This window comes from Xiphophorus maculatus, chromosome 3 (assembly GCF_002775205.1).
Source record: "Xiphophorus maculatus strain JP 163 A chromosome 3, X_maculatus-5.0-male, whole genome shotgun sequence".
In the NCBI taxonomy this organism is placed as follows: domain Eukaryota; kingdom Metazoa; phylum Chordata; class Actinopteri; order Cyprinodontiformes; family Poeciliidae; genus Xiphophorus; species Xiphophorus maculatus.
Genome location: NC_036445.1, coordinates 18333460 through 18386734, shown reverse-complemented (window position 1 = coordinate 18386734; position 53275 = coordinate 18333460). Strand labels below are relative to the sequence as shown.

Genomic DNA, 53275 nt, shown 5'->3' with positions numbered 1-53275 from the left:
CAATCAAAATCATTTTGTGGCACTAATTTAGAAATATTTGCAAGGAATTTTTATGATTTTTGTGCTAATGTATGATGTTAAATGACTTTATTAATCGCCGTATTACTTGACATAACTTGACATCAAGGAAAGTTTTAGGCCAATTTTGAGAAAAAAAAAAAATAGCGGTAAAAATCAAAATAAAATGTGGGAATCTGCAGACTTTGTGTCAATTTTAAGTGAGTTTTGCAAATTTGTTGAAAAACTGGAGGGACTTATTAATGTAAATTGGAGTCTAGAGGGCCACGTAAAAAGCTACAGTTGGCCATATTTGGCCCCTGGGCCTTGAGTTTGACACGTACTTCACATGTTCTGTTGTCAGTATGCGTTTCACAGAGGAAGACCATGTCTAACGCTGCCTCCAATACCAATTGTTATGTAAATTATCACAATTTTCTGTGTAAATAACCACAAAACAGTTTAAATAATAGGCAGACTCATGCTATGACATCAGCATGAGTCTGCTTTTAGACCAACTATTTAGATTTATATTAAACAAAACCCAGATAAGACATTTAGTGCTTGTAATCCTTGATCAGAACTTCACTTCAAAAATTTCCCCATCCCTTCAAATTTACCCATAGCAATTTATCGTTTATATCCACCTCCACTAACTGCTATTCTCTTCCTTTTGAAATGCATTCATAAACAACGCTTTCATCCCTTTCTTTGTGTTGCAGCAGCTTTATGCCTCAGGTGGTTTAAGGAGAGCAAGGCTGCTGGCTTTTTGCTCTCTCTGTGTGTCAGGTCTCCACGGTGGAGGGGCATACCCGAGCCAGAGGCTTCAGCGAGACAAATGCGGGCTGGTTTTGACCTTGACATGTCCCAGTGCTCTCTGTCTCACCTTGCAGTCCAGCAGCAATGGGCTGGCTTTGGCACTGTGTTGGTTTCTTCTGATTTTTGGGGTTTTTAGAGGGCGTGGTGGATGAGATGGAGCAGTCTTGCATAGCTGGACTGCCCCTGCTCGCTGCTGTGAGAACGATTTCGCCGACACTTTCCGTTTTTATGGCCTCATGCGAGATGCACGTTTTTCGGGGGGACGGGATGGGAGCGACGTGCACCCACGTCAGCCTCGGCTCGGAGCTCTGAGTCGCCTTGTACTTTGAGCGCTGGTCCAGCTCCTCGCCCTCGCTGTCATTTCCCTTTGCGCCGTTGTTTAGCTGGCTGCTGCAGACCACATCTGGCAAACTCGGGTTTGTGTCAGAAGCCAGCAGTGGAGAAGCAGTGGACTGATCCCTTTCATCTTGAGTGTGCTTCTTCCTCCTCTCCTCTCCACCGGTACGACGGCACTTGATAGGTACAGGGGAGGGCGTGGGGGAGTCAGTGTCTGTCCAGCTGAGTCTGCGCTTCTGGAAAATGAACAGGAGAGCAAGCAAATGAATATTAACTCTCAGCGGCGTGGCCGCTGGAGGGGGAGGGGCTTATTTGCGCAAGCAGACTGATGAAATGCACGCATTTTCACCTTGACGGGGATATGCAGCTGGTCCCGATGTTTGTGTGGCGGAGTGGAGCTGGAAGTGTCCTGGAGGGAGTGAGTGGGGGAAGTGGAGAAACTGGAGGACGAAGACACAGGCTGAGCAGAGATATGGGGAAACCAGAGCTTTAGCATCACCTCCACCTGGAGCAAAGTGTTCAGGTACTTCTCCCTAAAATACAAAGAAAAAAAAAAAAAGTCAGAAAACGTTGGGAAAATCATCACCAAGCGGTACTCCTGATGGATGCTGTGAATCTACTCCTTGGAGCGCTCAGTTAAACATGCAGCAGGCACAGAGAGTTGAAACTGAAAACCACCTCCAAAAGCTTTTGAACCGTTTAATAATCCTGACATTTATGGAAGTAGATGTCAGATAAAGGCCCCTGCACAGAAAAAATATTAATGTCCCTTAAATTTTACATATTTTATCACATTACAACTAAAAACGTCAATGTTTTTTCCACAGAGATTTTATGACATGCACCAACACAAAGTAGTGCATAACTGTAAATTTCCAGGAAAGGGATACATGGTTTACTGAATTTTGCTACAAATAAAAATCTGGCATGTATCTGTATTCAGCCTCTCTGAATGACTCACAGTTTGCTCAGATAGATACTAAAAGTTTTGCCAGTTCTGCTTTGCAAAACAGCTCCAGACCAGTCAGATGGGAAGGAGCACGTCTTTGACAGCAATTATCAAGTATTGCCACAGATTGTAAACTCTATTTATGTCTGACTAGGCCATTCTAACAAACCGATTAATCTAAACTGCTCCATTGTGATTCTGGCTGTATGTTGCCCCAATAGAAAGTTCAGTTCTCATCTCATCTGACCAAATTATCTTTTTAAACAAGTTTGCTATGTCCCCTACACCAGTGGTCCCCAACACTGGTCCTCAGGGCCAAGTGTCCTGCATATTTTAGGTGTAATCCTGCTGTTGCACACCTGGGTTAAATGAACAGGTGATTAACTGGCTTCTGCAGCAATTGAAAGAATGCAAAGGAGGTGATGCAATTATATGCATCAGCTGTGATGAGTCCACACTCATTAAAAACATGCAGGACAGCAGTCCCTGAGGACCAGGGTTGGGGACCACTGCCCTACACGATGTGTGGCAAAGTGAAAACAAGAATGGTTTTCTTTGGGCCATTTTCCATGAAGCCCACGTTTATTCAAGCCAAAACTAATAATTTTTCTGCCAGTAGATTCTTCCACCTGAGCAGTTGATCCCTGCTGCTCCTGCAACTTTATTTGCTCCTTTTTCATTATTATTATATCCAACAAACCTCTGAGACCTTCATAGAACAGCAAGATTTACACCGAGATTGTATTACACATAGATTGACTATTTATTTACAAGACTATTTATGAAGACAATTTGATGCTCTGGATTTACTTCAGGGGCAAATATAAATAAAAACTTAGTATAATTGTCCTTCCACTTTATAGAGTAACGACTCAATTCATGCTAATCTATCTCAAAGTTCTTATAAATACATCGAACTTTGTGGTTTTAAGGTGACAAAATGTGAATATTTTTGCAAAGCACTCTATAAATAGCGTGTGTGAACAGGAAGACAATGTGGATGACTTCTTACCCACAGTCTGGTCTCTGCAAAACCCCGACAATCCTCTGGATGCGATCCATGGCGACGCTCTGCTGGAAACTGCTTAAACCTGTCAATCAAATACATAATCCACCTGTCATGATTTACAGTGAGCGGACACATGAGAACACATACAGCCTCCACCTCAGGCACTACTTTCACTCAAACCCCACAGAGGTCATATGTAAGGAGCGAGGCTGTAGTGTCGTGCTAGTTGCACATTGTGCCTTATCAATGCACACTTGAGTCCAGAGGAAAACTCCTCAGTCCGGTAGAGAAGTCCTTACAGTCTGTATGTACCTACACCACGCTTGCAGGAGGCAGAGATTTAGGAATGCTTACCGTGGTCGAATCGGCCACTCTTCAGCCCATTCAGCAACTCGAGAAGCGGCCTGACAAAACCCTGCAGCTCAGCACACTGGCAGAGAATAAGACAGAGCAGATAGATTAGTTTCAGAAGAGGTCCCCCTCTGTACAAACACTGCCATGTCATGCCTCTCCTCTCCTCCTTTACCTTCTGAGCAAACAGCAGATCTCCATCTGATTTGGGTCTCTGGCTCGCAGCATCTGCATTGAGCATGCTGAAGTTTGCCCCCTTGCCGTCATTCTGCGACCTGTATGCCTCTTCCTCGCCCGAGAAGCCGCTGTACGCCCATTGTGACCTGGGGCTCCTCGAGCCCCGCTCCTTTTTGGATGCCACTTCGCCGATGGTGACGGAGGAAGAGGTGTCCGTCAAAAAGACGTCAGTGTCGTCCTCCATCTGTTCCGAGTCGCTGAGCACGAGGCTGTCGCTGGAACTCAGGGAATCGAAGGAGGGCTGGGTGGAAGTGCTTCCTTGAGACTGCATCACTTTGGGGAAACAGTAGTAAAGGATTTGGATTACTACAAGTCAGATTTAGCTTTTAGGAGAAACAAAACAAACAACATGCTTAGTGGAATGCAGAGTAAATTCATAGAACAAACATGTTTTCTGTTTTGGCGGTACTCCATTTTCCACATCTCTCTTCCTAAATATACAACTCCCACAACTCAAAATGGTGGGTATACCAGTGTCCTAGTTTAACATGGTGCAGAGTGGGGCTGGGGGTATATGCAGGAGGCACACAATGGTGGTACATGTCTGGCTCCCATTGAGGAGACTGGAGGAGAGTAGGAAATGTGAGGGGGGGATGGGAGCTCGTGTAGTGGTGAAATCAGAATAGGCACACTCCCACTCCACCACAGCCTCCGGTTGCTCTCCGAAGCCCCTCCTCTCTTCAGTCTCGTGCTTTCTCTACTCCACACACACCCACCCCCCTCCCAAGCAGGATTAGAGACACACAAACCACCTTCTTTCCTCTCTGGCTGCGTTACTGCATGCCGTGCAGCTCTCATCCCATCCTATTCGTTATGCACACAGCCTCTATATTTCCGCTCACATTTTTCATTCTCTCTGGCCATTGACGCGCCCTTCTCCCACAGTCTGAGCAATCTGCAAGCGTCCTCTGGTCTCTGATCCCACCAGCATATGTGGGGAAATAGGAATGTACTCGGTAGATAAACACCCCAGCTCTTATCAGAGAGACTGATAGATTTTTGCACCCACAAGGGCTAAGAGAGGAATGAAACACTCACAGTTTTGTCTATTTGAGATACAATGTGAATTTTCAACCAACTGGGTATTTTTAGATCAATATTACATGTTTTGCCAAAAAAAATAAAAAAAATAAAAAGAATTATCCAAATAATGCATCACTTGACTATGACAGAGTTAGTCCAAGGCAAAGTAGGCTGCTACTTAGGGCCCCTAGGGGCCAAGAGGGGTCCTCACGACGAGCTTACATTCCACATAGAATATCAATCCCAAAACTTTACATTCCTACTCAGAATAACTTTTAAATTCGCTCTTGATTCATGAATAAGAAATTGAAAAGACAATTTTAAATATGTAAATAATTTGGGATGAAAGTTGTGTAAACCTACAGATTAATTAACAATCATAGTAATTTTTAGTAAATTGAAACAAAACTCCACAAAATGTTAACATTTAATAATGTTAGGATTTAAAAGAACTGACAAAGCAATAAAAATACAGCAGATTAAGTGGTTATATTAATCGTAATAATAAGGGAGTAAATATTCAGTTCGGTAGCAATGTTAACAGACATATTAGTTTATGAACAGCACAACAAAATGCTAAAAATATTAAACAATTTGCTATTTATGATTTACAAGTCCTGATATAAGCGTAAGCCAACACTGGAGAATTATTCCTAGCTTCATAGCTAGTTTAGCAGTCATGAATTTAAAATTACTGCAGCTTCTTAATTTCTCTTGCTTCGGTTATATTTTATGCACAGTAAAACTGCGATCTGTAGTCACTAATTTATCTCAGTGATTAATTTAAGTGGAATTAGGGTTCTGCTAAGGGTTCCAGAAAGAATTGGTTCTGTAGCGAAGCTTGAAGCTTGGATGGATGGAGATGGGCTGGGATGGTGCACGCGGGCTCAGGTACAGAGACAGGTGATGGCTGCCCGTCTGTATGTGTGCGCGCGAGTAATCATGCCCACTACAACATACTAACACACACTGGACATTTTAATACAAAGTTGTCAAAAAAAAGCTCCTATTGCTTTCAAAAATAATACAAGACTAGCGAGAAAGAGTCGCGTCGGGGATGGAAAAAGTAATTGTTTTATAACAGCACAAACAGGATAAAGCTGGGCAGGAAATTCCGTTAGGCTAGTCTGCCAACTTCAGGAAACGCCAACAACAGATGATGAAAAGCGTTTTAATACTCACCGCCAGGAAAATGAGATAATAATGAGAGCCTCGGTGAACAACACATAAAATATCGCCTCTGGTTTGGGTTCGGTAGATCCGTCAGTACACGGTTAGTGGCTGGAACAGCATCAGCGAGTCCATCCTTTGCACACACACACACGAGCGCGCACACCGCCCGGTCTGCTCATCGATCTCTGTCTCAACTAGCTGCTGCTTCTCTTGGCAGTTTACGAGCGTCAACGTGTGCGTAGGTCCACGTGCCTACGCTAGTCGCTCTTCCTATTGGCTCACGTCCCGATTGGAGGCCCGCGCCATTGGCTGAGCCGCTCAGCCAGTGAAAGGATTACCGAGCGTTGATTGGACGGAGGTTCTGACCCTTATGACGGACACGCCCCACTCATGTGTCTCCGGTGTGTTTGGTGTCTGAGCGCTGCTGTTGTTGCTCTACTACAGCAAACGGTTGTAAACGCGCAGCGCCGGAGCAAGAGGAGCGCAATGTGGCCTAAAAGGACTCCGCCCATTACAGCAAAAACACAGAAACTCATAGAAAAAAAACAAAAAAACAAAAACAATAGGACTTATGCAACTAGGCTCGTAAATCGCCGGTGTAATTTGCAAATATATTAACAGGTTTTTTTCTTCTCCAGTCTGTTGGATCTAATTTAAGACACATTTCACAGAGGAAAAAGAAAACAAGGAACCCACACTGTCTGGAAACATGGAATTTGATTAAGGATATTTCACGTCTGTGTATGGAAAAGAAAAAAAAAATATTTGTATTTCAAAACTCCCAAATTGTAAAGATTCAATTCAGTCTTCCACCCATCCAGTCTTCCACCCATCCACCCATCCATTCATGCTATAAAAAAACAGTGATCTATTTATATTTTTAACCAGTAGCCAAAAGAGGACTGAAAATGATAGAAATTTAAACAATTTTGACATAAAAAATGTACAAACATCCACATTCATTAATTTAACAACAGCTCCATGTAAATAACATCTGAAGCTGGCACAGGTTTCTTTTACAGATTGAGCCTCGTGTCAAGACTTAAACATAGTAATTATAGTCATGTGGCAAGAAGAAGAGAGCACAGTCTGTCTCTAGGCAACTTCAATAACACCCATGTTTGATTTCAGGCAGGATTCAATTTGCACCATCTGTGTGTGCACACTCAAAACCCCACTCTCTGACAAGTCTTCAAATATTCTTCAAGAGCATTGTAAACAATTATAAACTGTTCATTTGATTCTGATGGGTTTTACACTTATTATCTTAAATTTTTCCGAAAACAGGCCAGAATGTTGCATTTACAGCCTTTTCTGATCTCTGATAACTGTAATTAGAAATAATCTCCAAACTACTTATTATGAAAACTGTTTTACACAAGTAGTTTTCCTAACGCTTTATATATTTTTTATTTATTTAATGCCTCATACTTTCTTTTAACACTTTTGAACCTGAATATTTTATTCTGTGTTGTTGCTGTTAGTGTATATAGGATCACACATGTAGTCACTCTTCAAGGTTAACCATGAGCAGCCATAGTTTGTCCTCCCCCTTTGCTTTTAGCTCACAACAGGGTGAACTCTGTGACCACCTCTCCATACAGGCTTTGCACTTGCTTGCATAGCCTGTTTACACGCACATATACCAACACACGTCCTCTCCTCTGATTATCTAATGCATTTGTCGTTTCTCACTTCATAATGCTTAAATGATGCATCAGTAGTTTGGCATGCTTTTATCAGGATTTTCCTACGTGCTGCTCCTCATGTTGCAGTCAGAGGATGAGGAGTCCGCCCCTCCCCCTCTATACATACAACTTACACATGAACTCACCGACCGCCCCCTCCCACCCTCCTCTCTCTAGCCATATACATTGCATACATAGCAGGGCGTAGCCTTGTTTGTTTTGCTATGCATTTCGCTTATCCCAACTATATGCACTGCCCAGACTGCTTTCTGTGATCAGGAAAGCAAAACACAGGTTAACCTTTGACTGCAGAAGCCAAAAGAAAGGCATCTTAGTTGAATGTATGGAAGAGGCAGCGGGTTCAGAGAGCTTACCATCCCCCTCCCGCTGTCAGAATTCCCCTGCAATACATGAACCGCCTGAACCTACTTTGAGTTTATGCTTGCTGAAGACCACCCCCATCATTTCAAGCCTTCCACTTCCCTTCCAACTAATTCCCATCCCCCGCCTGCTTCCCCACTTCTCTCTATCATTTGCTCCTTTAAAAAAAAAAATAAAAATCTCTGATATTGACAATCCAATTGTGTCAAGCCTAAACTTATGGATGAGGCATTTGTCAGCAGGTTGGATGAAAGTAGCGCACATTACTCTACAGTTTACTGGATGTTAATTTTTGAATGAGAACCACCTCAATTTGATGAACAAATTGAAAAAGACTTGTTTCAATTAAGTAAATAGTCCAGTCATCTTAGTCCAGTCACGTTTTTTCTCAACTAATGTTGACACTATCTCTGTAATAACTTTACCTGGAAGACAGTCACCTAGATGTCTTCTTTCTACTGACAGGAACTAAGAGATCAGGTATCGAAGGAATGTGGAAGGTCAAAAGCACAAGTTTGAGTGTTTGAGGGTAGACAACAACAGCAGAAATCTTATCTCCCTCTGGGAAGACGCAAGCACAACATAATGACTAAACTGTAAACGAGGGCCCCTCTTTACCCTCACTGCTCTTTTTTCCCCCCTGTGAGTCAGAGGCAAACATGTCCCATTTGAAGACAGAGTGGAAAAAACCCACTCACTGCAGCTTTGTTTTCCCCAGTCTGCACCTGCAGACCAGTTTTTACTTTCCTCCTTTAAATCTAAGGAGATTTTGTATAAATATTCAATACTGTCAATATTATTTCTCAGTAATACTATGAAAAAAAAACCGCTCTGGTTGATTTTTAAAAATTAAAGTTTGGTTTTCACAGTTTTGCATCTCCATCTGCAGTTTCTTGCAAAAAATGTTCATGCCTCTTGAAAAATCTACAACCACAAAGTGCATATGACCACCTTTCCACAATGTGTACAGAGAGGCCGAACACTGCCATTCTTCTGAACATTCCTCTTTGCAAAAAAGCTCCAGCTCAGGCAGACTACATTAACAGAAACTCAACCTTCAAGTTTTTCCACAAATTCTAAACTGGATACAGGTCCAGTCTTTGACTGAACCATTCTAAAACACAGGTTTGCTTTAAAGCAGAGGTCTGCAACACCCTTCCTCAAGTGCCACAGTCCTGCAACCTTTAGATGCATCCCTGCTCCAGCGCACCTGAGTCAAAAGGTTGAATTACCTCCTAGGCAAAGAAGCAAGTTTTGCAAAAGCTTGGCAATTAACTATTTATTTGATTCAGGTTTATAGATGCAAGGATGCATCCAAAAGGTGCAAACCATTGCTGATCTCAACCATTCCTTTGAGGCTCTGACTGTATGTTTGTTGTTGTCTGTTAGAAGATGAACATGTGCTCCAGTTTAAAACGTTTTATAGCCTTCTACGGGTTTTGAACTCTACCCACATCTCAATCAACTCTGATGAGTTTCCCTGCTGAAGAAAAGTTCCCCCACAGCTCCATGTTCCCACTATCATGTTTCATGGTGTGTTTCTGGTGTTTTCTGCCACACATAGCATCTTGCACAAAGACCAACAAGTTCAATTTTGTTTCTTTGGATCAGTGCACTTTCTCCCACATGTCTGCTGTGTCCACCCCAATTGATGATATCATGGCATTTGCCTTTCCTTCGGTCCAGGTTCTGTGTTCTGTGTTTATGCTAATCTTTTATTTTTAATAAATATTTCACTTTGCTTATTGGTGTTGGTTTAGGTTTAGGTTTTAGTTACAGTTCTGGTATTGCCATATGTATTGGGTTTCCCCCTAGACGCTGCACATTAAAAGCCAGTCGGCTTCTGTCTTTGGTGGATCCTCTGCTGTGTGGTCATGATATCTGGTTTTCCTAAGCTTCTATCTCTGTGTTTTTTGTTCTCTGTAATCTCTGGACTTTTCTTTCAATTAAACACAACATCATTTGGCAATTAACCATATTTGGTATTCCCATATTTTGGTTGGCTTATCTTTCTTGCATTTAAGTCCAATATTGGACCAAAACATGTGATATGTTATCTTGAAGCTTTGTTTCAATAATAGCCGTGTAGAATAGTGGAGCACATGAATAATAGGTGCATCTACTGCTAATACCAGTAATGCTAATACTTCTCTGGCTAATGCTCTCCTTGTCGACAGCCATGTAAGCCTGAAATTGTCCCTTAGTCTTGGCAAGTTCTGATGTCGAAGTGAACTTCTTGAGATGTTCAAAGCTTGAGTTATTATCTTATTAACTAACCCTGTTTTATATTTCCCCAGATCTTTATCACTGACCTTTTTACCTTCACAGTAATTCACTTTCAGGAAAAAACATTTTAGGGGTTGTGCTATTATATTTCATATTGTAGGCCAATATAAAACAAACAAAAACATTTTTTGTGAAGGTCGCGCTACACAGAACCTTTAGCTCATGTAAAATAAGTTTCCTTCCCGAAATATATGAATATAATGAATTCTTTGCTGAAATAAAGCTGACCTCCAAGTCATTCTTTGCCAAAACCACAAACATACATCTGCAGACAAACATGTGTGCAGCAGTGGGAAACGGGGATTTTCACATGACGAGCTCTGCTGCTGAATTTATGAATGGATCCAAAGGACACGCCCCCTGCGGAGACACGACCAACAGCACGCGCACTGGTCTTAACCACGCGCCGTGATGGAACGCTCGGTAACCAATGGGAAGCCGGCGAAGGTTACCGCTGTTGCATAATTTGTCTGAGGCGCATCACGTTTAGGAGGACCTCTACACGGTGACTGTTTTACAGCATTTGTATTTAATCTATGCTCGACTCCACGGAGTGATGTCATTCGCATCAGCACACACTCGGCTGGACGGCACCAAAGCGTCAATAGAAAGTCAACCCAGAGAGCCAGTTAATCTTTTTTCCTCTTTTCTTTGGTGTACAAAGAGGACGAAAAAAACCAACTATTATTTAATTAAATTTAATGGGATACGTCAGTGACAGTTTCGGAGACTCTGATTCGTCCTGCAGGGGAACAACTGGGTTGTTAAATTATTTATGTGAAGCGCTGAATGTCTAGGATTATACATTGGATTACCTCAATATACTATATTATTTGCTTTGGGACATATTTCCTCCATCAATTTCTCTGTCACATGTAAAGGGCTCCTCCTAGTGTTCACATTTAATAAGCATTTTTAAGAAAATTTTGGCATGTTTAAGTAATTTAAAAAAACAGTGTGAATCTAAAGCATGACAGAAACAAAAAAACATTCTCAAAGCAGCATTATCAACCCCCCCCTAAAATAACACCCGGAGTGACGCAACTTTATGTAATTGTGACGAAATTGAAGTTCAATTTCTCTTTGACTATTTTGCTGGCTCTCAATTTTCCACCTTATTATTTTTTAAAAAAAATTAACATTGGCTACTGCCACCATTTTTTTTTGCAAAGTTTTATAACACAAATTTGAAAAAACAAATCACTTGGATAAATTGTTATGTAATCAAATCCATATCACCAGTTGTTATATGACAATATAACAAAAAAATTAAGCTACTAATTTTTATTATGTAAAGAATGATTTCTTTTTCAGGAATGATGCCAACAAACAAACTTTATGCAGTGTTGAAAATTGGCCTCATACTGATGAAGGACGGAGCAGCAGCAGGCGGTTGCTGGGGTTTGGATTTCATTAGAGCTCTACCTTGTGGCTTGAATAGTTATCAACTTAGAGTGGATGCAAAGCATCTGTAAATACCAACAGGACCATTCAAACACATTAATATTATTTAAAATCATATCTTTTTTTGATAATACTCTATTTTGTTTAATAACTCTGCTGTAAACTTTGCCACAACTTTCCCCAACCCTGACCTCTTCATGTTTGATTGTCTTCATCATGCTGTTGATTCACTAATCAACCTCTCCCTACTCAATAACCAGAAAAAGTCTTTGTTTGCATTACAGCAATAAAACTTTTTTATAATTGGTTATCAACTTTTTGCATGCTTCCACTGGTATTTTGATAGTTTGTATTTGATTTTCAAATCTCTATGATTGAAAGACCTCCTTGCCATCACCCTAATCTCCACATATTCTTCATCAGATTCAAGTCAAGCTCTGGTTTAGACACTCCAAAACATTAATTGGCTAAATTAGAAGGTCATCTTAAACTTAATCTTTGACTTGTGTAAATAATTTCCATCTTAATTAGCTTTAAATGACAAGTTTTCAATACTCCTACAGTGGTCACATTTTTAGAGAAGGATAGGAGACCTATAGCATTCAGGAAGTTTGAAGGGACTTGGGGTCAAGGTTACAAAACAAAGCAGGAGTCAAAAACTGTAGAACATAAATAATGAGGAGCTTGGACTAGTAGATATGTTGCAACTGGTAAGAACATGGATGATCCTTTAGTTTGTAAAGGAGACAGGAGAGTTAAATCAGGACATCACAGCTGCTGATAATGAGCATAATCAGTGCAGAGTAAGTGAAACCTACAGATGCTGCTTGGATACGGCACAGGACATTACAATGTATGTACATGATGTATCATTTATTTATTTCAGATATTGTTTTGTGATCCAGGTTATGGGTTGCTCTCTCTGATCCACTCCTTGGTAGCTGAAATGTTAGGCACTTTCAGACATTTTTGGATTAAAAACAATCCTTTATGCATTATGGTGGGTCATGTTTCAGCACTAGATTGGTCTTTAGTTCACCAATAAATATTTGGGGAAAATACTCCAAATTTGTTTATTTTTAACCCAGCAGCTATTAGAGTGCGATGGATTTAGAAAACAGCCCAACGACTTCAATTTACTATTATTACCTGTGACATGGCTTCAATTGTCCCAAATCCACAGCACAATTTTTATTGACTTAATTGTAAGCAAAACACATAAATATAAAAAAGAAAGTACACACTATTAAAAATGCAGGGATTTTCTGTGTTCATCCAAAGGGACTGGCGTTTAGAAATTTACAGAAGTCCACCTACTTAAAGAAACTTTAACTAAATGATTGGCAAGACTCTGCAAAACCAGACTGCATGTTGAGGAGGTAATTAAGCAATTAGATTTAGGTGTGTTGAACTGAGGATGGATGGAAAAGTTTCAGGTCAACTATCTTATGAGAACTTCATGTTTAAAGGTTTTTCACCAGCTTCCAATAGCTTCATCTCAGTTTATTAAATGGTGAAATATGCAGCGTATTCTCATATAAATTTAGGTTTTAGTAAATGTGGCACATTTTGACAACCAGATTATGTACATATTGAAAACATATAAAGAAATAGGTACTTTCTTTTTTTTAAATAGCATCACCTCTTAAGTTTCTGTTTTCTATTCAATCATGCTTCAAATATTTAATATATTTCTTTAAGTATGAAATCTCTGGAAAAAACACTCTGATCAGTCACCTTTGGTTCTCATCTGGTCTGTCCCTGATTTGCACCCATCTCCAATAAGCAGCCATCTTTTCTTTCTGACCATTTCTCTCTATATAAATGTCAAACTAAGGGCCTTGTCTGGAGCCATGCATGCCGGACCGGATTCAGCATGTTAAACAGAGCTGTAGCAGGTGGTATTATTGGACCCGGTCCCCTCATCTCCCCCCACCTCCATCTCTCCCTCTCTTGCTCCTCATCTCCCAGTAAGCCCTTACTCATTTCTGTGTATGGGCAGGAGGGTGAACATGGACTCGTTGGGTCTTTTTGTCCTGCTAATTTCTACGTTTCTCCACTGGACAGCTGCTTCTTCTGCTGGTAAGATGTTCATTAACATGAAAATGGGCCTTGGGTGATCATTTATTGTCTGTGTTTTGGGTTAGGGAGGCAGAGAGTGAGCTTTGGTGGAGGAGTAATCATTCCAGAGTGAATTTGTACGGATTTTGAGAACTGCTGACCACTCTCTTTGAGCGTCAACAACTTTTCTTTTAGGACTGTAGGGTGAAAGGTGAAATTTGAGTTTGAATTGCAAATCTTTTATAGGAGGCCTTTCTTGTTTTTCTTTTAGATGAAATCAGCTGGAGCTATTCTGGTAAGTTCATGCTTCATAATATTCTTTGAATACCTAAACCTCAGTCAAATGCATAGCAGACTTTTTTTTTTAAAAATCACAACAGATCCAAATAGGACCGAACAAGATTGTTGGTTAGTATGTGGATATAATTATTATTTTTTAGTCAAACTTTTAATTTCCATGCTAATAGCTGGACAAATCCTGAAATAAATAAAATAGAAATTACTTTTACAACAGTTTCCCTGTACCTAAAGAGTAAAGAGAAGTTTTTTGAGAATAACAAAACAATGTTCCCCAACTACTGGAAGCTCTCATAACTTTGGCAGAATTTGTCTTTGCCCTCGTGCTTCACTCCCTCTGATTTTCTCTCTTTCCCTCTCTGTCTGTATTAGTTACAGTTGAACAGGCTGGCATGAGTACAGCAATCACACAGGGTGTAGGAAAAGGGGGCTGGAGGGTGATGGTGAGGAGCAAAGCAGGAAGAGAGACGGAAGAAGGCAGGTGCATGAGCGTGTTGCACTGAGATGGGACGGGTTTGAGGGAAAAGCATACCGAATCGTGCAGCGTATTGTTGCGGCACACAATAACCTATGTGTTTATTGTGCTGTCGACGCACACTGGCTGCCTATGAGCTGCACAATGAATGTGTGGGAATGAAAGGGGCACACAGCTGACCACCCTCTGCATGTATTCAGGGGAGCAACACTAACGCATCGTTCTTGCAGTAATTTTTCATTTACTGCTTTGTATTTCTACTTAACTGTTCAGACTTTATAAGGATACATGGATGTGCAAAAACTCACGTTTGGTGATTTACTTAATTAACTTTCTGTATTCCAAGCCATTCACTGCAGCTGAATAAGAGAAGGAGAATTGTGTCTGTATTATTCTCCCAAAATGCAATGCTGCTGTTGGCTTTTCTCGTGCACAACATTCTGTCACACTAAGAAATTAATTACATGCTTCATCGTTTGTGTGCATTGGTTTCATGGCTGCGTTCAGGACAGGACCAGGGTTCTTGATGAGATGGTTAAACGGCTGTAATTGCTTCAGAATATTTGGCCTCTGGTGGTTACTATGGTGAAGATGAGGAGCGATGCGGGGCAGAGTTTCAGGGATGTCAGCGTACATGTGATGTGTGTGAAATCCCCACCTTCCTCACATCGAGTACGTCTACGTGCAGACAGGAGGCCCTCGGCTCCTAAAAATATTTTGTGTGGGCCCCAATTGCAATTCAAGTATGGCACAAACCAGCCTGCAAGCAAAAGATGTTTATGTACATAGATACTTTTTGTTTTTTTTTAAAGGGTTATCTACATTAGCTTACATTAAAATATAAAACCTTAGGCACAACAGTGTTTCTGTGAGGTTATGGATTTCTGTGTGAGGTTTTGGTTAATTTAGCCCCGTGTCTGTGTCTCTTGGCCTTCATTGTTCCCAGTTGTGTCTCCTTTCCCTGATTATCACCTCCTGTATTTATACTCTCCTGTATCTGTGTTTCACCACAGGATCTTTGTCTTATAGCTGTCGTATGCCGTGTCGTTGTCTTGTCAAGTTTTCCAGTTGCTACCAGTGTTTGACCTGTGCTGCTGGACTTTTGTACTCACTTAAGATCTTCATTAAATAATCAAACTCAGTTGCTGCCTCTACCTGGTGTTTGGGTACACACCACAACTACCACAAATCATGACAGTTTTTCTTTTATTAATTTATTATCTATTAATTACATTTTCAGGACCACAAATATCCATCAACTTTTACTCCTAAATAAATAAATTTAACAAAGACAAACAAACAGACGTGGGTACTAAACCTGGCACAATGCACAAAGTGTTTACTTAAAAAAATAATCACAGATTTACTGTTCTTATTGTGAATAGACTGAAAAAATATTCAGACCAGCAAAATAAAAAAAGATTTAAACCACAAAAAGTTGGGTAAAGTGGAGTAAGAATAAATGCATTTTTATGTTTTCATGTCAGCCTTTGAGCACCACTGCTTTAGCCAATCAAACATAATCCATCATTTAGAATAAAACTGCAATAAAAACAAAAGCATTCATATATCTAAAACATTAATCTTTATGTACTTTGGGGGATTTGATGTGATGGAACATAACATTGAGGAGTGGAAGGAAATTATAAATGATTTTCAAAATCTTTAAAAACGATCCGAAAAAATGTAATTTTGTGTTTACCACAGACTCTTTACACACCTATTAATGAAATACAATGTGAGTTACAGCCTCTGTTAGAGAACATCGGTGAACGTACGGCATCATGAGGACCAAAGATCAGATCAGACAGGTTGGGGGAGAAAGTACACAATGTTCAATCTGTAGATATGCAATAGTGCTAAGGATATACCCAAAAAATGGATTTGAAGCTGTGATTGCTGTGAAAGTTGATTCTATGCAGCATGGACTCAGGGGGGCTGAATCCAAATGCACACTATTCACGTTTTTATTTGTAAAGCATTTTGAAAGTCATAATCTTTTTCCTTGCACTTTAATATGATGCACTTGTTCTCACATAAAATCTCAATAAAATACACTGAAGGTTGTGATTTTAGGTTAAAGCCATAAACATACTCTTTGTCAAAAAACTGCCTTTGGCTTTATGTGAATGAAAAATGAGTAGCATTCCTGTTTTCCAAAGCATTTCTCCCTTTGCAAATTGAATTCAGGTTCTTCGTCTCGCATGTCACATCCTCTTTCTTTCTATCCTCATGCCGCTGCAGAAGGCCTGTCCTTTTCCTCTGATTAAACTCATGCTCATGCTCTCCCATTTTCTTGCCATTTCTGTGGCCCAACTTAAAAACATTCTGTTGAAAAGTGATTTTATTCACTGAATGAATGAGGTGTCTCTAAGACATTTGGCATGAGTAAAATCTAATTAAGTCATCGCATTTTTTCAGTGTTTATAAATAACCTTAAGTGAAATACCACACAAGCTTAAAAAAACCCCTAAAACTTATTTTTAAATTAACAATCAAAAAACTACATTAAATATTTAAACATCATCAAATAAAGCTGAGATAAAATTAACTGAGGCTAAAAAAAAAAAAAAGCCATTCAATCAAAACAAAGGACAGTAAGAGAAAAGGGGTTTGAGGAGATGTATAAAATAGTGAATGCTGAAGGTTAATTTCACTTGAAACTGTAGAAACAATTTCACAGTTAATTTAAAAGAATAAATGATGTTTAAAAAATATGCCTTCTTGTTAGTTGTATATGTTGTCCTCATAAAACACAGGACTGGGTCTTCTATATATGGCAACTTTATTTGCCCCACGCTGCGTGTATGTTTTGGGATTGTTCTCTCTGGAGCAGCTGGACGCACAGACAACCACAGTCACGTTTCTGAGCTTCTGCTTCTTCTTAACTCTACTTGTGCTAATAACAGAGATTTTAGTAGCAGATTCTCTAAACTTCTGCACCTGAACAAAAATAACTACCCAACATGTTTCAACAATAAAATTGCACAGCTAAATAAAATATATTAAGTAAATTAATTTAGTGTTTTCTTCATTACTTTGAAAAATGGAAATAAGCAAAACTAAATATTTCCAGGTGCAACATGTATAAATAAAAGCAGAGAAATCTGACTTTAACGCAAAATATGTTAGACTTTATGTAAGGATCAGTGTTTCATCCATCATTTGTTTCAACAGGCTGCAAAACGCCACAGCTCAATTTTTAACTAGCACTCAGAGGTTTGAACACATTTCCCCCCTTTTTCAGCTTTACCTTAGTGGCTGCATGTTTCTTAGGATTCATTTTAAAGTTATTTTTTGAAATCCTATCACATCTCTCAGAGCTATTGCACCCTTATGCATCTACTGTTCTTGAAGGTCAGCTGATGAGCTGCTCCTCTCTCTTCCTCGGACTGAGTGTAAACTTTGATCATGTTGAATGATTTGAGCTCAGACATCAGACAGAACTGTTTAATGTCTGCTTTTAAATCTCTTCTGAAATCCCATCTCTTTAACCTGGCCATTTAAGGTCATTTTTATATTAGGTGTTTCTTGTTGATTTACAATTTTTATATTTTATTTTTAAGACGACTACATCTTACTTGCACGTTGTGTGTCTTTCCATATTTTGTTTTTAACTTATTTACTTACAGCACTTTGGCCCTGTGATTTACAAATCGTCACATAAGAAAATACAAGATCCTTTCACATCAGCAGGAGCAGTTTTGTTTTTGTCAGTAAAAGATCTGTGGAAAGAGGAGCCAAACATACCTTTTTGTGTTGAAGCAAAGAAAAACTCTTCTTAAATACTAGCAGTGCAACAAGGCTGTCAATATTCAAAATTGTATTAATGCATAAAGACTCGCATGCAATACACACAGTGAAGTAAAGCATTTTTTTTCAGTCTAGCAATTCTAACTAAATTTCTTCTTCTTTAGCTCAGTTTTCATTTCTATTTACTGAATTCTAGAATGAGAGATTTTAAAAAATATGTATTTTTTAATTCTTCCCTCAAAGTCAGAAGAGTGGATACAATGATTACTGTACACTAAGTTGACTAAATTGTAGTTGCACTTAAACGTGTCTTGTATCATTGACTGTGTGCGGTTGTGCATGTCATTTGAAAAGGATTTAGCTTACTCCCATGAGGCCATGAATGTAAATAGAAAATAGTAGAATAACTGTCCTGCATGGCTGGAGGCCGATCAATGGAGGCTTTTCACTGCGTAGCTCAGCGCCAGTGAACTGTGTGATTGGGTGACATCACTGTTTCTGTCTTTTCTCTGCTAAAGGTTTTGTTGGTCAGTCTGAGTGGTCAGAGTATTTCCCTGACTGTGGTGGTACTTCCCAGTCACCTGTGGATGTGATAACCACTCAGACTAAATATGACCCCAGTCTGGTGCCTGTGATGCCGCTAGGTTACAGTCAGCACAGCAACCAGCCCTTTTCGATGCACAATAACGGACACACAGGTAACTATGACTGCAAGCTCATTTGGTCCCGTTAAGAGCTTCTGTTGTGTTGTGCATTTTAGCTGTTCTGTTTACCCTGCACTCAGACGTAACCTGGTAGCACAGTTTTACTGCCAATTGAGACATCAGGTAACATTTCAGGAAATGCCAAGTCTGCTTTTAGGAAAACAAAATCTTTAAGTGATCCCAGTCCTTGCTGGCTCAATAGAGTTTTCTCCTCTGCAGTGATTGTTGAGCTGCCAGAGTGGATGGGTCTTGGGGGGCTACCGTGGTTCTTTACAGCCGTTCAGCTGCACCTTCACTGGGGGAATGGAGGCCCAGGTGTAGGGGGCAGTGAACACACCATCAATGGGAGAAGTTCAGACGCAGAAGTAAGTTTAAGCATTGTCATTTACCTTCCCTTATTAGCTGCAGAAAGTTATAGCACTGCAATAGAAAAATAACCTATGTTGCACAAATTACATTAAACATGTTGCTTCTTTACTCTAATATTTCATAAAATTACAATCCACAATCACAATGACGGTCACATATTTCATTTTTAATGTACCCAGTTTTAATAATGCATGATCAGGATTATTGCCCAGTATAAAAAACTAACTTTGAGTCATCTGAAAAATGTCAAAATTTGTTAAGATGTTCAGGAACAACAGGATCGCCGACTGGCTCAAGTCAGAATCTAACATTAATATTTACTCAGAGGGGTGTGAAGTCCCTGCTCTAAAATTGTATACCTTTAAGTTTGGCTAAAATTAGCTGCTTCTCACATGGATAAACTAAACGCCTGCCTAAAGATTAAGCTAAATGGCCAAAATGGCAAGAAAAATGTGTGAAGGAGTCGATATGAGTATCTTAAAACAACTGAGAATGCTATAGGAAGGGTCATTCACAATGGCGGTAGCATCATGCTGAGGGTTTGCTTTATTGTCAGTGATACAATTGTAATTCACAAGGTGGATGAAACACAGAAGTTAAAATTCTTTCAACTTCACCTCCAACCCGACAACTAAATGGTTGAAACTCTGATAAAACATTTTAAAAATGTATGGAAAAGGTTTAAATTTTACCTTTCAGTTCCAGTTTGACCAAGTGTGATCAAATATCCAGCCAGGCTTATACTTGTACCTTGGTGATAGTTGCAAATAACATGTAGTTCTCCGCAGTTTATATAAATATCAGCGGAGGTGTTTGAATGCGTTTGAGTGGTATGAATAAATATTACCCTGTGTGAATTAGGTAAAAATTGCAATTGTTTGAAGCTTATGCACTGAGTTCTTGTCTCTTCACCTCACCATTTTTGTTGTATATTCATTACAACATCAAAAAAATGGTTTAATTGCATCATTAACGACTCACAATTAGTGACACTCATGACCATGAAGACAGTATGTAAACTTGTGACCATGACTGTATCTGAACCATGGTACATAAAGGATTCAAATTCCTCATTGGCACCATTCAGTGTTGGCTAGCAGAGTTGGGAGGAAACAAGTTCAATCTTTCTTGGGAGAATGATTATGAATACGTTTGTTTTTCTCCAAGCGCTCCTCCACAGACCCAAAACCTGCACGTTATTTTAAAATCCAATCAGGATTCAGCGCGACTGTGTATTGTGCATTGATCCTGAAAAGAGTAATTTCTAGAGAACAAGGGAAATATCCTCTAAAGATGTTAAAAATAAGAAACTGTGATGGAAAAACAGTAGAGAAGGCAGAAAGAGGATAAGCCTGAGTTTCTCGGTTCTTGTCCACCGGTCACTGTGCAGGTGTGTCGGCAGCTTATTTAGAGGTTGGAGGAAAAGTCATGTGAGAAAATGTAGCCTACGGTTGGCATAGGTCATGAAAACAATGAAGGGAAAATGAATGTAAAATTGTCCTTATTTGAGAAATAAATCGTTTTAAAGCAGGAGTATTATGTAAAATAGAGCTTTACATAATGTTATAATGTTATTCCCTCATCAAATGCATACCTGGAGTGTTGCCTTGATTCTTTCATGAAATCTCCTGTGGCAACCATACAGCTGTGCAAAACGTCTGGGGGATCAAGGACCCCGAGGTAAATCAGCGCTGTGATTTACCTGAATCACTGCGCTGCAGTGTCTGAGCTTCTGCCTATTCCTTGACTCCTCCCCTCGGCTCCTTCAGACTAGCCAGCAGCAATTGGCAAACCCCAGATAGAACTGTGCATCTGCTGAGCTCATTATAAAAGCTACTTCTCAGTAAAAATGTTGCTAAAGGATTAATAAAGAAGCAATGTTGTGATGACTTCCTGAAGGCAGAGTTTCAGAGCAAGCAGGAGTTTTTAAAGAGACAGAGGCACAATTTCAGGGTGTTAAATTACAAAGTCACATTTCTTTTAAGTCATGTTTGATAAATTTAATATTTTTATAACAACTGAATGTAACCTAGTTATTTGATTGTGCTATAAAATGTCACTATGTGCCTGGAAAATGCATAGTACTGCCCCTTTAACATGTTTTTTTGGATTGGATGCAATATTGTCTCTTTCAGTTTCTTCCTCTTTATCTCTATTAAACCTTCCCCTTAATATGTAGAGAGCAAGAGGACAGTTTCTTATTTTTCTCCTTTAAACTGAGCGTGTTCCTGCTCTCTCCAGCTCCATGTGGTCCACTACAACGCTGAACTTTACCCCAACATGTCCGCAGCAATGACGCAGAGAGATGGCCTGGCTGTTTTAGGAATTCTCATTGAGGTAAGAAAACCACACATAACTTCATTGCCAGATTTGAAACACCATAATAATTGTCATACACACTAGCATCAGAGTGTTTGAGCATCTCGAGTCTGAGGTTTTGTTTACCAGACAGGTGAAGAGACGAATCCAGGATTTAATAACATCCTCAACTACATGAGCCGAATCAGACATGCCGGTAGGTGTCCATGTTGGTTTTCAAGCTATATCAAGACTTGGGTTGAATTTCTTTTCTATTTTTCTGTATTATCTCAGTATTTAGTATTTTTCTTTCATTTTCTTTTTTTTTTTTTTTTTACCTGAATCAAGTTTAAAATAATCCATCAAAGTCACAGTGTTGTTATGAATGAGTGGAACTAAATGGCCACTATATGCTCTAAACCATATTTGAACATTTACAGATTTGTTTGTGTATTGTGTCGTCTCTAATTTCCTGTCAGATCAGAAAACGTTCATCCCAGCCTTTGACGTCCAGTCTTTACTCCCCAAAGATCTAGGACGCTACTATCGATACAACGGCTCCCTGACCACCCCGCCCTGCTACCAGAGTGTCATCTGGACCCTGTTTCATGAAAGGGTTCAGATCTCAAAAGCACAGGTCTGGCTGACAATGAGAAACACAAAATCAGCAAGCGTCTCTTAATCCCATATTCAACTGGGCAAAGTAAATTTAATCCAGATGCATGTAAATGCAGACTGACTCTGAACCCTAAAGTTTTGGTGATCTGAGGCATTTATCTTCACTGTCATTATTTAAATGTAAAGAAAAAGTTTAATTTAAATTTTCCCACATTTTCTTCTGTTACAACCTTTTATTTTGATTTTATGTGATAGAGCAGCACAAAATAAGAAATAATTGTGAGTGTAAAGGAAAAGTATACAGTTTAAAATCTAAAAAAAAGTATTTGCATACTTGACCTGTTTTAAGTCAGGACTTTGTAGAACCACCTTTCAGCTGGACTCCTCTTTTGGTAAAGTGTCTACAGAAACTGTTTACTCCTTCTGAAAGCAGCATATTTTTTAATCCATCATAAGGAGGAGAACTGACTGAAAGCAGACATCAAGGACTCAGATTGAACTAAACTGTGTTTACCAGAAAAAGTTTCCTTTCTGTTGGGAGTTTTAATCTTAACACATGATATTATTACTTTAAATTACATTCAAAATGTTTTGCAGCTCCTTGATAGTCACTGTATTTTGGATAAGTGTTTAGAGGACAGTCGTAGCAATAAAAAGTGATTCACTTTAGACTAAAGTCATTCTGAGAAGTTTTTCAAGACTGTCAGAATAGTGAAGTGAGCATTAATGTCATTTCTTTATTCATATTGTTTTATTACAGAACTGAGAGTGTTAAAGTGCATGATGAATTTGATACCCATGGTTGCAAAACTTTCTTGTTTTTTACACAGTTGTTTTGTTTTTGTTAACTTGAATCATTTGTTTCTGAAATGTATTCTTTACTTTGAAACATAATTGAGAGTTTTCTCTTTTTATTGTGTTACATATAAGCTAGTTTTCTAGAAGTGATTTGAAAGTTGCTTTGCATCATTTCTCTAATGGGTAGGCTGTTTCTTTTTAAGAGGAATTTGTGCATGTAAATAAATCCATATATTTCTAATCTTTCCTTCTCTTCACTCCAGCTCCTGAAGATGGAGATGATGCTTTACTCCAGTAAAGTCCAGGAAGTTGACAGGATGCTGCTGCAGGACAACTACAGGATAACACAGCCGCTCAACCACAGGATCATCTTTGCCTCCTTTTCTGCAGGTTAGACAGAAGCAACGACACCAAGACGTTATCTATATTGGAGAAAAAAACAATTTATTTGCATGTGAAGTACTCCTTCGTGCTTGGAGATCTTTAATCTGTTTGATATGTATATTTTAGAAAATTTTAGCAGGCAAAAGTTCACATTCAACTTGATATAACCTCAGTTGTTGCTCCTCATTCACACTTCCACCGGAGTAGAATGTAATACCCACCAGCTACTCTTAATAGAGTTGCTTTGTATATCAAAATAAGTCGGTGAATAAGCATTTATACCAAACTCTACAACTAGTAAAGCATGCGAAAATGCAACACTGGAGCAGGGAAGGATTTGCAGGAAAATTATTAATTACCAGTGACTTTGAGAGCAATAAGTGCAATGCGGACTTGAAGAATGAAAGAAATGCAGGGGAAGGACTGGAGAAGTGATGAGAGATCCGTTTGTGTAGGATCTGATTGAAAACGAGGATTTGGAGGAAGTAAACAGTGGCTCCATTGTTATCACAGCAGTCTGACAAAAGGGGAGAGGAAAAGGAGAGAGAGGTGGAGACAGAGTGGTGTACAAAGACAAAGCAGAATGAATTCATGTAAAGTGCTCTTTGTGGTGAGTGACTGAACTGGAAGGCTTGTGAGATTTGTGCAGATTTCTAAAGGCAGCCTGAGATCTTCAAACACCTGAGCATCAGTTTCTGCAACTATTAATGAAACTTTCAACCATGATGAAGTTTAACCCCAGATATGCATTCATTTTCTAATGAGGTGTTGTTTGTTTTTTCAGAATCAGGGAGGGAGCTCTCATCTGGTAAGACGATAAGTTATTATTGTGCACATATTTGCAAAAAGATAAAGAAGCAGATTAGAGTTTTGTTTTTTGAGATTCACGATTCTGTTGCGTTGCCTCTGCAGGTGAGGTCACAGCCATCGTGATAGGAGTGATGTGTGGCTGCGTGGGTGTGGCGGTGATCATTCGCTTCATCGTGAAGACAATACGGTAAACTATCCTGCTCATTTTACTTCTTCTTATGGCTTGTTTTCCAATCTGGTCCTTCAGAGAGCTGCTGATGCTGGTTGCCTGTGTGTTGTTGATTTGATGTGACACTGTGCAGGAGTTCAGCTTGTATGTTCACGCTGTCTCTTTCTCTTGACAGATTTTTTAAACTCCTCCATCTTGAAACGGTCGTGGTAAACAGGTGGTTTACCTGATTATAACACTGACACAGATACCACTGATACTTTAGTTGTTTACTTGTTGAATGCAGAGATCCTTAAACACAGCTCCAGGATAAATTATCATAAATTATCCATGAAATAAAAGTGGAGAAAACTATTTCCATGGGAAAACCCAATCTTTCATTTGAAAACTCAAATAGTGAAATAACCCAAAGAAATATATACAGTATATGTGTTTTCGTTCATGAAATATTTAGCTGATAGTTAAATACCAATATAAAAACCCAAGAATGTGTATTTTTAATTTATGTAGGGCTATTGTATGGCCTCACAGTGGGGAAAAATACCCAGTTTTGGTCATTTTGTTTTCTTTTCCATTACAAAATAACATTAAAATTTTGAGAAAAAGTTGCAAAATTACAAGCAGTTATTTATTCAACAACTTTGTCCACATACAAAAAAAAAAAGAATGTAACTTTGGTTTCCATCTGCATTCAATAAATGTATTTATTATATAAATAAAAGAAAGAGTAATAAAGTTTTAAAAACAGTTTGTTACATTAAAGTGTGTATAATATCTTGAAGAAAAGGCAGTATCCTGCGCTGCTGTGCTTTTTTTCCACAGCCTACATAATGCATAAAGGTTTTTTATATGTTAAGAGAAAGAAAGTCTTTGTTCTTTAATCCTATTCTAAAGTATAAAGCTAGAAGCTCATTTAAACAACGCATGGCTGTCACAAGTCTTTGCGGCAGTGTTGGTTTAGTTTAATCCTGATACTTTAATCTCAACATTTCGACCTGACTTAGTGACCTGAATACTTCATCATATAATATTTTTAATAGAAAATGACAACGCAGCAAGCCGAACAGGCCCCAATCTCTTAAGGAAAACCTTTACACCAAACACTTCCATATAAAGTGTTGCCAGGTCTGTTAAATAAACTCAAATATGTATTTAACCCTCTTTGTTTCTCTGTTAAAATCTGAAAGCAATTTTAACATCAGTGTGGGCATAATCTGCTCTCCTAACATCATCTTTACAACATGCATGTTTCTGACTCCTCTGTTCTTGCTTTGTTTACACACACTAGATATAATGTCAGGTCTCTTCTTTAACCCAATGCTTATTTAGAGCCTTTCTGTTGCTTTGACCTGCAGTTTCCAGGCAATGATCAGCTTCATCAAAGCCACGCTTTTTATATGAAGTAGTTTGGTGGCGTGGCAAAAGTGAAAAAGATGTTCAGTGAGGTGTGAAATAGGATTTTACTTTTATTGTCAAACTAAAATGTATTGTTGATTGAAAACAAACAAATTAAAGGCCAGACTAGCACTTCGAAGTGTTTTGGTGCTCTGAGACATTTTTCTGCTTTCAGATGCCATCACCATCAGGAGATTAATTAGGAAAATGAATGTAGACAGAACATTTTATAAAGTAAAGTCATATTAACATGAATCAGATCAAAGTGAGACCCTCTATTGGCCTGGACTCTAGTTACACTTCTGGTACAAATGCCTCTTTATCAACCAACCCAGTTCTGCCAGAAATGCTCTTATTGTTGCGTTAAACTGCAGACAAATGCATTGCATTTCTAAAATCCAATGTTTTTCTCTTATTGTTGCTACTTTAGATCTTTAAGAGTTGGAGCTACAGTGCCTTTATTTATGGACTGTGCCACCCACATGTTACTTCTTAGGCCTTTGCCCTGGTGGTTTTAATGCTGTAGCTGATCAGTGTACTGATATGAAACATAAAAACATCCCATAAACACGTATCTATGATTTTCATTGTTTCACATATTTGTTGTTGTAATATTTGTTGTAACTCGCTGCACTCACTCTGCCAATCCTTTAACATGTAAAACCATTTGAATTTTATGGCTGCATTGCCATCAGGAGAACTTGGGCCAGGCCTGGCATCATGCTTGAAGGGCTGCTGGCTTTCATAATCTCAGTCAGCTGTGTGCACTTGTTTTAAAACATAATCTCTTGTCCTTATGAGTAATGAAAGCAGGAGTGAGGTTTTAAAATATCTGAACACAGTCTCTCTGACACCTTCAATCCATGATTTCTTCGTTTTTTTCTTGTGATTCTGTCTTCTGTTCTTGCGACAGCTCTACTTCTAGCTGGGACGTCCTGCACAATAACCGGCCTGCTCCAATGCCAAGGTTATTTCTCAGGATTTGTGACCTATGACTTAACGTCCTGAGCACCTCTCTTTGTTGTAAACACCGATTCAGTCACTTAACCTCACTGTTTAGAGCAAAACACCTCCTAATGGTGTCTTAAAGATATTCCACACACAAACTAACCTCCGTTTGTTTATATATAAACAAACTGATATATATATCAGCTAGGATTAGCGCTGCAGCACTCCTAGCAGGTAGCCACACAAATGCAGCAGTTTAAAACTCCCAGATGTAACATTTTTAATTTGATGTTATAATGAACATTATAAACTAAACTTTAAGTATTCTGTTAAAGTCGTGCTTATTTTTAAATCTAAAATAAGCGGGTATAGACAATAGATGGAGTCATTACAGCATTTCCATAACAAATACAACACTGATATTAGTCCTAACAACTGACAGCCCAACTTTTCCACCCTTAATCTGTTGCAAAAATGACTCGGATAGATGAGATTCATAAAAAGTGCAAAACAACCCATGTATTTAAACCAATCTGCTCGTACATAGAAACAAAGCCAGTGATTACTTCCCATTATATATAGATGCTAATAAAGTATATTATTTATAAGCAGCTCTAATTGTTACACTATTTTTAAAAATTAAAACGACAATCACTGAGAGTATATTTATGTTCAGACATCCCTTGGTCTGCAAAGCCACTTACTGCAGTAAGTGGCTTTGCAAAATTAGTAGCCTTAATACTAATTTTCCCTCTCCATTTCCCACTCTTGTAAATATGGACCTCTTATGGACAACATAAGAACTACACTAACAAATGAAATAAACAAATCCCCAAACAGGTTTTCTGTAAGTGGGATAACTTTAATAACTTCTTCCTTTTTTTTTTTTTTTTTTACTGTTTCAGAACAAAGGAGACAGAGAAATCACAGGAGATAAAAACAGACTTGGCTCTAACGTTAACCTCAAAAGCTGAAAGGAAAGAAGAGTTGTCGCCCTCGCCTCAGACCGAGCCGTAGCTTTATATCTCACATCAGGATGTTCTGTCTTTTTTTCTCATCAGAGGTGATTTTATGGATCAGTCTCCTAGGAAAAAGCAACAATATTTTCCCTGAATCGATCACAAAAGAGAGAGAGGAATAAAACATTCTTTCTTGATTTTGTGATAAAGGTCTTTTCCACTTAAATTTGGCAGAGTTTTTAGTCATGTTATGAGACTATATTCTACCCAAAACCAAGTAAAGCAACTGATGCTGGTTTAATATTCAGGTGTGTTTCATACATGTGTATACTTGAGATGAGGAATGCACATGAAATATGTTTTTTCTTTTTCTTAGTCTTAATGTAATTTCTGTCACAATATTTCAAGCACTCTGCACTAATACTGTGTAAGCTTTTTACAGCTAAACTCTAAGGAAATGTAAAAAATAAATGATAAAACAGACTGATGTAAAAACATGACAGGTGACATGTATATACAGATGCTGTACAAACATTTCAGATCGGATTTTAATTCTGCACATTTTGTTGTAAATGGAAGTTATATTTATGTACATGCCTTTACTCTGTAGAAGAGAGAAATGTAAAAGCTGCATGTCATCTGCACATATCTGTTTATTGTTGTTGTTGTGTCTAACTTGTCTGCCTGAGCACTGCATTAAAACACTTGAATGCTGTATGTGTTTTGAATTCTTCCCTGTAAATATCAGAACTATGAGACGGAGGAGTTTGGAGAAAAATTTAGGTACATAGGAATGATGGTGGAAGGAGATGGAACTGAGTGAAGTTGGCCCCGGAAGATCTCAGAGATGATTTATGGATACATTTATGAGTTTTCCAATACTAAGGTAAACAGAAGGTAATGGAACATCTTATCTTTATTGAAGATACTTTGCCTTGGCTTTGTTGAGTCGTTTACTCCAGACACGCACCATACATGCACGCACACTGAACTAGGGACACAAAGATTCTGCACAAAAGCCTTTTGTTTCACACGGACACTTTCTGTAGAAACGAAACTTAATTTTAGCTCACCGTCTGACCACTAGGCAGTGACGTAACACACCAGCAGACCAGGAGGCGGACTTTAGGATATAAGCAAGGTGTCTTCCGTGTTTGAGCAGATGCTGTATAGATTCGGGCCTTTACACTTGACATCCACATAAGCCTGTAAGGGTAAGCGTCTCTTTCTTTTTAGCGCTAAAAAGAATAAAATAAGTAAACTCTGATTGTTCTGTGTTGGCTGATTTCCTGTTCGTGTGCTCACACGTTTTGGGTCCGTCGAGCTTTAATCACAACAGCTTCTTATGAAAAGGCCTCAAATCCTTGGGTACAATTCTCAGATGCCTAAAGGTGCAAGAGGTATCTCTTTATTGTTCTGGGAATAGAAAATATTATATATATATATATATATATATATATATATAATAAAGTTGCAGCAATATTTAATATTAAACACACCTTAAATTCAAATGAGATGAATAGATAAACCAATGTAAACATCCAGTCAAAGGACAGGAATGGAGTCTTAAAGGAACATTGGGAAATGGAGGAAACCTAGTGGATATTTACAGATTAAGGAAAACATTATTTATCTTCAGAATACAAAACTTAAAAATAGAATTTAATAGATGTAAAGTAATATTGCTACACACTCATGTACAGTAGGTGACAGTATGCACCTTAAAGTTGCTTGAGATCCGCCATAATAGAAAAGAAGAAGAACATCCAGTCGCAAAGCTTGAATTTCTGCTCCAACAGCGCCCCGTGTGGTCAGAAGTGTGTGGTGCACAGGCCCCTCCTGCTTCACACTGGAAGTGAAATGTGGAAGCGCAACTGAATGACAGAGGGACGTCCAACATCTGCAGATTTAGATTTATTTTGACCAGAGGGCATTTTTCTGAGGCCAGAACCAGGTAGGGAAGTTCTCCCAGCTGTTCCCTACATCCGCCTTTTGCTTTCGTGTTTAAAAAAGGGAGCAGAGACGCACAGCTTCCGCTTTGCGAGACTTTCCCCACTGTTTATTACGTGTCATGCAAGTAGTCCAAGATTTTTTTTTAGCAAAAGAAAAAGGCAAAAAACGTTGAGCTACTTTATCTTTTTCCACATTTTTTCCTAAACTCACAACTGAATTCTTCCTTGCAGGAATGGCGGCCTACACATTGTATCTCTGTATTGCTGCCAGTCTCCTTTTTACTCAGCCAACATCTGCCAAAAACGATGCTCCCTGTCTGCCCGGAAAGTGGAACAATGCCGCTCAAACCTTCATCATGCGCCATCTTCCCAAAGGGACTCCGACTTCTCTGGACCAGAATCAGTGGGAGAAATTCATCAAGTCTCTGGGAGGCTGTGACAGACCCACGCAGTCGTTCCTCCATCCAGATGAGTTGGAGAAGGTGAAATCTGTGTGCTCCAGCAGAGGAGGGAAGGTGCTGAAAGATAACCTGTGCATCAGTAAGCAGCCATTTACTTTTGTGACGGTGAGGAGCATCCAGGGAACCTGTGGGATCAAGAGCATCACGCAGGAAAACAAACATCTGATCCTCGCCTGCGAGGTGTTGGAGAATCAGTGTGTCCCGGTCCACTTTGAGGGAAACGCCAAGGATCAAAAGCCCAGTAACAACGCCAGAGACTGCCAGGACCCTCAGACCAAAGGCCAGGCTCCCGCCTTCAAAGTGACACCCCTCTGGTTGTTTGCTTTTATGCTTATTTTCTATGCATTCTGACTTTTTCGAAGGACATTTTGAGGAACTAGATAAGACTGAGATTTTTATCAGAGGATAATTTTACTTTCAGTTGAGGTTTTTGATTTTAAAACATCATAATCGCATAAGCCAAATATATTTCTTAACATTTTACCAAGAGCATCCTCAGCTATTTGCATGTGTTTTCAGTCCAGTTTTGAGCTTGTTTTTCTATAATCATTTATTGCCATAATATTCAAGTTATATCAGCCATTTCAGTAATAAAAAGCAAATTTTAGTTTTGCAGGCCCAAAACTACAATTTTGGGCCTGCAAAACTTTTATTATTTTGCCGGCCCAAAATTTTTTGTTTCTTTTAAGCAAAAGAAGCAAGAAATTTCAGGATACAAAACCTGTTTATTATACCAATATCAGGATTTTAAAATATATCAGAATCTTGTCAGTCAAATGTGTTTTCAAAACATTTCAATTTTATTTAATTTTAACATTTCATTTCAGACTATGAAATAGTCATAGGCCGTGTCTGTATGTGTTTTCAGTCAGTCGGCTTTATGTGTTGCACAATCTAATTTGTCCGATGTTCTTTTTGAGTAAAAATAGATACAGTTTTGATATAAAATGGATTTAAATTGGAATGACCTCGGGTCATTTTAAAAATGCATACAGACTGTTTGTTAAAAGTGTTTTCTTGACTCTGAAATATTTTTTTAATCTATGAAATCTGTATTAAAAATGAGAAATAATCAGGAAACAATCTGCCTGGAGTTTTGTGGACAAAAAAAATGTATCTATAAATTGGTCTTTTATTGTCCAAATGTTTGGATGCATGTATATTCAAATATTCAAAGCAACCTAAAAAATATATAGAGGGTAAATTTACAACACATGAAAAATTATGTTGCAGATATTTAAAATATCATACTTGAATTAAAAGTAATGTGCAACTGGTCACGAGAGTGTCAGAGTTTCTGTTTTCGATCTGGAAAAACATGGCGTATTGATTCTGGTTCTGGTTTTATTTCAGTTCTTCAAATTTCTTTGTAAATGAAACACAAACACTTCTGCTCTAGGTCATAGCTCATCTCTGAGAGAGAGGCATCAGGGAAACCTAGACTGTGATTTCAAAGCAGATAAAAAAAAATAACTCATTTTTGGATATACAAATAAAACCAGATTTACATTAAATATTTAAAATGGCTGCTTTTTCTACTGCTTGCTATTAATTCAGTATAAAATGCCCCTGTTTCAGATTAATTTCAGAACTTATTTATAGTTGCTTAAGTGCCAGAATAAAGAAAATTGTTACTTCCAAAAAATAAAAAAACAATAGATGTTTGCATTGACTAAGATCATATTTACTTTTAAACCATTTGGGGAAAATGATGACAAGGCTTTATAAGCTTCTTATTCACAACATTTAGTTAGATAGAGACACACCTGTGGGTGTACTTTAGGGCTGTCGCATTAAAACATGATGTGATTAATCTAAAAATTTAAATGTTTTAATTTTATGTAATGCAGATTAATCAGACGAGCAAATTTTACTTGCAAAAACACCACAATGAATTTATTCGTAAAACCAAAGTGGTATTTACTTACTGTAATGATGAATTATCCTTCCACTGATAACCAGCATAACCAGTTTATAGTTACCCATCCATCCATCCATCCATCCATCCATTTTCTGTTCACCCTTGTCCCTAATGGGGTCGGGAGGGTTGCTGGTGTCTATCTCCAGCTACGTTCCGGGCGAGAGGCGGGGTACACCCTGGACAGGTCGCCAGTCTGTCGCAGGGCAACACAGAGACATACAGGACAAACAACCATTCACACACACACTCACACCTAGGGAGAATTTAGAGAAACCAATTAACTTGACAGTCATGTTTTTGGACTGTGGGAGGAAGCCGGAGTACCCGGAGAGAACCCACGCATGCACAGGGAGAACATGCAAACTCCATGTTTGCCGGGAATCGAACCCAGGACCTTCTTGCTGCAAGGCAACAGTGCTACCAACTGCGCCACTGTGCAGCCAGTTACCATTTCTAAATTACGTTTGAAATAAAATAACTTCTTTGTTTGTTTTTCTGTATACATGATTTAGGGTGGAGAAGTTGTAAGAGAGCAAAAGAAGAAGTAAGAAAGCTGATTTGATTGTTTTTGGATATAAAGTTGGAGATAAGAGTTCATAAGGGGAAATACACATGTTTGTTCAGCACCTGTAACCCATCCAATCAATGCTAGAAAGACTAGCATATTTAAGTAAAAACATTTAATGTCTATTGGAAAATTAACCACAGACACTACAACGCCCATTTTCAACCAAAAAAGTACGTTTTGTAATTTTTTTGTATTGGGAATATTTGGTGAAAAACGTTTTTTCAGCATGTCACCACTTGAGGTCGCTGTGAATCGACTGATGTGGAGAGCTACACAGTGATTGTAAGTTTAAACTTGTGGGATGTAATTTAGAAGACAATCACAATAATTGTTCAAATCTTAGTCGTCTATAAATGAGCGCATGAATCCAAGAAACAGCCCTTTCTCATAATTTACAGACTCTTTATGATATCCTTCTTTACCTAAAATATTTGTATTTTGTAATATGCCAATGCACATTTCCTCCCTTTTCAGTCAGTCTCAAGGCCATTAGAAATCCTATGAGAATTTCTAATGGCCTTGAGAAAACTAAGAGGAAGATGAAACTGAACCCAAGACTGATAGAGGAAGTTGTTTTACTTAACATCTTAAACATAATGGAAATAATTGAAGTTTTGTAAGGCGTACCTAATAAAATGGATCATGGTTTCTTTAAAGTCCTTTGATAATTTGCTTTCCCACTCTAAAAATACCATCAAAACCAATCCTCTGCCATTAAGGGAATCATTTAATATTTGAATGGATTCTCTGTACGGCTGGTTCTCTTGGAGACACAAACATTTTCTCCTGAACGACCTTTCAGGTGTTCTGACTTCACCCGTCCCTGCAGGTATTTGAGTGGGCATCAAGTCACGCACAGCTTGAGTTCACCACGCAGCAATGAGTCCAAAGAATAAAGGTTTTAATAGTCAAAGTGGGTAAATGCAGCCTTACATGCCCGGACATCTCCTATAATTGGGATCAAAAAGTTCACGCCTGACACTGGAAACGGGGCACCACCTTTTTATCACCACTAGGAGGCAGGAGAGGCATTCGGAGTTGACAAATCCCAGAAGCAAACCTGAACAGAGAATAGAATAGAATAGAATAGAATAGAAATAACCTTTATTGTCCGAAATGAATAATAATAAATAACAATGATGCCATTTAAAACAAAATATGTGGAAAAAATTGAAACATGCATATTTTACTATTTTTACATGTTAAAAGTTGTTATTACACCTTTATAGGAAACAAAATGAGGTCCAAACATTGAACTTGCTGTCTTGACAAATATTAGGGATATTTCTTTGTGAAGATAGTGACTTTTCTTTGTGGTGTTGTACATTAAATTGTACTAAGAACACATGGAAGTGACATGATTACTAATAGCTATTACGTTTTACAGCATAACGTGAGATGTAGTCTGAAGAACTGAACACAAATGTATTTATTATATAAGTGTTGTCATCCATCCAGAGAAAAATAAAATGTTCCTCTAAGACTTTTTTTTTAATGTTATTTGGTCATAAACTTCATGCTTTTTCATCATTCTATTAAAGAACATGCATTATTTTTCTCTTTGTAGGAGTCAGATATTTTTCTTGATTCAATTCCAAAAAATATAGGTAAAATGGTGGTTCTCTAACTTACAAATACAAATATCTGTAAATATGTATAAAAGTTAAGGGACATGTAGAAACGTGCTGGATCGAGGGTAAAATGGCTTTATTGTGTCAAAGTTGCTGATCCCAGTTCTGTCCAAATGCTTAAAATTTCCTGCTCAACAATGAAATGAGGAATGAAGATGAATTTCTTTTAATTTCTTACTAGACGCTGTAAATTATCTGTTAGGATTTCAGTTTCACAAAGAGGCCTTTGGCGAAGTCATAAGATCATGTAGAAATCACAGGATCACTTAAACTTAATGCTGTTTTTTTGTTTTTAGCCTCGAGGTGCAAAAGTGTAACACGAGGACGGAGAAAGGACTAAATGCAACTCAGACCTCCAAAAGAAAATTGTCAAGTGATACTTGTGACTTTTAGGTCGACATCTAGCAACAATGACCGGAGGCTGACCTCCAGTCAGTCCGAGCCTTCAACTCTGGTATTTCCTCATTACTGACATCACCACGGGGTCATGCATGCACATACATATACTGTATCCATGCCTTTTAGTCTGATGCCCACATGCACCAAGCAGACTGCTAACACAATTGTAGCAGAGGAAAAAGCAAAAGCATGCAACAATCGTCGACTCGAGGAGGAAAGGCTGCAGGAGAATAAAAGAATGAGCGCCGAGTGAGGGGCGGCATAAGAAGGGAGGGGGCAACGAGGAGGAGGCGATGGGTGCGGGGGGACAACTTGGAGACGGCTGCACTTTACTGAACTTGTTGGGGTTTGTAGGGCAAAACAAAAACACATAAAATTAGGTGAAAAGTATGGGAACCAGCTCTTGTTTTTCTTCTCAACTTTAACATCCACTTCACCTCACTGTACTTCACCCAACCTTCCCCATGAACACCCCTATCTCTGGCACTTCCTCTCTTTGCTGTCTGACCTCCTTTTTTCTCCCCTCAGTTCCTCCGTCCTGTTGTCCTTCGCCTTCCTGTCCAGCAATTCAGCATCACTCAGGCCCATTCAGTGTGGTTTTACAGTGCTATAGTCAAGCAGCACCTCAAAAGGGGCCCATGAACTCATTAAGTCTGTAGGTGGCACTGACATGGAGGGGGGGAAATAGTCAAAAAGAAGTGGTTAAGACTGAAGATTACCAGATTAAAACCCGCAACTTTGCCTCCACTCATTTCAAAATGAAATTCGACTTTGAATCTCCTGCTGTTGAGATCCGCTCATGAGAAAAAAACATGATAATTAGAGAAACAAAGACACGAGGGGGAGGGAAGACGGATTTTAGGAGCAGGACGGGAGGGGAGGGTAAGGACTCTGCTGGACAAAAGGAATAGACTGTGAGTAATACAGATGTCTGCACATGCATCTAGGACTTTGGTCTGATGAATGCGTAGAGACTCAGCTTGAGTCATGCACACACACACACGCACACCCCCACACTGCAGCTTTAGATGGAAAAGAAAAAATCCTACTAAGGACATTATGATGTGTGTGGGCAGGTTATTAGGTCATTCTTTCAGCCTCCTACTTCCTATGTAATTGCTTTAGGAATTTATTTTGTCCAAATAGAAAATTATCTTGTTATTGCACAAGTGTGGTCTTGATCTCGTAGGCGAGCGCAGAAGCGTAGGAGACAACCATTCACAGTCACTTAAATACTCTTTATTCCTCCTCCTATTTAAATTTGTACCTCAGCAAGTTGTCTTCAGTACATCTAGCTGCCATATTTGACATGTTTAATGATCTCAGTTAACTGCTTCTGGTGAAGTGAATCAAGTTCCACATGTTTTTGAACACTTGTAAACTCCTTTCAGTCAATTTGTGGATGGTATTATTTTCTACAGATGGAATTATACTTTGTAATCTGATTCTGGTTTCAGTGGAGGGAGCTAAAGATGAGGGTGATGGTCAGAGGCCTTCCAACCTCAAAGGTCATCATCAACTGGAAATGTTCAGTATGCCGTGTTTATCAAGACATAAACTAAAACACTTAAAAGCTGAGAACTCCTTTTACATTGATTTATTATCTTCTGAGAGTTGTCCGTCTCATTTCCTTCCAGAAACAAACTTCATTTTATAAATATATACGTACATATTTAAAATTAATCAATCAATATGCCAGCGGTATGAATAAAATTGACCTGCCCCACATTTATTAACACTCCAGGTTAAGACGTAGAAAGATCTTAAACAGTGAACTTTAAATTTTACTTGAAGCCATGTCCTTGTTACTTGTAAAGAGTAACAATTTAGCTGCTGTTTTCATTTCTAGGAGCAGCTTAGAGTGTCACATGTCATATTTACACCCAGTGAAGGAGAAAGTTGCTCAACAATGTGATCAAACTTAAAAGCAAAGAATAAAAATCTAAAAAAATGTTGTTTTTTAAATGTAAGGATTTTGAGGAGTTTCAATAATTGTGATTATGTAAAAATTAACTCCCCAAAATATTCACAAATGTGGATTTTTAAAAAATGAACGTAGCAAAGTTAATGTATTCATCATTTTTGTTAAACAATAAAATACTTTTTATTAACATGTTTACCAATAAGAGTGTAAAGTGCTGAATGTGGTGCATTAATTTGTTGACAAAACTGACCTTTGCCTACATCTCACACACACAGACACACATGGAAAAAGACATAGATAGACAGGAGACATTTTACTTCCAGACTGCATTTTTTTCTCTCTCTCTCAGTTCTGATCTCTTCTTCGCTGCTCTTTAACCTTCCACATTCTCTGCCTCCTATTTCCAAGTTAAATGCTGCCATCCTTAGCACCCTAATCAAATCCATGTGGTTTGCTGGGTCAGCATGCCAGCAGTGCTGCACACACACTTTTGGCTGCAAACGAATGCGTGTGTGCGTGTGTATGTCACCCAGGCTGTTTGTTGTGCAACTGCTGTGAAAGTCAAACAGAGCAGTGGTTCACAGATGTCTTGGTTTTTCCCTCTTGGAAAAGGAAAAATGTTTTTCTGCTCCTGAGACTGTAATTTCTGGAGGCAGGAGGAGGTTCGCTTGTCATGTTTTTTTGTGCCATCAAAAGCAAAGATCTCAGAAAGTGTCATGAATGTTTTGTCAGCTATCCTGGCCTCTCAATGATCATCCAGCCACCCCACTTCATCTGACACTGAGATAAATCAAATGACAAGCCCTCATTAATTTATAAAGGCTTTATGAGCATGCATTTATAATTTCTGTCTAGTAGCTTCTTTATTGGAAAAACTGCAGTAAAAATCCCTTCCAGTCAGGAGTCGGTGCTTTGGAAGGCCAGGGTCAAGTTCACATCTGGGATCACTCACGATACAGGGGTGAGAACTTTTAGCGGAGGTCAGCTAGACGATAAAGTTAAGAATGGCACTAAAGTGTGACTTTACAGCAGGCAAAACACTTCTACGTTCACGCGAACAAACTGCAGCTTGTGCAGACATGACACCCGTTTCACCAAAACGACAGTTCAAACACAAATTTTACAAGGCCTCAACTAACACAGGAGGCCACCATCATTAGGGCACAGACTGTTCCTTGTTTGCTTCACGATCCAGATCAGAGTTCTTTGGCACAGTAAATAGCCTGGATGTCCTGCAGATACGGTTCAAATCTGAGTCATTTGAATGAGGGAAGGAAATAGGAAACAATAAGCAGCACAGCAGGAAGGGAACGCAGAGATATGGAGCAGGTCATTCTGGTGAGAGTGTTGATATGAGGCTCAGGCTGATTTGAATAGAAATCCATAAATCCACTGAGGAAGAGAAAGACCAGATCTCTGCAAGACTCAAATCTGAAAATGAATCTGTCACATTTTAAAGAACAGATTCTCTGTCAGGTTTTGTGATGCACACAAAACATTTTATGTGTCCGGCTGACAGAAAGGCCTTTACACGTTTATATAAATGTGAGGTTGAAATAAAAAAATGCAACTTGTTTTTACAAATTAAAAACAGAAAGGCATACCATACACATCCCCTGAATCATGACTTTGAACCACCTATCACTACATTTTGTGGATCTGTTCACCTTTGAGCCTCTATACTCCAGAAAAGTACTGCTGAATGGTACCAGAGTAAAAATATAGATAACATATAAAAGGTTCCTTCCACTTGGAAATGATGTTCTTTGTGTTTTGGCTATCAAATACAAATTTAATATGCACCAAAGTATGGGGTCATAAAGTGACAAAATGTGTATAGGTGCAAGACATTGTTTATTTCTTTTTAAACTAAGTGTATTTTTATCTATGAAATACCAAAAAGGCAGTGGATATTTCCTAGAGTCCAGTTAGAAATTTGAGTGCAAGTGATTTAAAAAAAAAAAATCTTATTGTTGAGGAGAAAGTGAGTCAGTAAAGAGAGACAGGGAAACCTTGGAGATCAAAAACACAACCTGCAGTGTCAAATAGAGTTGAGAGGGAGTGAACGAAGAGAGACTCCAGTCCAGATGGACTGTAAAATGGTATCCGAACACAGAACCAGACAGGTTTACGTTATTTTTTTCACCCCCTGGTTAAAGGTTAAAAACCACAAACTTATACGTTTCTAAAGCTAAACTTTTATTATCTAATTTGATAACAGAACAGAACAAAACGATTCTCTTTTGTTGCTGTTCACATAGTAAAATCTTACTTTCTCTGAAGCTTTTTCAAGTCACTACATTTCAACTTTTCACATAACCCCAAACCTTTTCTAAACAGATTAAAAATAAGTCTATCCGGTTTTGTGGCAACTCTGCTGCACATCAGATCAGTAACTGCCTTCACTTAAAGTCTTATTTGCAGACAGATCCTGTCACCAAGCTGAATATCAGCCAGTTCTGATGTTAGCCAACATATCTGCTTCTTCAGCATTTTTCCTAATGCTGCAAGTGTTTCTGCCTTTGACTGTGCCTGGTTTGTGATATTAGCTGTAGACTTCATCTTATTTCCATGGGGTAAAGCCAGCTTGTCAGTTTCAGTGATGACAGGTGATGATATCAGTTGCAAAAGATAATCTCGGTGTGAGAAAGAACACTGTAGCAAACAAAGAAGCACAGAGGGATAATAATAGAGGAAACACAGGAAAATGAAGATCAAACCAGATAAAGCTGGCACCAGAGGAGCAATCCAATACTTTTTACACCTTCAAAGACAGAGGAGTCTCTCTTCGTTCACTCCCTCTCAACTCTATTTGACACTGCAGGTTGTGTTTTTGATCTCCAAGGTTTCCCTGTCTCTCTTTACTGACTCACTTTCTCCTCAACAATAAGATTTTTTTTTTTAAATCACTTGCACTCAAATTTCTAACTTTCTCCCTAGCTTAACTATTTCTTCGGCCATCCATCTTCTCCTATTATGCTCTCCTCCTCTTCAACAGACTTGAGGAATGTGTCCGAGCAGCACAAAGGAACAAAAGCCAGACAGCAGGAGGAGGAGAAGGGGGCGATTGGGAGCGAAAGTTGCCCGAAACGAAGGAGAGACCAAAAAGGGGGGAGGAAGTAATGAGTGGAGAGAGTGAGGCCGAGAAGAGCAGAGCACGGATGAGTGCACCTGAATGCTGAGCCGTGCTTTGTCATGGCGTGCTGACATGCAGCATCACACACATTTTAGAGCTCTTTATCAATCCCTGCTTTGAAACGGCACACACACAAGATGGGTGAGGCTGTCACTGCGTTGCTCTGCTTCTAAACCCTTTGATGCATTTTTGTTGTTATGTCATGGTAATATGTTAAAGGATCCGCAGCGAAGCCGAAGATGGATTCTCTCGTTTGGCGCCTTTGTGTTTGAACTGGTCACTTTGAATTTGAGGGCATGATTGATTCTTCTTTTGGTGGCGAAATTACGTTTTCAGCAGACCACAGCAGAAGCGATGTGGCAGAATGTTGTCAAACTGATACAGAGACGTACACAATCAGCTTAACTCCGATTGTAAAAGAATCTGTGCACTTTGAATATTCTCAAATCATAACAACAAACAAATAATTCTATGTATTTAAATAAAAAGAATAAAGTTAAATGCCAACACAAAGTGAAGTATGATTGCAAAGTAAAAAAATGTGAAACAAAAAAAGAAACTATAGAAGTGTGGCTTGCGTTTGCATTTAGCCGCGTTACTCTGACTTGAGAAGGTTCATAATTTCTCCAATCATCTCTACAATGACACCTGGTGGTGGCAGTATCATGCTGAGGTGATGATTTTCTGTAGCAGAGGCAGGTGAGCTAGTCATCTGAGGGAAGAGAGATACAGCTACAAAACAGAGATAATGGAGGACAGCTGCTTAGAAACTTGAGACACTTTCTGTGTGAATGTGCAGGAGATATATTGGCAAAGAAAGGATAAAAATTTCAGCCTCGATGATTAAGATTCTGGAGTGTGGATATATACTATAGGCAAAGGGTTTGGAAGGCTTTTTTGACTTTAAGGAATTATTTTGATGCAAGAAAACTTTTATGCATACACAGGTGTTAGCACACCACCAGTGAACAAATGTTGTCAAAATGAAACCAGGGCTTAGATGGATGTTTGAGAAATATTACTATAATCAGTGCAAATGAAAATGCAAAGTGCCGTTTGCACATTGCATTTATGCCATACTAAAGAGAGCAAAGTTTAAAGTCCAAATACCTGAAGATTAGAGTACAAATTTTATTTGATATGAAACTCATAATGTAATAATAACGTTGATTTCATCCAAAGTTCATTAATGGACTTGTCTTTGGATGACTTTGTTTTTGCTTCCAAATATTTTAGTTGTGTTTTGCCCCAAAGGACTTGCAGCTGTTGTTCCAGAATACGGAAATATTTGGTAAAATGTTGATGAACACCAGATTTTTCAGATTTTCCTCCCACCAGATCACATCGCATGTGTAAATTACTTTTTTTTTAAAAAAAGTCTGTCACATCAAATCCCAACCTTGAAGTTACTCATTCTAATAGGTGACAAAATGTGGACAATTTCAAGAGGTATGAAAACTTTTTAACTGAATTTCTGTGATCTTGGTGGAGAAACAAAAACTATGAAAAGATTATAAGGAAGCAGCAAAAAGAGAATGAGTGAAGGAAAACGGAGCGAGTCTGTGGAAATCAGATTTCTGATATGGGTGTCTTGTGAGAACATGCTGTGATTGTGTCTGGGTGTGTGGCCTATGTGTGTGTGCGTTGGTGTGTATAGGTGTGTGTGGGGGTGTGTGTGTGAGTGGGGGGTGGGGGGAACAATGTGAACAAGCTTTGTTCACATCAAACAAGCCGCAGTGTGAGATGCAGTCGGCTGCATTTGGACGCAGCTCTATGCTTGAAAGTGCCTATCAAGTTTCCAGACGTTGCTATGTCTTTGTTAGTCATATGTCTCTGTTACAGGTTTGTGTTTTAGTGGGTTGGAGCTTTCACACAACATACAATAAGGGACCTAAACCCTCATTATTGCCCACCCATCCTTTGCTGGAGTCACCGGTTAATGCGCCGTTCAGTGAAGCGGATAGGATCATCCATCAAGAGTCAATAGTTAACGTCGGCTTTGTCCAATTTCCATCCATCATCACCGCGTGCGTGACTGTGCGCGTGCTCTTTACGCGGATACCTCCTACCCTACCCCGTCTACCAGATCTCCTCCTCTTGCCCCTTTCTTCCGCCCGAGCAGCGGGGGGCAAAAAGCTTCAACGTGCGTCAATCCCACCCCTTCAAACTAATCCCCGCACGTCCTCTGCTCCTGTGCGCTTCCCACAGGAGGATTTTATTTTCCTCTAACGCAGCCGCAGTTAAATGGGTATATCCCAAAAGGTCGCAGCCAGGAGCTGTATCCCATTACCAGCACTTTTATTTTTATGGCACGGAGCAGTGGCGCACAGGAGACTAGGGAGGGGCTGAACTTGACTTTCTTCTCTGTTCACAAACACGCACACGCACATACAGAGACACACACACTGCCGCTGCCATCCACTCAGTCTGCCAGTTGACTGGTTCTGCCTTCACACCGCCCTGCCAAGACGACATGTTCTGTCAACAGACTGGCTTGGCTACATCCTCCCTCTTTTGAAACGGCAACGAAGCAATCAATGCAATCTGCATGACAAGTTGCCAAAACGAGACTTCTCCTGCGCGCCTGGCTGCTGGGGCTGCCATTAAGGTTGATGCTAAGCGTCTCCAAATGCTGGTCTGGCTTGGATCCGCGCGTTAACCGTGAAATGCACATGTTGCCTGCAAAGGCGGGGTCAAATCGAACCCCCTCACCCCCCCATCATTCAGTAGGACTCCGGGGCGTGTCCACATTAAAAAACCGAGGGGGCGTGCGCATCCAAGTGTCTTCGCTTGCCATTCATTTTAAGCGCAGCAGCTTTGACCGAGCATCACACAATTAGAGATAAGAGCTGTCAGAAGCAGCCGCTCAGACTGAGCTAAATCAAAGCATCCTCCAGGCTTCAGGTCAGGCGGAACTTATATTTTACGCGCGGAAGAACTTGGACCTGTCAACTTACTTTAATTAATTTATAACTACCTGCAGCCGAAGATGGAGCGCCAAATCCCCGATTTCTCTGGCACCTGGGAAATGAAAAGCTCGGAAAACTTTGAAGAGCTTCTGAAAACACTGGGTAAGCAAAGAGAGTGATGCTTAAAATTTGCTTCTCGCTTTTTATATATATATTATTTTTACAGAGACTTGCTTCCCTTTAATCACAAAGACCTCGAACTGCAGGACACAGGGTCAGATCTTGTCATGCATGTCCTTGCACAGGATCAGCCTGTTCGGCTCGGTCCGTGGGGGGTCTTTGTCATCCTGCAGAACCAAAAACTCAAAGCTTGGGCCCCCACCCTTTTTTTCTCTCCCATCTCCCCTTTTGACCTGCCCTCACAAACACAAAGGAGACAAACGACAGCACATCTGTGCGTGAACAACCTCCGATTATCTGAGTGGGTGTGATTGCTGAGGAGGGCCGTTATGACACAATACAGTAGGGCAGACAGTAGCATCATTATGTAAAGTATCAGTCGGGAGAGGAACACACACCTGCTGCCAGGGACGGCCCAAATAGCTGTTTGAGCCCCTCAGGCCCACAGCACCACTAAACGTCTCCTGATGTCAGGATCCTTTTTTTGTCATTTTTAAAAAAGATCATTATTCCACAACTGGTTTTCCACTTAACAAGCCAACAACTAACTGAAATGATAATTATTTAAAAAGTGAAATAATTGATAACTACTACCCATTGTGCCAGCCAATAAAATTATCCACCAACAGCTGCCTGCAAGACCATTTAAAGAGCGTAGAAACGTTTTGTGAAGGTAAACTTTGCAGTATGTTCAAGTGGACAACACAAGTGAATGAGGTATTTCTTTGACTTGCTCATACAGATTTAACTAAAACAAGCAGAATATCCCAGAAAAGTTTTTATTATATCAGGAATTCAATTCAAAAAGTGAAATTAAATAGATTCATCACACAGAGTGACACATTTCAAGGGCTTATCTCTCTACTTTAGATGATTAAGGAGCACAGCTAATGTGTCTTACCAGGACTGATGAGGAAACGGACTCGACTGTTGCTCGGTGGTCAAACATATTCATACTCTTTGGCAAATCCACTGAGTAGCTCTTCATATGAAGGGCAGAGTTGGGAGGTGGGAGAAATGTTTTTAGTTCGTTTTTAACATTTCATGCCTCGACAGCTTAGGAAAAAGTTATGGTGGGTCTGGTACACCTACAGTGTCAGGACAATTTGCTGAGAAAAAAAAAAAGAAGAATCAGCTTATTTTCCTTGTGGCATAAATGACTTTGTTAAATTAAAGGGATATTAGACTACATCAAGGACATGCTGCGACAATTATAAGAAGAGGAAGTTTGAGATAAAGACGGTAACAAGGAAACAACAATATATACACAAAGGGAGGAACATGTTCAGTACTGTAAGAACAAGCAACCACATAATAAACAACTTTTACTGGTCTGTTTACAACCATGTAATGCTTTCTAATGTCAGATACAAGCAGTGGAAATTATTTAAAGGGACAGTATTATGTATTTTCCAGGCATATAGTGCCATTTTATAGCACAATCAAGAAACTATATTACCCTCAGTTGTTATAAAAGTGTTGTATATTTCAAATATGACTTTAAAGAAATCTGTCTTTGTAATTTAATGTCTTGAAATTGGGCCTCGGTCTCTACAAAAACTCCTGATCTTTCTGAAACCTCCGAATGTCTTCACCACAGCATTCTTCTATTAAGCATTTGACAATGTTTTTACCAGCGTTGCACTGAGAAGTAGCTGGTATTATCAGCTCAACAGATGTGCAGTTCCACCAGATGTTTTCTAATTGTTGCTGGCTAGTCTGAAGGAGCTGAGTGGGAGAGGTCTGCTCTGTCAGGCAGAAGCTCGGAAGCTTCGAGGAGGAGGAGCTTCATCCTCGAAGGCGGTGCTTGGTCCACCCAGGCATTTTGCACAGTTAAATATTTACCAAAGGAGTTTCAAGGAAATCTCAAGCATTCATGAAAGAATTAAGGCAACACTAAAGCTGTGTTTTTGATGTAGGAATGGCCTTATAACACGATCTAAAGTTCAAAAAAGTAGATTTTACATAATACAGCCCTTTTAATTTCCTTTGAATCCTGACTATGTTGCAATAATTTCTGCCTTGGCTTTTGTTTATACTGAAACTAAGCTCTGCTTTTTCTGGTGAGTTGCATCCCTACGTCTGCTTGCTTCGGCACGTGGCAGCCATCACTCACGAGGATCCTATCCTTCCGGCATTTTCTAATCATTTTTCATTAGATGATTTTCCAGGTTACACCTGGAATTCACGTCATCAACTCAGAGAGATGTCATTACAGCAAACAAGGCCGCCCTTTATCCAGCTCTCTCTCAGACGCACTCGCTTTAATCCTCAGCACATGGAGGTCACTGAAATACCTGTCAAAGGCCACTACTGTCCTGAACTAACACTCATTATGGCAAAAAATTCCTGTTGAAGCAATTAGCGAGCATGTTTTGCTCCAATAATCCTGCCTGTTTGTCTCCATCACTCTTTGTGTGTGTGTGTGCGTGCGTGTGTGGGGGTGGGGGTGGGTATGTGTTTGAGGGGAGGAAGAAAGGGGCTCTAACAAAGGACAAGATGGCGATATGATTAGGTTGAGCTGTATGCAATAATCAGGGGTCAGGATTTCTCAATGCTGTGCAAAAGTCTAAAATCATTAATTGTTTGATTTCATTCTATTCGCAAGGAGACAAACTTTTATGATTGGCAGCTTATCAAGGTTTCTCATGGCCTTTTAAGTTTCCTCTTTTTGTCTCTGTTTTCACTCATTTTTTGTCCTGAACCCAAACATTTCCAGAGATTGATTGTTAAATCGTTCAACTAAAAACTCCAGAAATAAACCAGCGCTGTGTCCACGCATAACAGGCAACTTAGCAATTATCTGTATTAATATGGCTCTCCATGCACTTTGTTACCAACAACTCTTAAGTGTGAAATTAATTGAAGATAAAGCACTTTAACACATGAAAGGATATTTTAGCACCAACATAATGATTCCCAGTGAACTAATGCTTCATGCCTGGCATTCAGGAGATGATTAACTGGGAGCCTTTACTGATTGTTTCAGTGTGACATAACTTTTATTTATAATTCTTCTACTTTAGATACTTTTGGGACCAAAATCATCCTTTGGTTTTTCACAATTCTAAATTTTAAGCACACACTACACGATATATTGTCATGGTTACGTTCTTGGATTGGAGGGAAAGTGGAAGAAAAATCTTCCAGAAAGTCCTGGGGACCCATAATTCAAAGGCCATTAAAAGACAAGAAAAAATACAAACAAAACTTTTGCAACAATGCAAGTTAATCTGACTTTCTAGAACGTTGCTCCTGGTTTCACTGAAGACATTTCACAGCTGGACGAGGCCCATCAGCACCATTGACTCTCCTCTCACCATCTATCTATCCTCTCTTCCTTGACTAACTCCTCCTCCCCGTGTCTCTGTCCCAAATGCTTCCTATGCACTTTGACCTCTGACCCTGACTGTCTCTCTGTGTCTGTGTGTGTTCTGCGGTGAGGTCTGCCTTTTGGTCCCACGTCTGCAGACAGGAAGGATTGAAGGTAATCTTTAGCGTGGAGGATTTTGCAGAAGCATCCAAGCCTTCCTTCTGTCCTCACCAAATGGTTCACACTTTAGGACATGAACTCTGTTTGCTCACTGATAAATTTTAAGAGGAATTTGAATCATTTGTGTTATTTTTTATTTCAAGTAAATACAAATAAATAAGTAAAAATGTGGAATCTGGAGGTTAAATCCATTATGAAGTAAGCTTAAGGATATATTTATTTATAAAACAGAGAATATTTATTGTTTTTTATTATTTTATATTTGGTTTTTATTAAATTCAATAAAAATTACAATATAAATTAAGCTACAAGTTTCAGGATAATATAAAGAAAGGAGAACAATGAAAGAATTACCAGACTGATTACTTATCAGTGTTGATGCCGTGAAATGATATAAAACAAAGTCTGTGTGCAGATGTTCCTTTAAAACTGGACGCTACATACTAATTCATCTAAAACATGATCATATGAAACATTATGCACTCCAGAATTTAGGATCTTTATTTGAATAAAATCTGCTATGTGAGTTTCTAAAACTGCACATATTGGCAATCTGTTGAAAACCTTTGTAAGTCTCCCTTCAAGTCTTTGCCTAATAATGTACAACTCAGTGTCACAGAGTGCAATCTGCATCTTATTCCTCTCCTCCTCAACCAGATGCAGATAATGCAACCTCTGCCCTGTGCAGCATGTGTCCTCTGCATACAGTGTGGATGCTGGACACAGTATTCATGCTTTTCTCTGTGCATTCTCTGTGACTGTGCATTTCTCTGTGTATATTTACACTCGGTGACAGGTGGGAATGTGTGTGAGGTGAGAGGTGTGAAACTCAACTCGACGGAGCATACACACTTCCCCTCGCACTTGGACAGAGATCTTCACACACAGCACACAGACCTTCTGCCACCTCGGCAGTCTGAACCCCCACACCTCCTCCTCTTCTTCCTCCTTCTTCCACAGCCGTCTGAATCCCATTCCCTCTTGTTTCCCACACTGCAACATCAGATTCCCTCTCTTATCTTTTACATTTTCTCTGACAACTATCATGTTTCGCTAACACATTTGGCATCAATTAAGTAACTTTAGTAACTTTTTTTAGTGATTTAGTAACTTTAATGCCGCACAAATATAATTTTAGCCGTTCAGATATGCAGTGATTTAATTAATAAGTCATTAAACAAATAAAACTCCCTCTGTGGTCACTGGAAGGAGGAAAGAAGAGAATAATACAACAGACTGCAGAAAGTGTAAATCCCCACTTGAGCCTGGGTGTATTTAATCTGTGGGTGCATGTTTGCGTGTGTTCGTAGATGATGTTGTCGGGGGAGAATGCAGATGTGCAGACTTGCTTTGTTTCATGACCTCATTATTTCCCCACAATCATTGCTGGACGGATTTATGGGACGCAAGTGAGCGCTTTTCCCTCTCAGTAAAGCAGAATATTTTTGAACCTATACAGTGGCTTTTGTCACATTTCATACATAAATGTATTTATGTTTTATTGAGATTAATGAGTTGGACCAAAACTCTTAAAAGTCTGTAATTTAATCCCAGTATAAATCCAACTGTTCAGTGAAGGAGTCAGAGATTCATTAGAGAGCACTGGTGAACACACAGCTTCATGGAGGGCTCCTTTCACTTCACAGGTTTGCACCTCTTTGTATGTAATCCCAATAAATTACACAGATGACTTACATGACTCAATGTAAACAAGCTGAAAAGGAAAGAATACTATAAATATCTGCAGGGCATAATGTAGAAAAATGTGTAAATCAGATTGTAAATCTGCGTTAGATTGAGTCTCACTTGCGCTCTGCACTTTTCTCAGGCTTTCTCTGTTGGACTTTTGTGTTTCAGGGGTGAATGTGATGCTGCGTAAGATTGCAGTAAAAGCCGCCTCAAAGCCGCTGGTGGAGATCACGCAGAACGGAGAGACGCTGTCCATCAAAACGTCCACCACAGTCCGCACCACTCACATCAACTTCACTGTGGGCCAGGAGTTCAACGAGGCAACCGTGGACGGCCGCCCCTGCACGGTAAGCAAACCTAGATTTATTCCTAAACATTATTGGTTGTTTTAAATGCAAACACTCATGTCAGAGGCAGAAATGGGTGTGTAAAGAAGGAGCAGCACACATGACATAAATTAGTTTAATTACGCTTTTCATCATGATAAAACTAATAGCACAGCTTTACTCTTCCCTGGTTCTCTGAGGGCCCATCAAGATACTCTTTGCTTTGCTTTTCAACATCCCAACATCTTCCTGAGCCATCCTCCCCTCTTGGCCTTTCTTGCCCTCTGCCCCTCCCTAATTCTCCCCGTTCTCCCTGCATGGCCTCTGTGTGGCCGTCTCCAAAGCAAACACATGCATCCAGCTAGGACTTCATTGCATCACAGCTTCTCACTTCCAAGTCACCGGCCCGCAATGAGTTATTTCTCCGGTTCCTACACTAGACACTGGATGCTTTCAATGGATACTTTGGATCCTTTCTTTGTGAATGACAGTAAGTCGGTCTGTGCATCCAGGCAGTTATAAAACACATCGTCTTATTTTTCCCCTCATGATTTTGTTTTGAATTTAGAGTTTTCCACGTTGGGAAACAGACAGCAAAATCAGCTGTGAGCAGACTCTGCAGAAAGGAGAAGGTCCCAAGACATCCTGGACTCGAGAGATCACCAGTGACGGCAAGCTGATCCTGGTAAATCACACAAACTGAAAAAAACTTTGCTAAAATAGTCAGAACACTTTAATGTTTTTACTTACTATCACTCTAAAACTCAAAACGTTGCTGCATCTTATTGGGATTTCATGGAAAATGATGAACAGTTTTTAAAAAAAATATTTCTGAATTATTGTTTTGTAGATCCCCCTATCTGTGCAAATAAAGCTGCATGTCTTTAGGAATATGCCTCTACTAGTTTTTCACAGATTTTTGACCCCTCCTCTGCAAAATAGGAGGTTCAGTTTCAGTCAGACTGGATGAAAATTGTCTGTGAACATCAGTTTTCAAGCTGGGCCACAGTTTCTCAATTGGATTTTGGTTTGGACCTTGACTGAGTCATTTTAACACGAGTATACTTTGATTAAAAACTATTCCAGTATAACGCTGGTTATATATTTTATGTTTTTATTGTACTGGAAGGTGAAGTGTCATAAAGAAGAAGAATCATTTTTTCTATATAGGTCAAAAAGGTTCTTTTTTTTTCTTGTATTTTCAGATAGTCGTCTTCCATATTATTGGTGTGTTTCCTCTATGTCTTGTGGCAAACCTTGAACTCGACTTCATGGCTTTCTTTCAAAAATCGGCTTATTCTTGCCACTGTTCCTTAAAGGCCAGGTTTTCTTTCCCAAAGAAACTGATTCTCCTACTTGGGATGTTGGACTATTTACACTGTAATTATGCTGTACAGATAATGTTTAAATTTATTTTCTACCATCTTAACTTTTAGCTTTCAAGGCCTATTTTTACATAAAGTAAGAACAAAATGAATAGTCTTCAGGCTCATACTAATACAAGCTTTCCATCAAAAGGACAAGCCCAAGTTAGTCTTGAATATTCACAGGGTTTAATTAGAAATGTTATGAACAATCATAACATGTGATTTAAGGACAAACAGTTTGGAATGAGTCAGACAAACTTCACAAATCAACTTGACTTGAGTTTTAACTTAAATCAGACTTTTAGCTTTTAGCCTTTCACCAAAGAAAATATTGAAAACTGTCCATTTGGAAACCAAACAAAAGAAAAATATATTGTTGGGGAAATGTCCTTTGTTCTGTTTCTGGGGCTCTTCATGTTGCCTCCCAGTAGGCATCAAGCAATACTTTATTAAGTCATTATGAAGATGGATTAGCTGCACCGGCGGTTCTGGTTGACTGGCGCCATAGGCGAGTCCACCCCCCACCTCCAAACCCATTCTGCTCTTTTTTGTGTTTGCACAAAAGAATGAAGATTTCATTAATACCAAATGAATCTCTGTGCAACAAAACAAATCCAGTCCAGGTTTTAACAACTGGAGCTGCTTAGATCTTAAATTACAGATAATGCAGTTCAGTCCAGATTCCTCACAAAAAAACTAAGTAGACCTTTAATTTAGCAACAAACCAGATCCCTCCTCCCAAAAATACAAACAAACAAACAAACAAACAAAAAAACAGGGGATGTGCCCTCTCCAGTAACTACTCATCCAATAAAGAATAGAAAACTTGCTTGGGGCACAAGTAAGATAACTATTTCACTTTGATTAGTTATGTCACCCCCAAGACTACGTCACCTTGGGTGGTGAGCCATATCGGCTAAATTGGACAGTACCAGAAGATAGCATTGGCAGAGCTACATGAAACCATATGAGAACTGAGGCCGACTCAGTCAAACTCCAGTTTTCTCATCAATATTTTTAGCTAAAACTTAAAGCAGTTATTATTATTATTGTTTTTTTTTTTGTCAAAGTCACTTGTGGCAAAATTTGGTTATCAAACTTAGCAAATTCTTTGATAATCATATCATCTCAACAAGTGGGCTACTTAATTTAGATTTCTATTAAAAATGCTATTTCTTAACAGAAACGTTTTTTCTCGCTGGACAAATCTAACAATCTGACAAGTCTAATTAAAAGTCAAAGTTATTTGAAGACTTAAATGGGGTTGAAGATATGCAAAAAGCGTGTATGGGGTTTCATGCCGAGTTTGGAATGGTTAAAGTCCAAAACCACAGGATAAAGCCTACTCACAAGTCTTTAAAATGAGTGAACCACAGTTGGTCTGCTTTAAGAGAGGAAAAACAGGCAGACAAGCAAATGTTCATCATTCCTGTTCCTTTCCTTCGCTGGGAATGTCGCAAATCAATCCAAGTCTGGTCAGCCTGGTCACCATTTGACAACATGATCTGAGATCTCACAAGTCTTTCAAAACAGCGAGCGTTACAGAAACACTCAAACAGGGAAGACAAAAGAGTCCCTCATTTTTATTCTATGAAAATGAGGGACAGTTCTGTTGTGCAACATGACAGAAATTATACACTTCTAAATTTATGGATCCTGTTCCACATGAGAACCTGGAGATGACAAAGAGAAGAATGGATTGTATTCCTTCCTGGAGTAAATACTTTTTTCAGCTCAGCAACTTCTAAATCAGAAAGGTATTTACGGGGAAATACTTTCTTGAGGGCTGGCATTTAAAACTCTTAATTTGCTCTAAAGCACTAAACCAACAACCGCTGTGGAGCAGCCAGCAGCGGTTGACGTGTTTGTGTCAGAGTCAAATGTCTGTTTCTGTAATCCTGTTAACTGCTGGATAAATCACATTACGCTGGCCTAGAAAAGTAGAGACTGCCATTGAACTTTGAACTAGTTTGTCACAAACACAAACTTTATGTACTTTATAAGGACTTTATGTGAAAAATCAGTGCAAAGTAGCACATAATGTGAGCAGGAAGGATAAGGACAAACTGTTTACGTAAATAAATCAGAAAAGTCTGACCTGCTTTGTAGTCATCTTTCATAACCGATTGCAGCTCTAAATCTTTTTTTTTAAATATCTCAAACTTAGCCAGATTTCTGAACAGCCATTTTTAAGATTCTCAATTGGATTTAGCTCTAGACTTTGACTTTGCCATTCTAAACACCTGAATGTGTTTTGATCTAACTCATTCCATTGTAGCTTAGCTGCATTTTTAAGCTTGAGGTATTGAGGGTGTTTTGAAAGTCCCGCTCCATTTCATCACCTCTGGCAAGCATAAAATGTGAAAAGCGCTGGGTGTATGAACACTTTTGCAAAGCAGTGAACTGGATCAGCATGAATTATTGAAGGTTAAACTGAGTCCAGTCCTGTGAGTGTTAACTCTGTCCTTTGTTTGCTGTTTCAGACCATGAGGGCGGATGATGTGATTTGCACCAGAGTCTACGAACGACAATGAACAACAGCACTTCTCACTTTTTTGCCCTTCCAGTTCCTCTCTCCCCCTTTCTGTGTGCTGGGAGACACCAATCTGAAGATTTATTCCAGTTAACCTGTTAGCGCCACCATACAATATTAATGTGGTAATTGTACTTAGCATGTCACATTTAAAATCTGAGCTTCTGTCTTCATTTTCCTTGCGCGTTTTCTGACCTGACCAGCTCCATTTTGGGTGGCACATTGAGTTGCTAAATTGCAGCTCATGCATTGGTTGTCTGTGCATGTGTGTGTGACTGAGGGTTGTGTGGCAACAACAGGCGAGATGTGAGACTATATTTGTAGATGTGCAAACCAATCCATGAGCTCTTCCTTTATCAGGTCATTTTGACGTCTGTCCTCTCCTCTTTCTGTAGCCTCTCTCTCCTTTGCCCCGTCTAATTTGTTTTTTGTATTTATTACTACACAACTTTTTACACTGCATCTCTTTTGTATGAAATAACAGGAAAATGACCCTTTCTAGGGGGAAAAAAATAAACCACCTTGACGTCAGCTCTTTGACTCTCCTGTGCAGAAAAAAAAACTATTAAGGAGCAGTAAAGGCATTTAATGGTGCCCGAGGTTTTATGGTTTGTGAGTGTAGCTGCAGAATGTGTGCACATTAAATGGCTCCATCTTATTTTAGGCCTTCTCTCAGCTGTCTGCAACCAGAATAACTTGTCTGCCCCTCCTTCTTCGCATTCTCTGTCCATCTTCTCCCCTCGTCTCTCTCATGTCTATATTTTTCATGCCTAGTTTTCCTGGATCTGCTCATCCCGCAGCTTTCCTTCACCCCCACAGCTGCAGTTCAGTAGTATTTGTCTTATTTCTATTTTGTTTGGCAGTTGAAAGTATATTGTTTGTTTTTTACGGTTCTTAATAAAGTTTAACAAGACATTTTTCAGCCAAAGCCATCCTTTGTCTCATTGTTTTGTTGCTACAGAGCCAGAAAATCTTTTACTGTTTTATTTGCCAAAGGGCTTTTGGGGGTTTTTTTTGTTACACTATTTTTTCTCCCACTAACCAACATTTTAAGATAGATTTGTTATTAGATGTAGCTAATCTACTTAACTTTGA

The 53275-nt window shown here is 39.2% G+C and overlaps 3 protein-coding genes across 5 annotated transcripts in view; 2 read left to right on the top strand and 1 right to left on the bottom strand.

The window, feature by feature from the left end:
• LOC102234724 overlaps nucleotides 1-6080 on the bottom strand; it is a 9442-nt gene extending 3362 nt beyond the window's left edge. Inside the window, exons 1-6 of the mRNA XM_005810292.2 lie at nucleotides 5904-6080; nucleotides 3637-3971; nucleotides 3465-3540; nucleotides 3114-3192; nucleotides 1502-1685; nucleotides 1-1388 (exon numbers count right to left, since the gene is read on the bottom strand). The exon at nucleotides 1-1388 is cut by the window's left edge and continues 3362 nt beyond it. Of these exons, the coding sequence (XP_005810349.2) occupies nucleotides 783-1388; nucleotides 1502-1685; nucleotides 3114-3192; nucleotides 3465-3540; nucleotides 3637-3971; nucleotides 5904-5949 (1326 nt within the window). The 5' untranslated portion in view covers nucleotides 5950-6080 and the 3' untranslated portion in view covers nucleotides 1-782. The remainder of the gene's footprint in view (nucleotides 1389-1501; nucleotides 1686-3113; nucleotides 3193-3464; nucleotides 3541-3636; nucleotides 3972-5903) is intronic.
• A 7428-nt stretch (nucleotides 6081-13508) lies between these two features.
• Nucleotides 13509-31382, top strand: ca14 (carbonic anhydrase 14). Of its 3 annotated transcripts, XM_023331360.1 has the most exons (15): nucleotides 13509-13735; nucleotides 13986-14009; nucleotides 18758-18937; nucleotides 19163-19308; nucleotides 21554-21649; nucleotides 21761-21827; nucleotides 22090-22247; nucleotides 23290-23416; nucleotides 24195-24218; nucleotides 24323-24407; nucleotides 24565-24606; nucleotides 26698-26751; nucleotides 27638-28905; nucleotides 29491-29645; nucleotides 29875-31382. In XM_023331360.1, the coding sequence occupies exons 1-13, from the start codon at nucleotides 13648-13650 to the stop codon at nucleotides 27747-27749; spliced, it is 1203 nt and encodes a 400-aa protein (XP_023187128.1). In that variant the 5' UTR covers nucleotides 13509-13647; the 3' UTR covers nucleotides 27750-28905; nucleotides 29491-29645; nucleotides 29875-31382. The 3 variants fall into 3 exon arrangements, with proteins under 3 accessions (XP_023187128.1, XP_005810348.3, XP_023187129.1); XM_005810291.3 differs by lacking the exon at nucleotides 29491-29645 and having other exon boundaries at nucleotides 27638-28899; XM_023331361.1 differs by lacking the exon at nucleotides 29491-29645.
• An 11084-nt stretch (nucleotides 31383-42466) lies between these two features.
• Nucleotides 42467-52628, top strand: LOC102230580 (cellular retinoic acid-binding protein 2-like). The gene is made up of 4 exons (XM_005810276.3): nucleotides 42467-42754; nucleotides 48123-48301; nucleotides 48849-48965; nucleotides 52131-52628. The coding sequence occupies exons 1-4, from the start codon at nucleotides 42673-42675 to the stop codon at nucleotides 52179-52181; spliced, it is 429 nt and encodes a 142-aa protein (XP_005810333.1). The 5' UTR covers nucleotides 42467-42672; the 3' UTR covers nucleotides 52182-52628.
• The last annotated feature ends 647 nt before the right edge of the window (nucleotides 52629-53275 follow it).

Coding starts and splice junctions, on each gene's coding strand:
- ca14 (XM_005810291.3), top strand. CDS start 13,648: ATGGGCAGGAGGGTGAACATGGACTCGTTGGGTCTTTTTGTCCTGCTA. Junction 18,938..19,162: donor GCACAATAACGGACACACAG/GTAACTATGACT, acceptor TCTCCTCTGCAG/TGATTGTTGAGCTGCCAGAG. Junction 19,309..21,553: donor GGAGAAGTTCAGACGCAGAA/GTAAGTTTAAGC, acceptor TGCTCTCTCCAG/CTCCATGTGGTCCACTACAA.
- LOC102230580 (XM_005810276.3), top strand. CDS start 42,673: ATGGAGCGCCAAATCCCCGATTTCTCTGGCACCTGGGAAATGAAAAGC. Junction 48,302..48,848: donor TGGACGGCCGCCCCTGCACG/GTAAGCAAACCT, acceptor TTTTGAATTTAG/AGTTTTCCACGTTGGGAAAC. Junction 48,966..52,130: donor GTGACGGCAAGCTGATCCTG/GTAAATCACACA, acceptor TTGCTGTTTCAG/ACCATGAGGGCGGATGATGT.